The 72,089-nt window shown below is 45.7% G+C and overlaps 2 protein-coding genes across 5 annotated transcripts in view; both read left to right on the forward strand.

Annotated features, from left to right (window-relative positions):
* Window positions 1–1,194, forward strand: part of LOC142575976 (uncharacterized) — a 76,494-nt gene extending 75,300 nt beyond the window's left edge. For all 3 annotated transcript variants that reach the window (XM_075685837.1, XM_075685839.1, XM_075685838.1), the window contains one exon: window positions 1,045–1,194. In XM_075685837.1, coding sequence (XP_075541952.1) covers window positions 1,045–1,161 — 117 coding nt within the window. In that variant the 3' untranslated portion in view covers window positions 1,162–1,194. The remainder of the gene's footprint in view (window positions 1–1,044) is intronic.
* A 12,991-nt stretch (window positions 1,195–14,185) lies between these two features.
* Window positions 14,186–56,097, forward strand: LOC142575978 (uncharacterized). 2 transcript variants are annotated; one of them, XM_075685845.1, is made up of 18 exons: window positions 14,186–14,327; window positions 16,807–16,892; window positions 16,979–17,043; window positions 23,036–23,128; window positions 25,775–25,837; window positions 27,838–27,970; window positions 29,028–29,089; window positions 30,236–30,313; window positions 33,460–33,544; window positions 33,636–33,697; window positions 35,171–35,245; window positions 35,341–35,410; window positions 37,893–37,942; window positions 39,072–39,134; window positions 42,079–42,157; window positions 45,547–45,620; window positions 52,254–52,331; window positions 55,805–56,097. In XM_075685845.1, the coding sequence occupies exons 2-18, from the start codon at window positions 16,865–16,867 to the stop codon at window positions 55,919–55,921; spliced, it is 1,275 nt and encodes a 424-aa protein (XP_075541960.1). In that variant the 5' UTR covers window positions 14,186–14,327; window positions 16,807–16,864; the 3' UTR covers window positions 55,922–56,097. The 2 variants fall into 2 exon arrangements, with proteins under 2 accessions (XP_075541960.1, XP_075541959.1); XM_075685844.1 differs by having other exon boundaries at window positions 14,194–14,353.
* Window positions 56,098–72,089: the final 15,992 nt, after the last annotated feature.

Raw genomic sequence — 72,089 nt, forward strand, 5'->3', positions numbered from 1 at the left:
CTGACTCGCTGATAGCGGCAGAAGTGGGGACGTAGATACGGCGTCAGAGACTGACTACTGGCGCGGGCGATACAAAGTGAGCTGAGGCAGCAGGACATTCGGTGGTAGTTTTCTATGCAGAAACATAGTGCATTGGCGACCACAAAACGGATGACAGACCATTAGACAGTCAAGCTATCGAATTAACTCGACCTAACTTTTTCCTTTAGTGTCCCTTTCAGCAAAGTTCATCTACAGCTCGGGGAATGTAGTTGATTTTCCCGTAAGAGTGGGATACGATGTGCTTGTTTGTGCACGTAAATTTCCACGGAATCCGCCTAGTACAAGCAAGAACAACATTAGTGGCGATTTAGTGGTAAATGCGAGAGAAATGCGTTAGCATTTCATGGCACCTCTTTGAGGTCCCCGATCCGCGATTTAAGTCGCGTTCACCAGATTAACCGGAAGGAGCGCACTCGACACAAGTCCGGCCTCTTCTTGGAGTGAAGTGGGACCGACGGTTTAATGAAGCCAAAGAAATGCTGGGCGTAATTAGCTGTCGTTCGAAATCGAAGTGTAGAAAATAACGAACGGAGGGGGGGGGGGGTACAGAAATGAAAGTGGACGAAAAGAAAACTTGTTGCCGGTGGGGACCAAACCTACAACTTTCGCATCACGCGTGTGATGCGTTACCAATTGTGCTGCAGCGACAGCCATCAACCCGTCCACTGACTTGGTTATTTATGTGTACTGTAGATCTAGCCCGGGGAGTATTAGCCAGCGCCACTCAGACCCATGGCGGGTGGATGTGGAGTACCTCTTTTCTAGCTCGATTGCGCCACGTAACACGCGAGCATAGGAGAGTAGGCAAGTGGCTAATAAACCCTCGTATGCTACCTAATGGCATAAAGGCTGCCAGATTCGGGACTCTGGTCAAGAATCTGGCAGTCGAATCGGGCAATTGCGGTGGTATTCAACGTTAATTTATTTATGGGTAAATTAAGAAATCTGTAGATAGTACTTTGTGCAGTTTGGTTTACAATGTACGACCCTTTTCTCTTACAGCTGGAATACAGGCGCGAAGAAAAGTTAGTAGGACCAACGAAGAAGACATACAGTATTGGCGTGTGCTTGTCTGGCAAATGCCTCCGAACCATAAACAGTTGGGACATTAAACTATAATTTTTTTTTACTTTTCTTTTTGCAGTGTGTACACACATCGGCTTTCTTGTGGATGCACCTGCCCTAGGTAATTCTGGAACCATTCTCCAGAAAACAACGTCGACGATGACTGCCACCAGTCATGCTAAGAATATAGTCGAACGTTCTTTTTAAGAAGCTACAAGATTTGTTAAACGAATGATGCGATTTAAGGAGCGATTTAAGGTAGCGCTCGTTGCTTCGTTGGGTAATTCCGTAGAAAACATATCCGTTGAACAGTAAATTTCTAGCAGCGACGTCGCCCTCCGAGCACTGCAGCCACCACAAGAGGAGAGGGTCGGCGGGAGAGGAGGCAAATCTTTTCTGAGCGCGCCATCTCCTCACCAAAAGACGCAGACACCAATAAGCCCCTTCGCAACAGCGCGTGCCCAGAAGCTTGCCTATTCGCTCACACGTAGACTAACGTCACGAAGGGAAGTGTTCAACGAAACAAAGTTTTACTTTCGCAATGTCGCCCCATTTGCCTATCTTCACGACTTCCGAAGTAGCGCTGGGTGTTTATTGAAGTTTGAGGAGATATTCTTTTTATGGTTGGAAAGGTCTTAGATAAAGCTCGCTAGTTCATGAGAACTACGTTAGCGCGGAAGGTTTTTTTGTTTTTCAATCTGACATATGTATGGTTGCCAACGAACGCGCCCCACAACTCGGCTGCTCAGAGCACGCATCTTTTGTATCGGCGAGTCTGACGCGTCCATGCCGGTGCTGCCTGCTTGCTTACTAAATAATGCGCCTGATTTTTGCATTAACGAATGGTACATGTACTTAGCGAGTTCATATTTTGCAGCCTACACTTTCAAGCTTGCTCTAATTTACCTGATGCTGCCACGATATAACGACAGTACATACTCAAGGCTATCACACCACTGGAAAATGTATCAGAATGCAATTAGCAACTGAGGATAGGGAGGAACTATAGGAATGACTTTTTGCCGAAATAATAAGCTGTATAGAAGTGCGAGCATGACTATGTAGATTAGAAACCACCGCGGCGGAAAGAAAATCGGTACATTACAGACTTAAAGAGTTTTCGGCTAATTGGTCTGCTACTGATACTAGGGCCCCAACGCTTAAGTGACGCGGACACAGACAGAGATGCAAATATGGTGGCGCTCCGTCCTTGTCTCTCTATTTCCACACCGCTGCATTGATATAGGCTTAGTGGGCGCCGACGGACGTGCCACCTGACGGCGGGATTGCTAAGTGCACTCGGGAAAGGAGGCACCCGTCCGGCGTATACTTTTCTGCGTCGTTGCTCGTGCTTCTGTGTTTGGTCAACGCATTCGGAGCAAAACAAGCAACACTCGCCGCTCTTGTGTGGTCGTCGAAGCCTGAAGTCATCAATAACTGTTGCACGGTGGGGTGCTCAAATACCTGCAAACTCTTGCAAAATCCTGCACTTGCCTCAATATTCTGCATTTCCGTTCCCTATGAAGACGAACACGTTTCACGTAGCAATAGTTTTGGATTTCTCTCTGTCTTGCTGCCAGAGTCTCCTCCCGTTATTTCTGGGCCCTACGTGTGGAACGCAAAGGGCCATATCATAGCAAGCGTGAAATTTCTGCAACACGATGTACACGTGTAGGCATTATGGGTGCCAGTTTGCTTGATAAGTTATTCCTACTTCGGTTTAGAGAGCTTTCAGAAACGGGACCACTTCTGCTCCGGATGGAAAAACGTGCTGCCGGGATACGAATATATTAGCACCGAGGGCGAGACTATATTTATCTGCGATTGCGGCACGCGTGGTACAAGAACGCCGCCATCTGCGCAGGCGATAAATGCAATATCGAGTAATAGCTCTTTTCCTCTACACAACGATATCAAATTAAGGCGCGTGGTTAGTAAGGCTGCACAGATATAGGCAATAATACTATAATATGCTTCCGTTACGTGAGATTTTAGCAAGCCACCCCTTCTGACCAATTATAAAGATGTTTCACGACATAAAGCTGCTATGGTGTTCATATTACAACGCAATGTACTCTGCAAGCGTAACTGTTGTTTCGTCATTCGCGCCTAATTTTGTAGAGGATCAGACTTACATTGGATAAAAAAGTTAAACGTGGACAAAGCAGCATGGAACGGAAGCAAATTTGAATCATGAGGGCTTAAAATGGGAAAATTTGAGTTCGATGTAAGGGAAATACTATTTGGTAGGCTAGAACTTCACCATGGCACACACCTTCCATTATTAAAGGGACACTAAAGGCAAATGCTAAGTAAAGCTAAAATGATAGATTAGTACTCAAGAATCCCTAAGGCGTCAATGTTATCGCGAACGGAGCCTTAAACATCGAGAAATCGAGGTAATTGGAGGACGCGATTAGAGACTCCCCCGGGGCATTCAAGCACTTGTCCGGTGACGAAAGCACTCCTCAGTTAAATTCTGTCTCTAGTACTCAACTACTCATTGCAAAAAACATTCTCGTATTGCATTTTAAGATCAAATAAAATGCTACTTGTCCGGTTTCATTTCATGTTTCGGAAAAAGAACGCATTGAAAGTGCCGTTGACAACGACGCGGGCGGTCGAAAGGTTTCGTTTTCACTTGACTCTTGTTGCGTTTCGCCTGCGACACGTGGTTTTGCCGGCGCGACTGCGGCGGGGCGGCAGACATTTTGGCCCGATCGTCGTCGCCGCAACACTCATCGGCAGGTGTTTCCAGGCGCGACTGCGGCGATGCGACCGCAAAGGATCACCCTCTCATTCCAGTCATTGTGCCCGAAACAGGCGATGCCAAAGCAGGGATCATCCTCTCATTCCAGTCATTGTGCCCGAAACAGGCGATGCCAAAGCAGGGATCATCCTCTCATTCCAGTCATTGTGCCCGAAACAGGCGATGCCAAAGCAGGGATCATCCTCTCATTACAGTCATTGTGCCCGACCGGCAGCGCTACAATAGGGTGCTACGAGATCGTGCTCGACATGGTGCTACGGCAGCGCTACAACAGGGTACTACGAGATCGTGCTCGACATGGTGCTACGGCATCGCTACGACAGTGTGCGTCACCATTAGCCCATTGTACATTCACGTGCTCGTCTTTTGAGGGGTTCCTTCTTGCCCTCAACTGCGAGAGTATAAAAACAGCTGCCCCCGGACGCCAAACGGAGGGCTCCGATTTCTTCTGTTGAGTGAAGTGCTCTCCCGTCTCTCTACTTCGGTCAAACCTGACCGCCAACTCTTTGCGATGTTAAAATAAACAAGTTGTTTCGTTGTTACCAGTCGACTCATGCTTTGCCGGGACCTTCGGATGCTTCCAGTTGTACCCCAGGCCGCCAGGCCAACGCTACCCTTGGGGCTTGCGACCCAGGTACAACCACGGGCGTCAGCGCCGAGTTCCCAACAGATCGTACCAGCGGTGCGATCCCGAACATCTGGTTGGCAGCGGTGAGATCGCCTCCGACTTCAAACAACTGTCTGCCAGCGGTGAGATCGCGACAACGGAGGCCAGCAGCAAAGAGATGCAGTTGACTGTATGCTGAGCAGCTCAACGACGATCCGGGAGCAGTGCAACGAGCCCTGTGTGACGACTGGTTGCCTGCAGCGGAACGACTGCGCGGAATTCCTGCCTGCGAGGTTTGGTGAGTGCGGGACTTTCTTCTTCTGAGCTTTGCCAGGCTTTTTGTTAGTGTCAGAAACAGAGCTGGTAATTGTGGTTGTCGTTGCTGCCGGGTTAGTTTGCGGCAAGACAATAGTAAGCAGTAGAGAAAGCAGCATTCAGAGCAGCCATGGATTTGAAGTCGTTGCGCAAACCGAAATTGTTGGAGCTTGCAAGAGAGTTGGGTCTGGATGTCTCAGACAAACTAAGAAAACTTGAACTGCTAAAGGCTATTCTTGAGTTAGAGGCTGAGGATGACGAGCTGTCGGAATGCCTTGAGACTATTGAGGAGAGGTCAAAAAGACAGGAGCGCGAACTTAAAGAGCAAAAAGAAAAAGAAGAGCGCGAACTTAAAGAACAGAAAGAAAAAGAAGAGCGTGAACGTAAAGAACAGAAAGAAAAAGAAGAGCGTGAACGTAAAGAACAGAAAGAGCGAGAGCAACAAGAGCGCGACCGTCAACACGCTTTGGAAATGAAGCGTCTTGAGGTAGAGATGGAACGCGCTCGTAATGGAAGTCAGGCACACGGTGCAGGAGAACGCGTATTGTTCAAAATGACTGACCTGATGCGGCCGTTTAAGCTTGGAGAGGACATTGGTTTGTTCCTGGTTAACTTTGAGCGAACGTGCGAGAAGCAGGGGTTCTCTCGGGAAACGTGGCCACAGCGCTTGCTCACTTTGTTACCCGGCGAGGCGGCCGACGTAGTCGCTCGCTTGGATAGAGAGGAGGCAGAGGATTTCGACACAGTGAAATCGAGTCTTCTAAAAAAGTACCGGCTGTCTGCGGAGGCGTTCCGTCGGAAGTTTCGGGAAAATGAGAAAGGCAGAAGTGAGTCATATACAGAGTTTGCGTATAGGCTTATGTCGAACATGCAGGAGTGGCTCAAAGAAGAGAAAGCGTTTGGTGACCACGATAAAGTTCTGCAGTGTTTCGGGCTAGAACAGTTTTATAGTCGGTTACCGGAGAACGTGCGATACTGGGTCTTGGATAGGCCAGACGTTTGTACGGTGGCTAAAGCCGCTGAGCTAGCCGAGGAGTTTGTGACGCGTCGAGCTCGCGGAGCTAAGGACGGTCAAAAGGGTGAATTTGGCTCGAAGTTTGAGAGGCCGAAATTCACGCCCATGAGATTAAAGGGGGACACGCGTAGTGCGGATGCGAGTGAAAGCAGTCCGACCAGACGTAAAGAGACGGCGGCAGCCAAACGCAGAAAGCGGTTCGAGATGAGGCGAGCGGGCGTTTGTTATACGTGCCAGAAGCCGGGTCACTTTTCGGCGCAGTGTCCGGAAACAACACCAAAAGTTGTGTTTTTTTCAATAGGCAGCACTGACGAGAACATGAAGCTTCTCGAGCCTTACATGCGAGACCTCCTCGTGAACGGGAAAGAGTGCCGAGTGCTTCGCGATTCCGCAGCTACGATGGATGTAGTTCACCCATCTTACGTAGAACCCCATATGTTCACGGGCGAGTGCGCGTGGATCAAGCAAGCCGTGGAAGCTCATAGCGTGTGTCTGCCAGTAGCAAAGGTGCTTATTGAAGGACCTTTCGGAGCGCTTGAGACAGAGGCGGCAGTGTCATCTATGCTGCCACCCCAGTACCCGTACCTATTTTCAAACAGGTCCGATCACCTCCTGCGCGAGAAGGGGCTTTTGTTTGGTGAAGCTAGTGTTCAGGCCTTAACCAGATCGAAGGTTCGGGAGCTCGCTGCAAAGGCGGTGGTTGCGGGGCCGACGTTATCAAACAACGAAAGAGGGTCAGAGGCGCAGCAAGCTGATATTCAGAGCACGCCCGAACTGAATAAACTTGAGTCTGTAACGTTAAAGGCGCCAGATACTGGAGAGGAAACGCCCGACGCGGGAAAGTTAGAAGAGCTATCTACTGATTTGCTCATCGCGCCTACGTCAGACGGACTTGATAGGTTGCTAAAAGTCAGCCGGACAGCTTTGATAGCCGAGCAAAAAAAGGATGGCAGCCTGGAAAACGTGCGCTGCAATGTCAAAGAAGGTATCGCCAGGAAAACTGCGCGTTTTGTGGAAAGAGGGGGAGTCCTGTACCGGAAGTATCTAGACCGCCGAGGAGTGGAGTTCGATCAGCTGATCGTGCCTCAATGCTATCGTCAGGATCTGTTGCGCTTGTCACACGGGGGTTCGTGGTCCGGACACCTAGGAGTTAAGAAAACTAAGGACCGTCTCTTGCAAGAGTACTATTGGCCAGGGTGTTTTCGGGACGCAGACCATTTCGTGAGGACATGTGACACTTGTCAGCGGGTGGGCAAACCAGGGGACAAATCGAGGGCGCCGTTGAAATTGGTACCTATCATTACGGAGCCTTTTAGACGGCTCGTTATTGATACTGTGGGACCTCTGCCGGTAACAGCCACGGGGTACAGACACATTTTGACTGTGATCTGCCCAGCGACAAAGTTCCCTGAAGCAGTGCCGCTTAAAGAACTCAGCTCAGTTGAGATAGTTAATGCACTACTGTCCATATTTGCGCGAGTTGGTTTCCCTGCGGAAATCCAATCAGATCAGGGCACAGTGTTTACTAGCGCTTCGACGACAACTTTTCTCGAAAGGTGTGGGGTAAAGCTGTTACACAGCTCAGTGTACCACCCACAGTCGAATTCCGTTGAGAAGCTCCACTCCGTCATGAAGCGCGTGTTGAGAGCGTTGTGTTTTGAACATCGAACTGACTGGGAGCTGTGTCTGCCTGGGGTGATGTTTGCTTTAAGAACCGCGCCGCATGCAGCTACGGGGTTTTCGCCAGCTGAACTGGTGTACGGTCGCTCGCTTCGATCTCCGCTTCGCATGCTTCGAGAATCGTGGGAAGGTAGGGGCGACGACCCAGTCGTGGTGGAGTACGTGCTTAAGCTCCTCGAACGCTTAAGAAGGGCACAGGAGTTGTCAGGTGAAGCAATGACAAAGGCCCAGCAGAGGGCCAAGGTTTATTATGATCGGACAGCCAGGGCCCGTCGTTTTGAGGTTGGCGATGAGGTCATGATATTGCGCACATCGCTAAACAACAAACTAGACGTGCAGTGGGAGGGCCCAGCACGAATTGTTCAGAAACTGTCGGACGTTAACTACGTGGTAAGTCTGCCAGGAAAGCGGAAAGCATAGCAAGTTTACCACTGTAATCTGCTCAAACCTTATAGACAAAGGGAAGCAGTGGTGTGCATGATGGTAAACGTTCCTGAAGAGCTTCCGGTCGAGCTTCCGGGACTAGGCTCAGTGACGAACAGGGAAGACACCGGTCAAGTCATTAGTGACCTTATCAGTAGAGCACCGCTGTCGCCTGAGCAGAAAACCGAACTACACCAGCTATTACAAGAGTTTCAAGGTCTGTTCTCTGAGAGGCCTGGTAGGACTTCTGTACTTACTCATGATATAGAACTTACCTCCACAGAGCCAGTACGATCCAAGGCGTATCGGGTGTCACCCCGCCAGAGCGATATTATGGAGGCTGAGGTAAAGAAAATGCTACAGCTCGGTGTTATTGAGGCAGGTGAGAGTGATTATACCTCCCCTTTGATTTTAGTTGAGGTACCGGGCAAGGAACCTCGTCCTTGCGTCGACTACCGCAGGCTTAATTCCATCACTAAGGATCAAATTTATCCGATCCCTAACATCGAGGAGCGCCTTGAGAAAGTTAGTAGCGCTCAGTTTATTTCCACCCTAGATCTTGTCAGGGGTTATTGGCAGGTTCCACTTACAGAAGAGGCTAGTAGGTATGCGGCGTTCATTTCACCAATGGGAACATTCCGTCCTAAAGTGTTGAGTTTTGGTTTGAAGAACGCGCCATACTGTTTTTCAAGCCTCATGGATAAAGTGTTGCGGGGACAGCAAGAATTCGCTTTACCGTATCTAGACGACGTAGCGATATTCTCCGCATCCTGGTCTGAGCATATGACACACTTGCGGGCAGTGCTAACCCGCCTGCGCGAAGCGGGCTTGACAGTCAAGGCTCCTAAGTGCCAGTTAGCACAGGCCGAGGTTGTCTACCTCGGTCACGTGATTGGTCAGGGTCGTCGCCGCCCCTCTGAAATAAAAGTGGCCGCTGTGCGAGACTTTCCGCAACCGCGCACCAAGACCGATATTCGGTCGTTCTTGGGTGTCGCCGGCTACTATCAGAGGTACATCCCTAGGTACTCTGATATCGCGGCTCCCCTGACGGATGCTCTAAGAAAGACAGAGCCTCAAACAGTCGTCTGGGACGAGACAAAGGAAAGAGCTTTTAGCGCCCTAAAGAGTGCCCTAACAAGCCAGCCTGTGCTACGATCGCCAGACTATACAAAAGGGTTCGTTGTTCAGTGCGATGCTAGTGAGCGAGGCATGGGCGTTGTACTGTGCCAACGGGAAAATGGAGAAGTAGAACACCCCGTCCTGTATGCTAGTCGTAAGCTGTCCAGTCGTGAGCAGGCGTATAGCGCCACCGAGAAAGAGTGTGCGTGTCTCGTGTGGGCCGTTCAGAAATTGTCATGCTATCTAGCCGGCTCGAGGTTTATCATTGAGACGGATCACTGCCCTCTCCAATGGCTGCAGACCATCTCTCCCAAAAATGGCCGCCTCCTGCGCTGGAGCCTCGCTTTACAACAATATTCCTTTGAGGTGCGTTACAAAAAGGGGAGTCTCAACGGTAACGCCGATGGCTTAAGTCGAAGCCCCTAACGTAGGAATCAGCCTCAAAATTGTTTGTTACTGATGTTTTTCTTCCTGAGGCAGGATTTTTTTTAACATATTGCTTTTGTTTAGTGTTTCAAAGTGATGATATGCTTTCTAGTGCAATTTTTCAATTTGTGGACGCGTTCTGAGTGATGCTAGACTACTGTAAGGAACTAGGCAGTGGTATAAAAAGGGGAAAGAGCCTGGCAGGGCTTAGTGAGGGTTGTGCCGTGCTTGCTGACTGAGCGGTTGAGTTTCAGCGTAGTTCTAACGCTTGCCGGGAACGAGAACAAAAAAAGGTGAACTCTCCCGAAGTCACTTTGCAGTGTCCCGTGCGAACCTGAACAAGAGAACGAGGCCTTCTCTGTGCGCTGCGCTCAAGAAACGTCGAGGGACGCCCGACTTCGGTTATGAGCATCATCGAGCGACATCCCTCCGGACAGCGGATGCAGTCCCCTGTCCATCGGGATCTCCTTCCCCCGGCGGGGCGGTCTGTTGCGTTTCGCCTGCGACACGTGGTTTTGCCGGCGCGACTGCGGCGGGGCGGCAGACATTTTGGCCCGATCGTCGTCGCCGCAACACTCATCGGCAGGTGTTTCCAGGCGCGACTGCGGCGATGCGACCGCAAAGGATCACCCTCTCATTCCAGTCATTGTGCCCGAAACAGGCGATGCCAAAGCAGGGATCATCCTCTCATTCCAGTCATTGTGCCCGAAACAGGCGATGCCAAAGCAGGGATCATCCTCTCATTCCAGTCATTGTGCCCGAAACAGGCGATGCCAAAGCAGGGATCATCCTCTCATTACAGTCATTGTGCCCGACCGGCAGCGCTACAATAGGGTGCTACGAGATCGTGCTCGACATGGTGCTACGGCAGCGCTACAACAGGGTACTACGAGATCGTGCTCGACATGGTGCTACGGCATCGCTACGACAGTGTGCGTCACCATTAGCCCATTGTACATTCACGTGCTCGTCTTTTGAGGGGTTCCTTCTTGCCCTCAACTGCGAGAGTATAAAAACAGCTGCCCCCGGACGCCAAAAGGAGGGCTCCGATTTCTTCTGTTGAGTGAAGTGCTCTCCCGTCTCTCTACTTCGGTCAAACCTGACCGCCAACTCTTTGCGATGTTAAAATAAACAAGTTGTTTCGTTGTTACCAGTCGACTCATGCTTTGCCGGGACCTTCGGATGCTTCCAGTTGTACCCCAGGCCGCCAGGCCAACGCTACCCTTGGGGCTTGCGACCCAGGTACAACCACGGGCGTCAGCGCCGAGTTCCCAACAGATCGTACCAGCGGTGCGATCCCAAACACTCTGCGCCGCCCACGCTTACGCATTTCAGTACTTTCCTGAACGCGTATTGCTGAAGCGGTTTCGCTGGCTCGCGAAACTTGCACAAACTGCAAGTAGCTGAGAATTGAACTTCCATGTGATGTCGCGGGATGCCCGAATGGTCTACACGACTTGACCAAAAAGCAGCTGCAGCGGCGAATCCGTCGCTCTGTACTGGCTCGGTGCCGCCGTCTGTCGGGCGCCGTTTTACTCACCGCCGGCAGCAAAGGGCAGTGATGGCGTATGCAACTCTACCCCTCCCCGGGTTGAATGGCGGGAGATTTGAATCTCGGGAAAGGTATTCGGACCCTTCAGATACAATTTTCTCGTAAACTAAATCTTTTCTTGACACGAAACAAGCGTCGCGAGGTTTCTGGAAATGTACTTGAACAGTCCACGTCGACTTAGTATTTGCCTTTAGTATCCCTTTAAGTATAGAATTGATTTAACTGTTATACAAATTATGCCAGTGAACCTATTGCAGTTTTATTGTATTTGTTTGGATGATCTTCCGGTGTCTTACAGGACCACCGTACAAAATTATAAAGTGCCTGATATTGCTTGAAAAAAAAAATCAATTTTTATAGAAAAAAAAAGGCATTTATGGCTGAACCTAATGGTATATTAGGATACGACGAGAGCATCTCTTTTGCCTGTAATGTAACTGTAAATATGATCGTTATATTGCGCCTGCACCTGATGCCAGCCGAGGTACGGTAGTGGCTATAACATTGCGCTGCTAAGCTCGAGGTCGTGGGTGCTTTCTCGGCCGCGGCATTCCGATGGAGGCTGAAGGCAAAAATGTAGCATTTTTCACCAGAAAGGCGACGCATTCATTGCGACAGTAAATTATTACACAGCGATACGAAGTGAAAATCGTAGTTTTATTGGCCGCATAAACTTTTAAACATTCGCTTACTAACGAAGTTCACTAGCATGGTGTTACGTACGCACAGGCGAACACGAAGACATCTCCCGCGATAACCACGGACACTCGCTGTAAGAACGCTGCAGTCAGGAAACGCGGCAGAAGCAGCGAGCGAATTGACCTTCGTGCAGCCTCTCGCTACAACGCGAGCTAAGTGGCGAGAACACAGCGCACACGAAGCTCTCAGCACTCAGCGTACTCCGTCCCCATCGCAGATAGCTTTCAAGATGGGGCCCGCGCGACAGCGCTCAACCACGCCATACGCAGTCCCCGCCGCCTTAGAACGCCCTCCGGTGCCTTGCGCGCGTTGGAAGACGGCGCGCTTCCTCGCCGCCTTCAGCTCTTGCGCGCACCAGATGAAGCCACCACTCTCGGCTCACCCTGACTCGCTTTCACTTCGAATTTTTATCGAAATGACCAATTTTAGCCCATTGTAATTCTTTTACAATGCATCTTTCGCGTCCTTGACACGCTTCATAGTCATTGTCATAGATTTATTAGATGTATAGCTCTTACACACTTTACAGTGACCGCCTTTTAGGCCCCTTTACAGCCCTGTTACATTCATTGCTCGCAATTTATCGTTTCACTTTGATATAATTACTATTGGCTTGGCGCTATTTGCCCCCCCCCCCCAACCCTGGCCCTCGCGCCATAAAACACCGCACATCATCATCATCGCTTTCACTTGTACTCACAGCATACGGCACACGGCACTAATTTTATCGCACTTGGTCTGTATGAGCAATATCACGGCGATGCTGTGGCGACGATGACGACAAAAATTCGCCTGGAGTGCTCATAAAACTGATATCGCAATAAAACGCTCGCGTACGGGGCATCCAGCGTAGGTTAAAACAACCTCAGAGGGTAATGAATGATCCGGAGCCCCCAACTACTTCGTGCCTCATAATCAGACCATGGTCCTCGCACGTAAGAACCCAGAATATAATTATTTTAAGTTTTAAGAGTGGTTACAGTAGGAAAGGTGGGCATTAAATAACGTTTTAAAAGATTAGTGCAGGCATTAATCGATCATTCAACCTATCGACGATATATAGCAACGAAGTTCTTGAAGGGAGTTTATTTATCCATATCTAGAGGCTCTAAAATAATACGCAAGCCGAACACTAATGGCGTCTTTAATTGGAATTTTAAATCTGCCAACACACACCCACAAAATGCTATAAGGGTCAGTCGCAGAAATGCTACTACTGTCGCACGAAAACGCTCTAGCTATAACGATGACAGAGTGCCAAGGCAACGACAATGATGGCACGACGCAATAACCACAACGAATACGTTTATGAAACAAAGAACGAACAATCCACTGCGCCCACATCATAAACGTGAGATGGTACTCTGGGCTCGTTCGGAACTGCTGGCTCAAAACACGCGAGAACGCCTGGTCAGGTACAATGACATCACCAAGCACTACCAGCTAGGCAGGCGGTTGCTGCCCCCACCTCACCCCATGCTGAAACGTCGCCAGGCAGTCATCTGGCGACAATTGCAAACACAAACATTCCCCAGTCCGGTGCGATTGCAGCACATTTTCCCCGCACAATACCCGACTGCTCTTTGCAAATTATGTCAGGAAACTAGAGCGACGCTGTCACACATGTTGTGGGAGTGTCGGGTTACATCAGCTACAATGGCAGTAGCTCCGGAGGCTCTTGCGTCGAAGTGGGCCGCCGCTCTGCGCAGCTCCAACCTCAAGACACAAGAGTGGGCTGTCCAGCAAGCCCGAGAGGCGGCGACGAGGCAAGGCCTCGAAGTCCCCTCATGGGAGACCTGAGCCCGGGTCATCAAATTTGCCGGATTCAGAATAAAGTTGTTTCCATCCATCCATACTCTGGGCTCAAATTGTTCTCTTTCTTCTGGCGATAATATTTTGTATGAAAATAGTATGAACATGTCGCGACAGACATAATATGCGAATACTGCATTCTGTATTGCTGTGTTACGGGATTTCTTTTTTCTTTTATAAGCCGTCTACCATTTCCATGCATTGTGCATTGTGTACGCTCAGGAAATATTGCCGAAAAAGAAATGCATGTTGGGGTGAAATTTCAGCGAGGGCTGCATGTGTGAGTAACATTACTGCCCCTTTATGAGGAACGAACACACAAAAGTCTCTCTCACTTTGTTCTCGCATGATGACCAAGATGAACAAACACGGTGAACTCTCGGTTATAGGAATGAGTAAGTTGCAGTTTTGAGCGCTGCAAGCCCGGTTCGTCACACTAATCCCTACAGGCCAGACGCGAGGGCACTGGCCGCGTTGCTTTTTTTCCACAGTGCATCCCTGAAAGAGTCAGCTCTCGCTCGAATCCTTTGAGTGCGAAGATGTCTCAGCTGGACGGCAACAATGCAATCCACTCGAGCGTTGTTTCCATTGTCGATTCAGCGTGCGTCATTACTTTTTCTTTTTGTTACTCGGGCTAGGGTTTTTGTGACGCCTGCGGCAGCGATAAACTCCTCTGCAAGTGGGAGCTGCGAGCCTTATATGCGTGTCCGTTTTTCGAAAATATTTGAGGACTTGCGCAATCTTCAGAGAAAGAAAGCTGCGGGAAGTGGGATAAAGCAGGAGAGCTGCCATTGAGCGCCAAGTGAGTGCGACCATATAGTTTAGAAGGTAGGTAGGATGCTTAACGTACTTTTCGTGGCGTGTTTAGTTACGTGGACAGAAGGAACTAATTGTCATATATGCGTTGTCGAGGTCGAACTCGCGCGCGAAGGCGTGGACAGTTTACCATTGTCATAGGCGCGGCGTGCGATGCCTGTGTCTTCATGTAAAGTGGTTATAGGAAATTTTGAATCGCATAGAGGTGTTTTCGGCAACGTCGTGCGGTGTAGGAATCTTGCTGGAAGGACAGTAGACTGGGTTATGCCCACACGGTGGCAGACGATGACAGTTGTATGTACAGTGCACATCGATTGAAACGCGATGCTTGAGCTACGTGATGGCTACGTGGGATGCCTGTTGCGCCACTAGTGAGTTGTGGGTGAGCGCGGAAGGGTGGGAGGGGGAGGGGGGAGCGGGCGCTAATGCCGCCTCCATGCATCAAAACGCTTTAGCCATCGACGTATGCCACAATGCATCATCTCAGTTTTCCCGCGACTACCGGTGGCCCAACAAGCTCCGGCAACCATGGGCACGTAGAGCCGCGTTTGAGTAGCTGAGCACAGGATCACTGTAGCGCACCACAGTGAAAACGTTGAATTCAGTCTCATCGCAAAAATTTCAGTGACCGAATGTGCTGCCCCTTCAGGTGCATGACACGACGGCGCTGGCAGTTTCAGTTATTTACGCAGGCAAGGGCGAATATATTGGACGTGAGTAATCATCGCGTTAAGTGGACGAAAGCTAAAAGCAGGTGCGAAAGTGTAGTATTTCGCCTTTACTTATTAGCAGAATCGTGCCGAAATATAGGAGAAGAAAGTTAAGCTTGCCGTTACCCAGACAGTGCAAGTTCGTGGTAGTGTTAGAGCCCTCAACACTCGAAACCACGCCAGTTCGTTGCAATATGAGGAGTTTGAAGCATACAAAGAAAGAAAAAGAAGAAAGGAGATATACTGTGGATGTGTATATAAATTGTCAATTTCTTAATTTGTGAAGAAGGTGTTGCCTAAAGTTAGTAGTAGTAGTACTGGTAGCAGTGGTCTAGTACCTCCTCAAATTTTTTTTACCGTAAGTCAGGAGTGAAAGAAAGCTGTTATGTGTAACTTAACTAGCTTGACTAGCCGGAAAGAAAAATTAAAAGTGGGTATACACAGCTTAGGGGTTCTGCGTTTGTTTACAGTAAATAATCTGTCCGCGTTCTATATAATGACATTTTCAGGCCAGCAAGCTTCGAAAGGTTTCCAGCGTAGGTGAATATGCAAGCTTGAGGAGCTTCTTGCGCATGTAGTGAAAAAGAAATACCTAAAATAATAAGTCAGAGGTGGCTAAGCGGTTTATACGGGCGCAGATATAGTTTTGAGTTCAGAGGAGAGTGAAAAAAAAATAATATAGCGCAACGACAGAGCAAGAAAAAGAAAGACAAGAGACACGTTACAGGTGTTTACACATGGCACAGGTGCTAGAGAAAGGTAGCGACTTGTGTCGGAGAGAGTAAATTAAACACAAACCTCATTGCTGTACGGCGTGACGATTTTACGCACAATTACATGAAATATATTCTCAGAGCATTACAGAGCTGATGCGTTTTAAAATGTGAGACAAACGTATCAACCAGTGAGCCGGAGGGGTCTGGTTTAAAAAAAAATGTTTCCTGGATAAACGCAGCTAATGCAAGGGACAACAGTAGCAGTAAGGCAAACGTCGTCTGAAACTCTAAACTACACGATAATAATAATGTGGGCAACAATGGATCACTGCTGCCCTTTTATCAAAGCAGCCGATACAAGCAGGTATTCCCAAGAGAAAGAAAGATACTACTCGAATTTGAATAATTACGTGTGGGATGTGGCTTCGGATGGAGTTTCAATAAAGTATGAGGGTAAGAAGATGGTTTTCTGCTGATGCTGCCCCGTGCTCTTCTTAGACAAACATAGTCTTGCCACAAAACTGTCCATCGCAGCCTGAATTATGCCAATGTGGCTCGCTCTAGAGAAGTTCGCGAAACGAGAAAACTCACTCTTACATTGACTTAGCTGTGTTTCAATTTAATCTTATCTTGGTTTTAAACTGCTCTGAAAATGTCAGTGGCACGGATTGCACGTTCGTGCTGGAGCGATGGGAATGTCTTAATATTACTGTGTTTTATGATGAAAGGAACATAGAATTCCTTTCTAGATTCAAGTAAAACCAAATCATGCCACAGAAAGGCAAAAAAGAAAAAAAAAATCGAAATAGCGATTGCGTTAAACAATGCCATCTTTTTTGAGGCCAAGAGCATTTTATACAGTACGCAAAAGAATATTATAAGTACTGCCACATTACAGGGATTCAATGTAGTTTTTGACTGCAAAATTTAGCAGAGGGGCAGCTAGACATATTTTTGGAGCTATAAAATTTATTCTGACATGTGGTATTTTAGTTCACCTCTTTAAATACAGTGTGTCACAAAAATTACCTTTTCGTAGATTGCAGAAAAGGGTGAAGATCTAATAGAAATAAGCGAAATCACCAAGAGAAAGTCCGATGAAGTGGGCAACTATTCCCGTTCTTGGTAAGTGTACCACAGCACACATTTCAAGAATGAGTGCTTTGTGCTTGGTAACGAAATTTAAAATAAAACTACTGTGTCTGGCGCAGTGCTTGCCGCGGTGGTGGGAGCTCGAGGTTCATGTGACCAATATGTTATGAAGATTACTGCCATGGTAAGTGAAGACATAAACTCGTAGATGGCCTTAGTTGTTCCCCTTGCCAGCAAATAAAGTACTAGCTTATTAATGAATTTAGTTGCAAAGTTCCTCTCCCAAATCATTCAACGAGAGCTCGTTAACCACCCAAAAGGGAGTTAAATATGTAAAACGGACGTTTTGTTCGAGCAGGCGACTACCAACTACGTGTCGCTCATGCATCGACAATCAGGGTCACCAATTTATGAGTTTATTGTGTGTCACAGGAGAGTGCACATACAATTACTTAAGAGCGTTTCTTTCCAACCGCGAGGCGTGCATCTGTATTGGCCAAATTACTTCGGATTTATTTAAAATGCCTGACAAAGGAACACCTCAAGGAGCTATATTATCTCCTCTTCTCTTCAACATGGCGATGTGTCGCCTCGAGCGCGATCTGGATCGGATACTCGACCTAGGTTACACGCTCTACGCAGACGACAGCACGCTGTGGAGGAGCAGAGGTTCCCTAGGGGATAAGGAATATACGCTCCAAAGCGCAGTATTAGCGGTGGAGAAGTTTTCTAGATGGAGTGGCCTGAAGTGCGCACCCGAAAAGTCTGAGGTTATCGGATACACGCGAAAGGCTACAAATTCAGAGGATCGATTGACATCGTGGTTGAGGGCCAATCAGCCCGAGAGGTACCCACGATGCGAGTCCTGGGTTTGTGGCTTCAGAGCGACGGGAGAGCAGTACGGACACTCAAGACCCTCAAATCCACAGCCAACAACATAGCCCAAATGATACGTCGCGTGACGTATAGAAAAGCGGGAATGCGAGAAGACGATACCCTAAGGCTCGTGCAGGCCTTAGTGGTTAGTCGAATAACGTATGGCTTATACCTACCCTATTACACATAACCTGGGAGTGCACTAAGCACGCTCATAGGCCAAATACCAGTAGGACAATGGAGCAGTGGGAGGCACAGCTCGCCCGCTCCGACCTGGCAGGACAAAAGTCCTTAATTAGCCAGGTCAGGCAGGCGGCAGAAGCCAGTGGGGCCCTGGACTGAGAGGCTCCGACCACCCCTCCTTCAAATCTTTACAATTGCAATAAAGTTTCTCTCTCTCTCTCTCTCTCTCTCCAAAATTTTTTAGCGGCTAGCACGTTTGACGTGAAAAAATAACGTCAGAAAAGTAGGAGGAACAAAATGTCTATGTGCAAATCACAATTACGAAAATTAGCAAAACAATTTTGTGGAATACCGCAAGTTGGGGAAGTATTATTAAAGGGGGAAAATTGTCGTCCAGCCGAATGTAGCACGAAACTCCAAAGAAAACCCGTACAGGTTTCCTTTGTAATTTCGCGCTACATTCGGATGGTTGACAATTTTTCCCTCTCATGACATCAGCTAATCAAACGAACTTTCGTATTTTCGACTCACTGGATGGTTAGCAGACCCTTTCAGAATGCATCATGATATTCAGTGGATCGTAGCTATGAGGGAAATGATTCAGGTCACATTTCCTCAAACCATGGCAATATTGATGCTTAACCTCCAAATGGCTCGTTGAGCGAAAAAGCCGGCGTCTGTCACCTGTATCAGCGAAACGGCAGGTTAATTTCCATTGGTTGTGATGCCATGTCCCAAGCGTGCCTCGACGGAGGAGAGCGAGTGAAAGGGTCCCTCTACTGGGTCCGCACTAGCGCGCCGTGCGTTGCATAAGGGGGAAGGGCATCGCCCCGACGTCACGTACCCCTCGCCCTCGCTCTCGCGCTCGGAAGCCTGCGTTATCCACGCGTTTCTTGTCAGTGCAAGCTCTCGCCTGCGTTCTAACTGCGCTTCGGTATGGCCGAATCAAAACGCGCCAAGCGTCTCAACGCGCTCGCTTGCCCGCGAGGATCTCGTGACTCCAAGAACCGCTCAGCGGCGTTGTGATGTGCTTCTCAATTCTAGCGTGGACACCCAACTCCAGCAGGTCACAGAACGAGCTGAAAAAGTCGCCAATAAACATCGCTTGACGCCCATGTGGCCCCCCACCTCAAGAAACCACTCCCAACCCCTTCGGTCACGAATAACGATCGACTGTCGGTATATGTGTGAAACATAGATAAGTTTCTGTCAGTGTGCCTGAGACTCCATTGAAAGCAAATCAAGGTGGTAGAATGACTCTTCGTGCATTTTATGATGAGTCATCATAATTACAGAGTAACTGAATATTTGAACACTGTAAAGGCAGTCATGCTAGGTCTCTTCACAAGTAGGATTGAATCACCCGCTCGAATTACACGCACAAGTTATTTAATGGCCGCAAACATCTCAAGAAAAAAAATATCCAGAGGCAGCTACCCACATGCCCCACGTCAAACGCCGCGCTACCTACCTGCCTACCCACCCACCTACCCACCTACACACCTACCCACCTACCGACTTACCCACTTACCCAGTTGGACATTAATGCTTTCGCATTCACAACTCGTGAGAAGTGCTTAGGTGTCACGGGAATTTTTTTATTTTCAGAGAAGACCAGTGTTTTTGTTGTCACAGAGGGTTAGAATAAGCGTCACGCATCTTAATTAAAATATGATCGAAAAATGCTACTCTTGGTGGCAGTTTTCTTTCGTGAACTAATTGCCAATTTACGTATACCGTTCTTAAAGGAGTAGTGATACAAAAAAAAATTTTATGTTGTCTTTTCTGCTGTGGTAAATAGATAATGACCCAGTAATCACGGCACGAAACCTCATTTGCTTCAGAGAACGACAGGTACTTATTCGGAGAATTGTTTGTAGCGACCAGACTAAGTTTCGGTTTCAGAGAGCAACGAGATGGGCCAGAGAAGGAATGTAGACACCGCTGGGAACGTGATCGCGCAAAACTGTGACGTGCGCACGCTAGCGCGCTAGCCATCGCGCGAGTGAGGGCGTAAAAACTTTATTGAATATAAATAAAATAACGCACGATGGCTCGGGCCCTTATTCCAGGGCCTCACTGGAAGGAGTGGCTCGCTGGGCTTGGTCCAGAAGAGCCAACTGGCACTCCCAACCCTCGTGCGCAAGCCATGCCTCCCACTGCCTATTCCTCAGTAGTAGATGTTGGTGTAATATGGGGCTGTCTATCTGCGGAGGCCTCCTGGGGCACTCCCATGTGATATGCTTTAGTGTGGGTGTGTCTGTGCACCACGGGCACTCGTCAGCCAACCTCGTGGGACGTATTCCGTTTACGTGGTGCAGGTTGGCGTATGTGTTCATCGGAAAACGACGCAAGTCCCTCTCCTGTTTGCTGCCTAAATTGGAGTGATGGCGTCCAAAATGTCTCCGCTCCTGCTTTTGCTGTAGGAGGATGTCACAAGAATTCGGTGGAAGGTCGTCGCTAGGCTATGCCGTTACTCGGACGTTTAATCCTCGAGCAATACGGTCTGCCCTCGCGTTTCCTGCCAGTCCTTCGTGTGCCGGACACCATATGATAGTGCGATGCCCTTCTAGTTGATTACCTAAAATTTGGAGTATTAATTGAGTTGCCGTTCCATGTAGAAACAGACGGCAAGTCGCTTGTGAGTCGGATAATATGACAGCCGAATTGGTTTGGCGCTCGGCGTCCTGAAGGGCCAAGGCGATGGCTGCAGCCTCTGTCCCGCATGCCGAGGTGGTTTTGAAGGATGTCGTTGTTATGTTGTTCTTACATGTAGAGACTATATTGAAGGTGTCTGAGCTGGTTCGACTGGCATCTGTGTAAGACACTCCCGGCCCCATGCCAAAACGGTTGTGAAGAGTCTTTACCCTTGCTCTACCTCGTCCGGGATGGTACTTGGGGTGCATGTTTTTGGTAATTGGAGCCACCGAAATGTGCGATCGAACGTTGCGGTCTATGTGTGCCATTTCCTCTCCGCAATACTGGGGTCTCAGGGGAAAGCCTTACCACGCCAATAGTTCTCTGCCCTAAGTTGAAGAACAATGTCGTTCTTTCTGAGCATATAGCATCGCGACTGCGTACTCGTAAAATGTATTGTGCAGACCCAGTCCCTCGAATCTCTCTGTGCTAGCGCATTCGGGAAGACCAAAAGCGGCTTTGAGGGCTTTTCTTGATATTGTGTTGGCCTGTATGAGCTCTTCGTTTGTCAAGGCCTGATACGGAAGGACGTATGTGATTCAGCTAATTACGAATGCGTGAACCAGGCTGATGGTCTCTCCCTCAGTTAGGCCCTCTCTGCTTCTTGCCACTCTCCGCATCATTCTGGCCACGTTTCTTGTGACCCCCTTGAGTTTTTGAAGGGTGTGGGATGTTCCAGCGTTCTGCTGTATCCACATCCCCAATATTCTGAGTGTCTCCACTTCACGAATTGGCATCCCGTTGACAGTCAGAGTAATTGGCACCCAGTCCTTCTGTCTTGCATATTTGGCACGCACCCGAATTAATTCCGATTTTACGGGTGCGCATGCCATGTCCGCCTCCCTTGCAAATTCCACGACTGCGTCAATAGCCTCTTGACGAGTTCCTTGCTTGTCCCAATAGGACCCCTGGTGAGCCCAGAACGTGATGTCATGGCATATATCGCACAGCCGAGATTAGGGTATTTGTCAAGCTCCAGGTCTAGCTTTCTCATCCCCACATTAAATAGCAGTGGATAGAGTATAGCTCCCTGAGGGGTGCCTCTGTCGGGACAGCTGAAGGTGTTGGACCTCGTGGAGCCCCCTAACTTTGATGCGCCGGCGCACGAGCTTCGCGTTGCTAGTTCGTATGCAACGCCTGCACGTGCTTTGCGACGTCCTCGCCATCATCATCGTCCTCGTTTTCGTCCTCCAGCGGCGACTAGTTCCTGCAGGCGCGAGCCGCCGCCGTATTAGACGTGGCCAAACACTTTTGATAGGATTCACTACGAAGCAGCGACTCGGAAAGTGCGGCCAGCGACAGCTATCCATACGCGTACGCACCGCTACAAGTGGTACTAACCATTTCTCGAGGGTGCTTTGGGAATGAAGCATATTCCGGAGCAGCACACAAGGCGGGGTAAAAGTCGGTACAACATCACTAAGGCATCAGGCTTGCGGGTACGTAGTGATTGTGGGAAATCATCGGACTGCTCTAAGCTCAGCGGGTTTTGTTTGTACCAGGCTCGCTCGAAATGAAACGAGCAAATCTGGCTGCTCTTCAGCGGGGTCCATTCTAAGCGTCCAGCGGCGCGCACGAACTCGGGCCTCTTCTTCCGCTTATCGACGCCGACGGTAGCGAACGAGCAAGCGAGGCGAGCTGGTGATCGCTGGGAAACGGTATATAGGCCTAGCTCGCTGGCTGACCGTCCGATCTGGGGCCGACGGCCTTTGCGATCAGTGCGCAGCTCGTAATAAAGCACCTATATTCGTCAACACACTAAACTTCTGCACATTCTCTCGCTCATAAGTGACAATAGAGTTAGTTCTACCGATGCCGTTGGTAGCGATGAGAAAACACGTTAGCCGGGTGAGCCACTTCGCAGAGATGATTGCTGCGGCGGCTGCGCTGAGCGCTTGCGAATCAAAATCACGCCAGCGATTTACGATTTGGGGCAACGTTTTATAACATGCACAGTTTACAAGTCACTTTATGAGTCATTTCAAGTATGTAGCAAATTTTAGCCGGTTATTGTGCCACCGTCAGCGGCGAAAAAGGCCAACGTCTCGACCAGGGAGAGGGAAACAAAAAGCACCCGGACGATCGGACCGGCGAGACTTTCACGCTAGCCGGCTCCGCCTCGATGGCAGCGAAAACTCGTGGCGTAGCGTTTCCTAGCTTCTTTACAATCTTTCTTGCTTGATGTCAATGTCGCGTGGTGCCACGTTTCGCCGTTCTGTCCAGGCACGTACTTTAAAATTTAAATAGGCTCTAAGCTGTATTCGCCATTGATATGTTGTAGACGATGTTTGTGTGTCCACATAAATCAATCTCACAAGTTAACTCGAGTTCACAATTTTTTGTCGGTACTTCTTTACTCCTTTAATGCAGCGTGCGTATTACTAGCTATCTTTAAAACACCCGTAAACCTTTCGCTGCAGGAAAACAGCACATGCATTCCTTACACTGTCTCGGAGCCAGACCACAACTCTATCGTGGATGGGCTCAATGAAAATAAATGCAGGCCGACTTTGGTAAGGCACTTTCTTGGCATCACATGTTAAATCACCGTTACTCCATTCATCCCTTCTTTTATTTCAGCGCATATGAGGCTGCGATTTAAGCAATAAGACAGCTGTGCAACCGATTCTACAGGATCCGCATCAGGATAAAGCGGATGCAGGGTATATCCGAATATATATATATATATATATATATATATATATATATATATATATATATATATATATATATATATATATATATATATAAGTTGACATCCCACAAGTAACGCCGGAAGAAGTAAAGAAAGCCGTGGGAGTTATGCAAAGGGGGAAGGCAGCTGGGGAGGATCAGGTAACAGCAGATATGTTGAAGGACGCATGGCGGGCAGATTGTTCCAGAAGAACTGGCCACCCTGTATACGCAATGTGTCATGACCTCAAGCGTACCGGAACCTTGGAAGAACGCCAATTTAATCTTAATCCATAAGAAAGGGGACGCCAAAGACTTGAGAAATTATGGACCGACCAGCTTACTGTCCGTTGCCTACAATGTATTTACTAAGGTAATCGCAAATAGAATCAGGAACACCTTAGACTTCTGTCAACCAAAGGACCAGGCTGGATTCCGTAAAGGCTACTCAACAATAAACCATATTCTCACTATCAATCCGGTGATAGAGAAATGTGCGGAATATAACCAAACCTTATATGTAGCTCTCATTGGTTACGAGAAAGTGTTTGATTCAGTCGAGACCTCAGCAGTCATGCAGGCGTTATGGAATCAGGGTGTAGACGAGCCGTATGTAAATATATTGAAATATATTCATAGCGGCTCCACAGGCACCGTAGTCCTCCATAAAGAAAGCAACAACATCCCAATAAAGAAAGGCGTCAGGCAGGGAGATACGATCTCTCCAATGCTATTCACAGCGTGTTTACAGGAGGTATTCAGAGGCCTGGATTGGGAAGAATTGGGGATAAGAGTTAGTGGAGAATACCTTAGTAACCTGCAATTCGCAGATGATATTGCCTTGCTTAGTAAATCAGGGGACCAATTGCAATGCATGCTCACTGGCCTGGAGAGGTAAAGCAGAAGGGTGGGTCTAAAAATTAATCTGCAGAAAACTAAAGTGATGTTTAACAGTCTCGGAAGAGAACAGCACTTTGCGATAGGTAGCGAGGCACTGGAAGTGGTAAGGGAATACACCTACTTAGAGGAGGTAGTGACGGCGGATGCGGATCATGAGACTGAAATAATCAGAAGAATAAGAATGGGCTGGGGTGCGTTTGGTAGGCATTCTCGGATCATGAAGAGCAGCTTGCCATTATCCCTCAAGAGAAAAGTGCATAACAGCTGTGTCTTACCAGTACTCACCTACGGGGCAGAAACCTGGAGGCTTACGAAAAGGGTTCTACTCAAATTGAGGACGACGCAACGAGCTATGGAAAGAAGAATGATGGGTGTAATGTTAGGGAGAGGGATAAGAAGAGAGCAGATTGGGTGAGGGAACAAACGTGAGTTAATGACATCTTGGTTGAAATCAAGAAAATGAAATGGGCATTGAGAGGGCATGTAATGAACAGCGAATATAACCGATGGTCATTAAGGGTGACGGACTCAATTCCAAGAGAAGGGAAGCGTAGCAGGGGGTGGCAGAAAGTTAGGTGGGCAGATCAGATTAAGAAGTTTGCAGGGACAGCATGGCCACAATTAGCATATGATCGGTGCAGTTGGAGAAGTATCAGGGAGGCCTTTGCCCTGCAGTGGGTGCAGCCAGGCTGATGATGATGATTATTATTTTTATTATGATGATGTATAGCCTATCATTCTGGCATTCATAGTTGCCCTCAGTAGCCTTTATCGGCAATATGGCATGCCCCAGACGCAACGGCAACAACCGACTGCCGTTATGACGAGGCACGCATTGTTTTCGAAACCGATCTGTTCACTGCAACTACGAATTAAAACCCTGATGCAGTTTGTTAGAGTGGTAGTTGCAATGCCTAAGGTGTACTTGAGGCGCTACAGCGCAGCTTAAGCTGCCTCGACAATGAAAATTGAAACACCTGCTGCCTCACCCCGTCTCGATCCTGTGTTGTTTATTTACACAAATTGAGAACTATTCGCTTCGTCAGTACGTAAAACACCTCGCATACCCGCCTCATAAGGACGACACCACAAGCCTCACATGAATTCACTTGATTCTTTATCTCCAGCGATCTGCAATTATGTTGTAAGTATTATTGTGCTGCCTTAACATTACGCGAAGCAAAAATTATTGCTTCAATATATGTGTCAATGATCAATATTTCACAGCACTACCTAAGTAGAGCAGACTCGCTCATAGTAGTTACACCCTGCGTAATCAGGTTGAGTAGAACATAGCTTGCTTAGTCATTGGCGCAGAGGAATCGGACATTGTTTTTGTACATAAGTTGCGTAAGCCGAAAAAGATTGCATAAGAAACGAACGGTATTTCATTCAATCCTTTTTTTTTGTACTGCTTACGCTTTAGCCCGTGCTGTGAGTAGAAATGTCTCTTAGTTGCCTCGCATAGTTAACCAAAGGTCACGCGTACGTCGCTGGACTTCACGCTGATAATTACGATGTACTGTTGGCGCTGTTGCAACTTCAAGAGGGTGATTAGCTGCATTATAATTTCTTGCTTGTTTCAGAAAGTAACGACCAACTGCACGTGCAAGCTTGGAAGCGCTGCAACTGGCAAGCAATACTGTGTGGTATGACGAGGAGCGGTGTATATCGCTATCTATTTTCCTTTTTCCGGTAATATAGATGTCCGAGTTTAGAGAAAACTTGTTGCTTTTGCATGAAATTTTGTCCGCCATGTGTCCTGTTCACGCTCAGTTTAGAGCAAAAATAATTTTTTTTTGTTTTCGCTGCTTTCCTTAATAGTTAAAATTTGAAGCTACCCTTCTTTTTCCACATTATACGCACACAAATACCACAAATACAGCTGCATGTTATATAGTCTAAGAAGAGAGAGGGGGAGAGAAAATAAAATGTAAGGATTAACAATAGGAAAAGATCACCAGAAGGAACGTCATATATGAACTTGCGTTAATAGATGATCATGCATACCGTGCAACTAAAACACTATTATAGGCGCCCAAATAAGAGAGAGAGATAGAGAGAGTGAGAGAGGGAATGGCAGGGAGGTTAACCAGAGGCGAGTTTCCGGTTTGCTACCCTAAACCGGGACGGGAGATGTAGGGGTTGTAAAAACGACGAAGAGCGAGAAAAAGAACAAGACAAAAAGGAAGAAAAAAACCAAGAAAAGAAAAGCAGGTAATAGAAGGAAATGTCGCAATTGTTCTAGCAGTTCTAAAAGCAGACGCGAAGTAGAGTAATGTAAGTTGAACACGTTGACAGAATCTAGTCAGAATCGGAGTCGCGATAGCTTACAGCTGTCAAAGCGCATCTCTATTTAGCGAAACATGACCATTTAACAAATATTTTGGTCACAAGAAGTCGCGTTTATCCGGTGGCTCAAGTTATCACGAATGTGGACTCCGAAGATCAGATTACGGACAGTTCGTAAGAAAGTTCTCTACGGAAGCATCTGGGGTGCCACCGCAGTGAAGCTGGTTGTTGACTTCTTTCTAGCGTGATGCAAGAAAACGAGTTGTGTAGGCGACGTCCGGACATAAACGGGGTAGAAATTTATGTAATTGACGGCCAGTTTTTATGCTTACTTGGCAAGCGCTACATAAATGCTCGCCTCTAAATAGAAAGTCCACGTTTGTAGCCACCCTTAAGGCTGAGATGTGCAGCGAGAAACGAAGACAGGGACGACAAAATACATATGAAAACGCTACAAACCACTGCAACAAGAATGAAACAGAGACTAAGCCAATCTACTACTGCCCTAGGCTTATTGACATAAAATATTATGGGCTCAGAATAACGTTCAGTGCTTCTAGCCAGTTAAGGTTCATACTGCGAACAGTACGAGACACTAAGACAAGAGAGGGCACAACGCAAGCGCTGAACAGTGACTACATTGTCTACTGCTTTCTTTCTTTTTTGTTTCATACGGAAAACTTCTACTCGAAAGAAAAATAAGAGAAAGGCAAAAATTCGGAGGAAGAAATAATAAAACGAAAATAAGCACAAGGGTGAAAATGAATCTTAACAGAACGGAAAATTTGGCAAGTTGGTTTACACTGAGCACGATGCAACTATAGCGGTACGAAACGGAGCACGAGTTATTTATGCGCGTCCCTTCTTTCTTGCGTGTAGTTTCATCACGCTAGTTCCCAGCGAGGTAAAAAAGCGCGGAATGCGCACTTAGAAAGAAGCACACGCAGTAGGCGTGCGCCTTTAGCGAGACTCGGCTTGGAACGACGAATCGACTGGGACCGAGACAGCAACAAGTAGGGCAAAGCGGCACAGAGTGTGGAACCAGTGTGAAAGAAAGTAATTGCAACGCGGTTTAATATCGTCTGCAGACGTGGCTAATAAGGTAGCCTAGGAACTTGCTCGAAATTTCTCGTCACTTATGGTATGTGATATTGAAATGAAAGCAGGATTCAGAACTTCAAGTAACAAACATATTTAAGAAAAAAGACAAAAAAGAAAGGGATATTGTGCGTTACGTTTAGCGGCACGATAATGGGTGATGGGCCTCAGTGTTGAAATATTGTTGCACGTAAAAGTTTTCATTTGCTAATAAACTTTGTAATACCGCTTCTTGCGGCGCTTTTATTTTGCAATGCAGCAGAGCATTGGTTTCACGAAAGATGACAATACAGTAAATGTAACCCTCGGATTATGCAATGCCAAAGCATGGTGTGACATCAAGGATATTGAAGCGTACTGGGAAGTGGACATGAGGAATCAAGATGTTGCAGGTAGGATAAAAACCGTTATCTTCGCGATACTAGAATTGTATTTACTGGGGGTCACCTAATGTACGAACCTTTCGAATACCAATTGCATATTGTTCTATTCAAGTGGGTCTACGAATGGAAAAGTCATTATGCATCCATAAAAATAGTTTTCAAAAGGATTTCGAACGTTTGAAATTGTGCGCGGTGTGCAACCAAAAATAAGATTAAAGCAAGAAATGCGAAACAAATTTTATTCCAGTGGCCGTAATAGAAATAAAATGCGAGTAGTTCGGTAATCGTACGGAACAAGGTGGCTCGAAAAGCCCGAATTTTCCGACTTGGCCAATACTATATCTGCATACTCCGAAAAGTCACGAGAATGCGAACGAACTGCTTATTTGTTTCTACCTGTAGCCCTAAAGAAGAACGCTTCACAACGTGCAACGCAATAACAGAGACTTTCTAACGCTTTGAATACTAGGATGGGAACATCGGTGTAGAATCATGTTGAAATTACACGTTAATTATTGGATGCCTATTGAAAAAGGAGTCCATATACGATTCGGTTCGGTTCTGGCACTATTCGATTCGTATTAGATTCACTCTGAAAAACTACTATTAGCACGCCCATACTATTTGAGATATTGCTAAATCCTGTCATGTTATGTGGAAGAAAGTGTAAAGCTATTCCCTCAGCTAAACCGCACAAGATAAGAGCGGTATCTGCACTGCCGTTTCTTGATCGACTATGATTTTGTAAATGCTGGCAACATTTCATAGGCTCACGCACCCCTTCTTGTCATCCATTCTAGTTGGTGCAGAAAACTGCGCAGTCACATGCCACATGCACAGGGTGCCTATTTAAGTATCGTACGTATTGCGCTGTACCACGCGTGCGTCGGTATTCAGGCGAGGCACCCGAAACTCAAGTCACAGGCTTTGCGTATCGAATGTTATACATTTAGTGCAGGTAAGGTAGATGCCACATTCGATTAGAGCGGGCAGCCCTCGCGGAGCGTACGCATCTGCAGCCTAAGTAGAAATCTGCGCAATAATTTTGATCAAGATCCTCTTTCAGAACGCCTAAAACCATTTCGACGCCCTCCGTGCATTTCCCCCAGTGTCGACGTTTCGCCCGAGGTGAGTTGACGCAAAAGGTTACTTTCGCTGGAGGCGCTATTGCCGCTGCCTTATCTGTGTGCAAATGTCCATTTGCCAATTGGACGCAAATGTCTTAAGTATACGCCGAATAAGCGTGGATAAGATAGACGAAAAAAAGAGGAAACGTTTCATGCCGGATATTATCAGGTGATTTCAGGACGCAGTTCTATAACGTATTAAAGGATAAAATAGAGTTCCGGCGCCGCCGACGTCGCTACATGCGACCGTGTAAATTTAACTGCAATTAGCGTAGCCAAAATCACAACGGCAGCTGTTGAGATGGCGAGAGAGACCAGCCCATTGACATGGCGGTCCGTCTGGTCACCATATGCCTCGTTTAGTAACATTAAAATTGATTTATTCTTTAGGTGTAGAATCATGAGAAGGTAAGCTACGTCAGAGCGGGCTTTCCTAAAATCTCAGATACACGCCCGCAAACAAGCGCAGAAAGATCGTATTGTCTAAGGGCACCATGCAGCACGATAAGTACAGTCCAGTAACCACAGGATAGTCACAATAATGTCGGTGTTATAACTATTCAAGAGTGATGGCTCTTCTCAGTTATCCCCGCAACAGTAAGGTGCACCTGTGCTTGTCGCCGACGGCACAAGGGATGTGATATACCTTGGGGGAAGACAGCCTTGACGAGCGGTGATAGCTTCTTAAACTTGAGCTCGAGGTCATTGGGAAGGCAAGAGGGCCATTTAGGGATCGTCATGCCGGAAAGGTGCCGAACCTGCTTCCTGAAACAATGAGCAGCTACTTAGGTTGGGATTGGATGATTTCTGGCAAACAAGATTGTTGCACGATGTGAATCCCTCCGAGCTAGACCAAAATAGTGGCGCAGTGCCTGGATCTTTAAGCGCTCCATTCAGCGAATGTTGAACTTGCTTGCTTTGGACAACGCTGGCACGATGCTGTGTAAAGGTTTCAGAAGTAAACCTCCGTATAACTGCATCAAGACGTGTACAGATGAGCGACTTGACTTCGCATACGTCAATTTAAGTGCATACGCTAATAATTCACAGGAACCTTTCGTGAAGCCCTCGTTGCTCATATCTCAACAGATACTGTTGCCTATTGTGTATGAGAACTTATGACTATCATTTTGGCATTGCTTTGCAGCTTTCGGCTGCGGCAGGCTGCGAGTACTTCTGTTATCAAAGGCATAACAAAGACATCGACGATGGAAGACCCTGCGTTGTAAGTTGTGCCAGAAGTGCGAGAAATAATTCCCCCTTTCTAGTTAAGATTATCCGTAACAGCACTGAAGAAATCTTTAGTTACAATGAGAAATGTTAAAGATACAACATAGCTACGATGGATCTCGATGCTTAGTGATGCTAACAATACTCTGTGAACCAGAGTTTGCTGGATGGGCAGCAGTGAGATAACAATTCTGTGACTGATTCGTTTAGTTATGAATGTGGACAATTATCAGTGTCAAATTACGAAATTGAATAATTTATCAATGTTGTCACGTCGATCGGTTGATTAATCTGTCAAGAGGGAAAAAAGAATGGCTCTTTAATAAAGTGCAAAGAATTCATCCGGTATATGTGCAGGTAACTACGTGCTTCTCTAGATATGGAAGACGGTCGGGTACAGAAAGGAGGGCGGTGAAAAACATAGCAAGAAAACATATATTCGCGCTATGTACAGGTGAGAGAAAGGTGATGAGATGGTATTGATGCAACTGTTAGAGCTTGTCAATTAAGTCAATGCCGCGAAGGAATGGAAAAGGCCAGCCAAATGCGGTTGACAGCGAGGAAATGCAAGGTCTTCTTCGGTGCATCAGTGTACCATCTTATTAAGATTATAATGCGCATAACATGTGTATTGCACAATGCGCATGCCATGTGGTTTGTACCATGTTTGTACGATATGCGCATTAGTGTACCATGTGGTTTGGTACCACCACCACAACAGTGGTAAAATATTTGAGCTCGCAAGCTGGAAGTACTCCGACGGCAGCCTTTTGCCGCCTGGAACTTACCGGTTTTTTCTAGTTGGTGTAGATGACCGCCAACCCGGCGCTCGGCCTTTTCACAAACATTTATCATCTCGAAAGGGGACCCTGTAGAGCGATAAAAGGCATCTGAATGCCCCGTGTCCTTCCCCAGCAATGCTTAAAAAGTCGTGCTCGGTGCTCAGTGAATGAATGGGACCCCCTCGCTTGGGAAGAACACCCACCATAGGTCCAATCCCGCGGTCCATCCACAGCAGCTGTCGGAGCATGTTCTGTAATGAAGGTACCTACCGGTAAGTATGTATAGTTTCGCGCATAAAGAACGCAGACACAAGAAATAATGATGGTCCACACAAGGCACGAACTTACCCCAATTTCATTTCGGAAAGAACATAACCCTTCTTTACACCCTTGCGACAACACAGCTCATGTCTCGAGATATATCTTTACACACGCGTGCATCCGCTCAAAAAAGCTCCCTCTTTTGCTGTCAGTGCAATTGACGCCTCAATGATGCAGCCACCTTCTAATTTAGAAATGTTGTGTACTTGTATTATCAAGCGAGCAATTTTATTTTTGCTTTTTGCTATTATTGTGCACTGGTCAAGCCTAGGTTTGCAACCGCGGTCTCTGAAGTGAATGGCTAACCAACCACCTGTATCTTTTTTTAACATTATTCACATGCCCGCGCAGCCTGTCATCAACGCAACGACCTGATTGTCCTACGCAAAATCGTTTACATGACAGTGGTTTGCTGTAGGCTATGCCTTCATTACGCGCTACATACTCGGTGCGATGCGATACTTGTTGGACATTTTTTATCCTGTTTCCCTGTTTTCCCATCTTGCATAACTTCCCCAGCTTATAGGGGGCAGAAAACAACACTGTTACGTCAACACATTGGACTACCTTCTTCTTGTCTGTCGCATCGTTCTTTTATGTGTCCGCGTCCTTTATGCGCTACGCTGTACATACTTATGGAAGACCAACAAGCCCACGTAGCTACCTCATATACGGGTAAAACAGGAACAATCGCGCACCGCGGCCTGGCGTTCGGCCATTCCCTCAACGCTTGGTAAGTACACCACCCTTTCGGGAAATTGATGCCATGGGACAGACAGGCATCCTTTTTAAAGCCACATACGACCTTGTTGTAAAGCATCCGCCACGGCTGTGGAAGGCAGGTGAGAGCTGCCATCGGGTAAAATAGGGACAAGCGCGCTCGGGGCCTGGTGCTCGTTAATCAGGGAAACTTAACGCGTGGAAAGGCGTAGTTATCCCTAACTTAAGGACATCACCACAAAATAGGTGCTTTAGGACGCGGCTCAGAGTGGGAGTGGCTCAGACTCCCCTTTTCAAGGTCTGTCTGTGCCTAAAGCGTTCAACGGGATTTTCATGGCAGGGCCACCTTGCCCAGGACGATAGTCCCCTAATGAAAGCCGAGTGTTGGGCCGGGGGACGCCTGTGCTCATTGGTAAAAATGGGTAGGGTAACCGGCGCCAGCGCGGTTTTCAACACACCACTACACGCAGCCGAGACAGAGTCACGGGGTTTTCAGATTGCCAATATATCTTCGCGATCAGCAGACATATTTGGACTGCGCTGTCTCCGGGATCGCGAGTATTTTTTGAGTAATCGCAACACTTCTCCTTCCGGTTCTAGGCGCGCGCAGTTTACACAAGCGCATTTGGGTTTTATTTCGGCCTTTTTGCTGTAATTACGCGTTACTGCTGCTCCGCAGATGACATCACCTTATTTTGACGAAAGTGGTCCGAAAGTGGTCCGAAAGTGGAAGCCAGATACCAAGATCCCATGGATGCTAAATGGATCTAATGTGGCGCCCCCCCCCCCCCCCAAGAAAAAAAAAAGAAAGCGAGCCTTAAACCTTGTCATCAGGGAAAAGAAAGACTAAAATATGCTTTAAGTGATTTTGGCACACAAAAGACACGGGCCTAGTGCGACGGACATACAGAACTGTCCCTGTGTCTTTTGTGCGCTAGAAGGCTAAAATGGACTGCCAACATGGCCAAACTTACGTTCTTTAAAACTTGACGCTGCTCTGAAGCAGAAAGGAAGGAATCTAGCAAGTTCCTTTGACTTAGTGATTCTTGGGAAGCAGTCTCTCTTCACTAAAGAAAGAAAAAAAAACGTGTCCTTTCATGTTTGTAACCCGCACATTCCAACGAAAAGTCTTCGAGAGCTTTTAACGCAACACCGTTTTCACAATAAGTATTCGTGGTCATCCATCGACCGGTCGGTCGCTGGATTAGTCGGTGAATGTTGTGACATAAGATCGCCTACTTCAATGTATACAGAATTCACGAAATCTATCCGCGAGCAGGGCATGAAATTGAATCGCACATTTCCTATATGTTTGCAGATGGAGTGGTATCCGGCTAGCATAACAGGAGAGCCGGTTGTGACGCTTACTGGGGCTTGCTCTAAAGGAATATGCCGTTATCATGGTACGTGGCACGCTCCACATTTACCAATCGTTGCGTTGTATGATAGCTTTATGAACTATACTGCATGGCATAAGGCAACTTCTTTTCGCAGATTCCAGCTGGAAGCCCTCGGAAGGCTTGTGCCATGACAGTGATCGTTACAGCAAGTACGGCGTAAGAAGTCACTTTACCTTGCAGAAATTGAAAGTTTAGGCGACACCATCAAGGCGCAAGGTGCCGATGCCTAGCAGTTGCAAAATGTGCTCGAATTAGTGTATGCATCTGCTGTGGCCATATCATGGAAACCCCTACAATTTACTATTTCTATACTTCAGCTAGATTTTGTTATGTCATTCTCAACAATGTGACGCGGATGCTGCGTAACGGATACCTTATTTTTAGGAGAGATGCCTACAGGTCATGCGAGCCTAATTGAAATGCAAATAGAGAATTTCTGTGATCATCCTTCTACACCATGGCCCCCTACATGTTCTCTTCGTCCCCCCCCCCCCGTCCCCCCCCCCCCCCCCCCCCCCGCCTTCGCTGCTCCTAGCATCGTAGTCACACCTTTCTTTGCTTTTATTAAATACACATAAAGAGCAGGTGAAAAGCACTCGATGACAGTTATGACACGGTTAAATTACCAGTAGTGACAAAAAAGAAATATCAGCCATCAAAATATGACACTGATATTCTGTAATGCATATGCATATACGTTTTTCTTAGACCTTACAGAAACATATTTTATGGGTGCTCATTCTACGAAATGAAACAAGGACAGGAAGGCGACAAAACGCATAAAACGCGGCAACGAAGAAGTTTTAAGAATAAAAAGAAAGCTGTAATGACTGTAAGAACTGCAGTTTTGCAGGTGGGCCAATAACTGTAAGGAAGAATGCGAGAACGTGCTAACGCTAGAAGTTTTAAATGACTAACTTCTCTGCGTAGAGACTTACAAGGTAGGTTCTAGAGCGTCTCATACATTATTTAAATTTTACTCATGGTAAATGCTACACGGAACTGAGAGGGTGCGAAGCATAGCTTAAGTACATAGAAAAAGCAAGCCGCATAGTGGCGCGAACGTTTACTGGCGTATATAGGTATTCGCGAAAATATAACTAATTATATTTTGTGGCTTTAAATTATCTAACGCAAGACAGTGGATAACTGACGTGACTGTGGGACGCATTTATAGCGCCCAAGTTGACATGAATAGGTTGACCATGAAGACCATGATTATTTATTTATTTATTTGAATATATTCAGGGCCCATAGGGCGTTACAGAAGGGAGTGGGAACAATAAATAGATAATAAAAATATTGAAGATGACGGACCCACAGTGTTGCAAGGCTGTGCGCTGTACTGCATCACCAACAAAACACTTTGGCAGAGCGGTACCACTTAAATGAACCATCATTGCCGAGACAAAATGGTAGCTTCGCTTGCGCTAAATAATCCGCGCAGCGCATACTCCTTGAAGTCTCCAAGGGTGTTCACTAGCAGGCAAAGTAGCTGCAGGTGATGAATTTTGCAGTGATAACGGGAACCCTTTGTGCTATGCCAAAACCTTGTGTTGACAGCAGCACCTCAAAGCCAAAGGAAGAAGAAAAACTGGATGTGAGCATTTTATTCTTTCATTGTCGCAGGAAATTGTGGAAGGATGTACGTATAAGTGCCCGGACGATACCAAACGAAATCGTCCCTACGGACTGACGTGCTTGGTAAGTTCACCTGGAGGTGAAACACAAATGCTGGAGGGGGTGCTTAAAACGCAGATACAGCCCCAGTTCTTGTTTATTTGTTTGTTTGTTTATAGATTAGAAAGACAAGGCTTACAAATCGAAACGTGGTCGGCGTCTGCAATGGCGGGTCCTGTGCCGAAATTAGTAAGTATGCCACCCGCTTCCCCGAAGATTTCTGCATTTTTAGACCAATATAAAACCTAACTAAAATGAACCAACAGTTGCCGAACAAGGGATGCCTTCGGTTGGGGCCTGAGACATCTTTCGTTAAGCCACTGTTCAATACTTGAACTATTCCGCCCTCCTGTGAACTTTAGTTTTGCTATGCTCAATGAGCGAGTCACTACAAAGCTTTCAGTTCATTAGTGCACTGGTCATCTTCTCTTATAATATATCCAGCATGAAGATTGGCTGGAAGTTTCTTTCATAGCTTTTGGTGAGTACGGGCTCAGGTGCCTACATATGTCGCTGTTGAATAACGTTGTACACGCCCCTTTCGCGCCCGCACTCAAGTAAGCTTCCATTTAGGGTCCTTCGTATTGGGGTAAAACTTAATCAATCCAGATTTTTGCATGCGGAGAAAACATTTATGAATATGGAGTTAAACCTAATTTGTCCCCGTTGTTCGCCCTTTCCTATAGTATAGTATAGTATAGTATAGTAATAAACTATTGAATGCTGCCCGCCTTTACTGAGCAATGAGATGTCGATGTAACATATGATATTATCAACATTATTAATAGCTATCTGGTTCATCTATCGTCGTTATGATAGCAGCTTTTTCCCGTCTCCTAACTTTCCAGAGTAACATAACTACTCTCAGCATCCGTCGGAACATCGTCTCCCTAAAGCTCATACACTCATTGCTTAATTCATCGAACACTTCTTACCTTACTACGTACATAAAATTTGCGGAGCCTTCCTCATCTTGGTGGTTTGACCATCTTAATATTGCACCCCATCGGTAACGACCTGATACGTTTAATTGTGGTTCTGTCACTTTAACCGCAGAATATTAGAACTCGTTGCCTGGTGCCATTTGTTCTCTTCGGTTGGACGATTTCTTGCTTAAACGTGGATGTTACTGATCTATCTTTTTTATTGGTGATGTTACTTATGACGTTATCTCTCGTGCTGCTTATATTTTTACTTTCTGTGTGCTATACAACTGTATAATTCCGCGCTCCTGTCATAGCCATAGAAGGGTTGCAGTATGTAAAAATAAATAAATAAATAAATAAATAAATAAATAAAGTTTATCCGCCATTTTCCCTTAACAGTCAAGCGAAAACCGACATATACGAACACATAATAAATTTAGCGCGTCGCAGCCTTGAGTCAACAAAAGCGTTTCGATTTTTAGGTAGCCACGTTTACACGATAACACCCGTTGCGGTGGCTTAACGGCTATGCAGTTGCGCTGTAGAGTGCGACGTCGCGGGATCTAATCCCGGCCGCGGTTACCGTATTTCAAAGGGGGACTCAATGGAAAGAACGAAAGAAAGAAAGAAACAAACAAACAAATTGAAAGGGGGGCGGTATTAAAAAAACAAAAGAAAATAACACCAGTGTCCCGTGCACTGGGGTCGTGTTAAGGAGAAATTATTCATTCACTCATTCTACAATATATAACAACAATGGCGCATTGCACGGCAATTCGCCGCAAGTCACATGTTTGTAAATGCCGGCAATGCGCCAGGAAGCGAATTAAAGCAACGCTGACGTTGCTCTGCGTAGCGAACGGTAACATTGAGAGGATGTTTGCCAATGCAACTACGGTACGTTATAAGAAGGATGATTGATTTGTCTAGTTGGTATTCTATTAATGTTGCGGCGAGAGCACATTAATACTAGGAAAGCAAGTTGACGACCGCAATGGACGAATTGTATGATATGCCCCCCCCCCCATACACACACACACTTGTGATGGACACTGAGGTTCCCCCAGTGGACATGATAATGTGTGGACAAGAGCTTGTAAGATAAGGAAAACATCCCATTTTCTACGAAGCGTGCTCTTGTGCAATACTTGATGTACTATTGTTTGTTTAAAAGTTCAGATATTCGCCGATGTAGAGCGGATCTACCGTTGAAATTCGGTGATGAACATCTCGATGCATGTGCGATTATCAAGATCTTTTTAAAAATGAGTGTGCTATAATATGTGTCTGCCTCTGAAGTGGCCACCTAAACACTGCTCCCAGGCACTAATGAGAAGTTAAAAAATAATTCTTTAAATTCGTCTTCTGAAGCTCACGTTATTAGCTGAAAAGTATGTCGGCCTCACCTAGGGGCTCCTTTGTATAAATGCAGCCTTGACAGCAATATTTCGAAAAAACTTTATATGCTTTAAAAGACACTCTCTTTTATACGAGATGCACGTTTTGAGTACACTCGCACATATTTACAGTTAACCGCAAAATACCTGCTTTGTTGGCTTTGAAGAAAGCATCCATAAGTGACTTCTTGGACAGTGTAACATTTGTACTGCATTTGTCTTCTACAAATTTCGAACTGACAGAGAATGCTTGTTGCGAAACTTGTTGGCCGTTATTTAATCAACTGTCTATCTGCAGTTGTGACGAACTACATTTTGGGCTTATTATTGCACGTACTTTCACAACAGGGGAGGACCATCCGTGCACAATGAAGTATCATAATGCACGAACAGTTCCGGTAAGAGTACTCATTTGAGTTACTTAGATTTTGTTAGCGTCTATAACCGTCAGTCTGCTGATTTTCTCGCATTCTTTATTTACCTGGAAATGACAAGTTCCCCTTCACTTCCACGTAAAGAATTGCATTGTTAAGCTACCCACCATGGCTACGGGTGAGCCTGAGGTGGAGTGTTCGAATCACGGCTCCTGGGGCTTCATTCATAATAGCGAAAAGTACACAACACTCACGTAGTGGTATCATTTAGGTGCACGTTAGGAACCCCAGTAAGTCAAAATTATTCCGGCGCCTTCCACTACAACGTATCTGATAGCCCCGAGTTCTTTTGGAACGTCCAAATCAATCAAGCGATCATTCGATTAATCAATCAAATATATTGCTATTATTGTTATTCTAGACCTCTTGTAGACACCAGAATGTCAATTGTATTGTCCCTTAAGATTATACGTTGCAGCTGAATTTTAAGGGCGCGTTGTATCGGATGCATATAGACGATAGTTGATATTCAGAGATTCGATAACGGAGGGCTTACAATGACAGAGAAAAACGATAACTTTGCACAGTAACAACTATACGAGTGGTACTACTACAAAGACACAATGGTTATAAATAATGTTTATTTATGCAAAATGGAAACAAAGAGTTATACGCATGATGACTTGTTTACAAAGTTCGAAGTGCCACCGCGACATTGCAGAACTGAAGAAAGAAATGCGTGTGGTGACAGCGTGTATTACACTCGTTGTTAATCGGACTATTCAGATAACGATCAAAGAGTGAACCACGTCTTCATCTGGCTTGTTGAAAACTATCTCCGACCTTGATAGCTTTGCAACAACGCGAAATAACTAGTGCTGTCATGATTCTGACTTAGGATTGGTACGACTCGACCGATAAAAGTTGAGGAGCGGCGATAATCAAGGAAATGAGAGGGAGAGAGAGATAAACTGGCTGGGAAAGGCAGAGAGGTTAGCCCTAAAATCATTTTGGTTTGATTAAAGAGCATTTCTGATTTATCCGACTCGCGATGCACTCGGCATGCACAATTACAGGACTGAGGTGGTATAGTTTTCGTTGTCACGATTAAACGTTTAAAGAACTTTACAGACGCAATTGTTCTTTTTTACAGCAACGAGTATCACAGAATTGTCTCTGTCACGGTAAGCCGGTGGCCAATGGAACAATGTGTGCTGTAAGTTTTCCTATTTATATTGTGCATCAAAATATTTAACAATGGACGTGTTTCTGCTATATCTGCTTCGTTGTCGGCAAGGTTCTGAAAGAGTTTTGCAGCCAGTTTTTTACTGGCGCCGCTGCTTCATGGCTTCCACGTGATCCTGATTAAGAACGGCAGAGATGCCTGCGTGAACGACACGTCGATATCGCGGTTCACTGCCGATATGTATTTTGTTGATGGCGTCGTAAGACCGATGAAACACTATGTAGCTTGCATATGCGGTAAGCATTTGTGCCTTGTTTCCTGAATAACATGGTTTTCGAATGATAAGAGCCCCTGTGTATTTTCTAGTTGGCTCGCTCTTTCTTCGCGCTCGCGATGTAATTCCGTAGCTTAACCGTGAACTGTCAGCTCAAGATGTAGTTCCCACGTCGCAGTTCACCCTTATTTGATGCCGAAATCAGGCCTACGCGTAGGCTCTCTCGGAGTAACAAACCCCAATCTCGGAGGCCGTGCTATTCTATACTGTTAGCTCCAGAAGCTATTCCACTGGTCGGTTATGACCGCCACATTTTGGACACTCCTCATTAGGTTCGGCTCGTAGCATGTAACGCCCCTGAGATCCGCGGAGATTCTTGCCGGGATACGTCATCGTTCATTATCTAGCTTCGCACTCCAAATTATATTGATGCGCCAGCAAATCAGCTCAGGTCATGAGCGGTAGCTTATACCAATATCCTCGAAAAGCTTACAATTATTTCTTTTCACCAGTCTTCACTTACAAGGTCGAAATTTGGAGGATAAGAATAAAGCTTGCAAAAAATTTCACGAGCAAGCAGCGAGTGTTGAACCTTAAAATTGTTCAACATAAGATTTAACGAAAAGCAGACATCTGTAGAGACTGGAGAGTAAATGAGTGTTGATGATGTTCGTGTTGACATGAAAGGGTCCCTAGCCAGACTTTTTTTTCATTGCAAAGAGATAAACGTGTTGCGTAGATAACGAGCGTGTATGCAATGTATGAAATCGTTGCACCGGGTGAAAACAACAGAAGCTTTATATAACAGAAGCTTTATTTATAAAAAGCTTGGGGTGATAATGACGCAATTTGTTTACACGAATATCTGATGGGGAGTACAAACGGAAACTGGGCGTATAAACAGAGTACATATGTAGATTTATTGAAGACGAGTTGTGGAAACTAGTGAAATACAAATCGCTTTTTTGAGTTTCAGTGGGTGGCAAAGCGTTGAAGCGTCGGCAGTGCTTATGCACTGGCACAAGGGAGGGAAAGTATCCAGCGCTTTACGATTCCTAACTGCTATGCAGCTCATCTCTATAGAGATGGCCACTTGCAGCGGAACCTCAGCTCGGCACTCACGTTCTCCTTGTGGAACGCAGGAAGTTTTCAAAACAACCGACTCCATAATCTTGACCCCTCTCTACGCCTTTGCATTCCAGCTGGACTCTGCCGTCGCGAAGCTACCCTGCTTTGTCGAATATGGCTAGTGGTGGCTTTCACCAAGTCTTTTGCTTACCGAATTGGATGGGCCGACGACGCCTCGTGTGAGGACAGTGGTAACAAGGAGACGCTTCAACACCTTCTTTGTGACGGTCCTCGCTATAATTTACAGAGACAATCACTTGCAATCGCGATAGCGCGCTTTGACCGAAGACCTCTCACAGAGGAACTTATTTTAAAATGCCGCCATCACAAGCCATCGCAGCATAGGGCGACGAGAGTAGTGTTGCGGTTTTTGAGGGCAACAGAATTGGACAAGCGGCTGTAGCCTGAACAGATGTTGATAGTGCTGCAAGTGTTACTGTACTGTGCGGTAACAGTATGCGGTGACAGTGACCGATTGTGTGTCTATGCTCCTTCCTTTCTTTATCTCTACTTTGTTATCACTTTACCTCCCCCTCCCCTCTCTTCCCAGCGTAGGGTAGCAAACGGGATCTTTTTTCTGGTTAACCTCCCTGCCTTTTCCCTTTCCTCTGTCTCCCTCTCAGATCTGCACTTCGTTCGCTGAGATTAGCACTTCATAAAAGACTTGTCTCTTCGAGTGAGAGTACGCTTCCACCGTTAGAAACACCAGTAAGACATCCCTAAATCATGCGTTTGAGAACACAAAGGATCGTGCTAGTTCTTACATTCTTTGCGGTTATTCGCGTGAGGCTTGGGTCGGAGCTATCAAAAGAATATGCTACATGCCTGACTTTTCTGCACGCCGAAAGTGTTCCTGTTTATCCTTCTCTTTCAGAAAATATATAATTGCAATTCTGATTTGAAGGAAATTCTCATTAATCAATCTACTTGCGTTTTATCCCTGTTAGAACACAGCCTGAGTGTTGACGTACAACCGTGACGTACGAATGCTTTCAGTAAATCTTTTATATCTAGAACAAGCGTCGAGAGCAACTGCCTTCCTGCCCATCCATCGCTCTAACCCCAGATTTCAATTAATTCAGCACTGCTGTACACCAGTTTTCTTGTCAACATATACTGCAAATATATATAGCCTTATTCCCCACTCCTCTCTGTAATTGGTCGGGCCTTGACAGCATCTCAAATAAATAAATAAATAAATAAATAAATAAATAAATAAATAAATAAATAAACTGCTTGAGCCTTTGGGATAATTATACAGTTTCACGTAAGCATCAGGCTCGTCTCAGGGGTTGTGGCGCGCTGCTACATACAAAGCTCGACGGTTGCTGGTTGGATTTCAAACGAAGACGGCCGCATGGCGATGGTGAGCTAACACGAAACTAGGCTAACGGGCTTGAATTTCTGTTTGTCGCTTCGTTAAAGTTCATCCGAAGGCCGCCGGTACGGGCAGTCGAGGTGCTAACCTGGGATATTAAGCCCGGTTGATCAATACCACGATCATTCATATAATAAATAAATCAACCACTGTATGTTACTGTTCTTTCACTGCTTTCTCTCTTTCTTTTTCAGTTGACCTATTCCTTTGGTTTCGAAGGCTACATGTTGCAGAAAGTTGGAGTCTGCATGGGCGGCACATGTCAAGAACGGCGTAAGGACAGTTTTATATTTCGTGTTGTGCTTTAGAAAGACAGAAGAGGAAAGAATATCCAAACGGCAGGATATATACCTCATTTAAATTTATTGAAACTTACTTCGCCCGTTTTTAGTGCTTATTACGGGTATATTCGATTGGTCGCCTCCGTCCTGCGAATCAGGGTCGGGCAGATCCGGCGTTCCTCGAACTCGGTGGCCGAGGACAAGCACGCAAGCCGCACGTGTGACGCACTCGGTGGAGGACAAGAAAGAGGCGAAGTCACGTTGCTATAGTAACCGCCTGATTTAGCCTAGCGAAATATCCCAGTGCTCCCACCGGTGCGTCCACCTGGAACGCGTGGACTCGCGGGTGGCAAGAACATCCGTTGAGACGCCGAGCAGGCACTGGTTACGGTGAACCGACGCCGACACCGGTTAGGATAAGGTGGCGGGATACGCTCTTAGTGTCGACGACTGCTCGGACGCCAGGGGTCGGAGCGCGCGCGAGTGGTCTGGAGCACACCGAAATTGACCAGCCGAAGTTACCATATGAGTTGTTCTGATCGACTTATCTGCGTTATAAGAATTACTATCTCCAATGCTCACACCAGATAAAGGCAGGCAAAAGGACACTTCGTCGTTTTCTTAAAAAAAAAAAACCCAGCCCTTCCACTTTGTGAAGCAGGAACGTGTGCTGTTTTCCATATCAATCGACGCATCTGTGTATACATTATTATTATTATTATTATTATTATTATTATTATTATTATTATTATTATTATTATTATGTTTCCCAGGCGAGTATGATGTAACAGCACCACATAACGCCCACTGATCGTGACAGTGTGTACAGGACGCTGGTGGCCGCTGAACCAAGCCTCGACACCAGTGACGACATGCGTTGACCGGGGTGCATTCAAAAGAATGCACGAAACGAAACACGTTTGTTTGTAATTTGCGATTTAACATACTTCCTAGGTAATTAGCTGAATGAAACTCGGAAGGACTAGAGTTTTATTCTAGCGGGCAGACACGGGGCTATTGGTTTCCCTCCCGTAGAGCCCCGCGTATAGATAGAATAGTAGATAGGAATTCCACAATATCTACAACTTCACTATTGACTACCTATTTATGAAAAGTAAATGAAACTCGGCGTAATGTTAGAGTCGTCTTAGCGGCTAATTGTCAGGTAATTTGTTTAGAGATAGTTCTGATAAAACAAGAGTTATAGCCTATTTTTGTAACCATACTCCCTACTTAGATGAGCATGTATTCACAACAGACGTGAGTTCTGTAACGCTTGCAACTTAACTGTGAACTAATTACGACAAGTAAGTGAAATTCAGCGTAATCATAGAGTCGTCTTAGGGGCCAATTTCAGTATAATTTTTTCCAAGACACCTACATCAGATAAAGAGCTAAAGAGCATTCGCGAGAAACCGGAGGCAAAAATTTTGTCGTGTCAACGCGATGCGCAGACGGACGGACATCGACCATCGCCGCAGGGTAGCTACATACAGTTTCGCTGTAGAACTGCCCTTGTATTTTCGCTCACGTTATTAAATTGCGCTTTCATGTCCTGGGAGCTGAATCATTTCGGTGGTATTGCATAAACAATTATATGAACACTCCAGGCACATATATACTGTCGTCGCCGCCGTCGTTGTCGGTGTCACCGTGATGTTCCGTATCAAGTCGAAGTGCATAACATCGGCGCCACGCGCCGTATGCTGTACGTGCAAGTGAAGCTTGCGAGGGTGAGCCGACGATGGTGACTCAATCTCGCGGGCGCAAGGGAGGAGGGTGGCGTGGAAGCGTGCCGTCTTTCGTCGCGCTCAAGGCACCGGGGTAAAGGGAGAGAGGGGAGACGCGTTATATGCCAGCGGCTGCTGCGCATGGCGCGGCCACGCGGGCTCTGTCTTGAAAACGAACTGCGTTGAGTACAGAGTGTAGATGTGCGGAGGGCTCAAAACTTTCGGCGCACTGTGTACTCAACGCTTAGTTCGCGGTGGAGCGAGATGCAGCACGAAGGTCAGTTCGTTCGCTGCTGCTGCCGCGCTTCGTCACTCCCGCGTTTTGACAGCGAGTTTCCACGGTCATCGAGTGAGATCTGTTCATGTTTGCTTGTGCACGCGTGGCACCATGCTTCTTAATTTAGTTAGTACGCGAAAGTTTATAAGTTTATATGGCCGATAAACTACTCTCCTTACTGCGTATAGCTGTCTACTAATTTGTTATCGTAATAGATGCTTCGCCTTTCGGGCAAAACTGTGGAATTTTTTTGCGATATGACGAGTGGTATTATTAAACCCTTCAAGGAGAGCTGCTGCATTGAACCACACACGGAATCTTGTTTACTGCACAGTTAGGGGTACTTTAAACGTTATGCGCACTGCTTCTCGTTAGCTGTACATCAGACATAGTACGGGCTAAGCTGCTATCATATACTTCAGGACCCGAGGGTTCAGCATTGATTTATTTACCGAAATTGAGAAAATTCGTATGCATAAGTACGATAAACTTGCCTCCTGTATAGCACCGTTATGTGACGCAGAATAAGCAGCATTTTGCAATATTTGATTTAACGAAGCGAACCGAATACTACAGCTAAAATGCCTCGGTGCAGGTAGCTCGTGAAAAACAACGACGAGCGTAGCGTACACGTGTCTCTGATATTCTGTCGTCCGTGGTTTTTGAGCGCTACTTGCAGCAACTCACGCCTTACCAACGGTAACGGTGGAATATCTGTGCGTAATGTGAACACTGTAATGAGTGACGGAACTATGGTTATTAAGCAGTATGGCGCCGAGCCCTATGTACAGAGGTGAGCAAACGTAACGCACCTCTGCGAGCGGGAGCCGAAAAGCACGCCAGCGCAACTTGGTTCCCCGCCGCTAAAGCTCGCGTGATGTCGATTCCGGTGTGCAGTGCGCATCTGCGTTCGTGTATTATTTGTCGGCATGAGCTATCACTCCTTCCAGGAGCGTTGAATGCGAGCCTTTTCAATGGGAACCCTCGCTGAAGCGGCCCCCGCTGAGCTACATTCGGCAGGCAGCGGTGGCTCGCGTGGAATTCGCGACGCGATTACGCGCGCGCGTCAGAAAGAGCGATCGCTCAGGCCGACAAGTAATGCGCGAACGCAGATGGGCACTGCACACCGGCTTTTTTTAAAGGACTATTCCAGTATCATGATCCGGTGCCCCCGAATACGGCACACCTTATAATCAGATTGCGGCTTTGGCGGGCAAAATCCCAGAATTTACTTTCTTGACAGAGCTATCAGCATATATGTTCCTATATCTCCGATGGACTATTGTCGCTCTCAAAATTAACTTGTGATAAAAAAAAATCTCAGATATTCTTCAGACGCTTTACTATGGTGTTTTCATTTTTCTCACCGTGCAGCACCAGAGAGGCCCCCTAAACATACATTTAAGAGAAAGGAGTGCAAGACAAAGGACGTGCAAGTGACTCCTGAGGTGAGTGTCACCATTCGTGCATGAATTCTTCTATCAGGGCAACACTCCCGGCGCACATGCAGCAGACTTTGTAAGTCGGCGGCGAAAATTCATCAGTGCGAGAAACACGTCGTACCTGCCTATTTTCTTGAGAAAAAAAGTCAGGGACCGAATTCACAAAGGTTTTTGTTCGAAAGAACGTTTTCTGGCTGGTCGTTGGCCTTCGCTAATAATATTTTCGCATCAACTATTACGCGGATTTTGTTCTTATGAAGTTTACTGACATTAAAACGTTTTGGAATACGGGAATTATTCAGAAATGACTGCTGTGGTTCCTTCAGAAGCACAACTGTGCTAAATGGACACATCTGAATTTATTTACGTAACACATTTAGATACCATACATAAACAGAGTACACGAAAAAAAAAAGGGGACGCAAGACATACAGCCCTCATCACGGCTGACTATATGCGTAATGCGCGCCGACGGACGCGCCACTGGTGGCGGCTTTCCTTAGTGAACCCGGGAAAGAAGGCAGCCGATCTCCGTATAAGTTTCTGCGTCACTGCTCGCGTTGCTCTGTTTCGTTCACGGTTTTGGAGCGAAACAAGCAACACACGTCGCATGTGTGTGACGGCCAAAGCTTCAAGGTATGTCGATGAACAGTTGTTGCGTGGTGGGGAGCTCAAATACCTGCAAAAATTTGCCAGCGACACGGTTTTAATCATTCCCCGCAAGGCTTCATGAGCGGAAGCAATGGCACGGCCGCAGGACGGCAGCGATTATTCGCCGTTCGCTGGTAATTTTATTGTTCTCATGATTTATTTTGTTATCTCGGTCTTCGTTACACTCGATGATGTGTACACGGGCATAGTTTCCTACAGTTACTAGATGGAACTCTACCACTACGATCGTTCAGACTCCATCAGAATGATGGGTAGTACAGAGATTTGACTAATCTTCGTGCTTAGGGCTTCAGATGTTAATTTGGCTTCGTTGACTTCAATTTATCTGGACGAAAATTGGCCTAAATTTCAAAGCAGTTCGTACTCTTTTTTAAACAAAGGGTAATAAGACTCTGCAAGCACGCATAATCGCTGCCAAATGCAGAGGTTAAGCTTGTCCGCGCGTCCATGGCGTAATGTTGCAATATTGCGTTTCTGTGCTAGAGGTCCTGTGTACGAATGCCACGGTCGGAGTACTTGAATAAGGTTTCTTTATATTTTTATAACGCCGCAGTGCTTTCTCGATAATGAGGACTTTCCAAAGTCACCAAAGCGATTTTATAGCCAGAAATACGAAGTGTAATCAAATCCATGTGCTACCCATCATTGCCATGCTGGCTTAACGGGCCTGCTTGTAGCTCCCGTAGACAGTAGCACCACAGTTCCCTGCAGTAAATTTATGACATTTTATGTATACGGGTAAACGACGACGTTCAGAATGGCCTACCTATGTTTTGGTTTGATTTCTCCGCAGTGCAGCATGCGATATATAATCAGCATCCTCAGGCTCTGAATGCCGCTTGGTGCTGCTACCATGTGCCGCTTTTGAACCGTGTTGCTTTAGCTAGGGTGCACGACTGTACGAGTGCATCGCGTTGTTTTTTAAAGCTGCTCTTATTTTCGAGGATTGCTTTTGTTGGTTTTATGCGGCCTGTTAAATCGTCGCACCACCTGTGACGCAGTTAGTTCTTTAAATCTATTTTATGCGTGACTTCGCGCATCTTGAACTTTTGGTACTTGCTTCATTCAGTACGAGGTTTTCGCCTCGCCCCCTTTGTAATGGGTCTACATCCCGTTGTGTTCTATGGGAATGGTTACAGGCAACTGCTTTTATAACATCTTTAGTCGTTTCACTCGAGCACACCTTCGATAGTGTGGTTGCCTGAGAAATATGTCAGAAAAAAGGTAGCACAGGGCGAAGATTGCCGTTAGCTGCTTGCATATGATATTTCTGTTCGATTATCAGTTAAAAATTCGCATCATGTTTGTGAAGTCTTAACATTTTTTTACTGTCTGAGGTAACTTACCACGCAGAGTGGTTTGTTTTCTAAGAGCCTTCTTGCGAGTGTACTTCATTTTGTACTTAAATGATTTGTATTTATTATCTTTTGCGGTGTAGCAGTGCAATGCCTGCACCGAAAAGGACTAAAGCAGGGCTTGCCGCCAACGCCCATCTGCGAATTGCTGGCGCTGCTCCACATTTAAATCTATCGTGACGCTTCTGTCTTCTTTAACATTAAAGAAAGAAGAATCTGGAAATTCCTTAGCTCTGTAGGGTTCCAAGCAATTGACTATAGGGAATATGAAACAGCGAAAACTGGAGCGCTTAAGTCAGTTCGTCGAGGTACACTGCCGTATTGCATCAGCAGCGCAGCTCTAACACGCGCTTTTATTGTGCCCTGCGTTTGGTGACTTCGTTCCCTGCTGTACACATTTTAGTTAAAAAAATTCCCAATTACTGTCCTTGGGAGGACTTTGAGGGCACTTATTCACCGATGTCACGTGTACTCACGGGCAGCAAGATCACTGTAATGTGCGCAGCTATCTCACCGTGCGGAGTCATTTGACATATAAGTCTGAACCAGCGACAAGTGCCTAATATCAAGGTACAGAAGAAGGATTACAGCAAAAGTAGCATTAAAGAAAAATGATCAAGGCATGGCATTTATAGAACAAAGCGAAGCGACTACTTAACACGAGCTCCACTTCGCATAACTGAGCTTCGTTGTGTTTGTCTGCGGCACGCCCTAGACTCCGGTAAACTTCCCGGTTGTCCTAAACTCCGGTAACATCGTGCACATTTCAGCTCTCATAGAGACCCGCACCTATGCTGCATCTGTCACTGCTGAAATAGCGTTCTGGCACACGAAAAAAAGGAAAATGGCAGGTACGAACTTCAAGCCTTCTTGCTGCAACGTGTTCTCGTCTGCTGCTACATCCCGAGCCTGATTTCGAAAGCTCCCGCCATGTGGCCATCAGTGGCGCCTCTATAGGCCGTGTACTAAGCGAGGGAGCGGTTTGCTACTTAAACGCTTGACGGCGAGGCGACAACAAAGCATACGCTCACGCTTTCGGGGCAAAATCAACAGAAAGGGGAGTTGTGCAAGACACATGGCTATGCCCCTATAGTAGAGATGCCTTGTACACTTGACAGCGCATGCTGAAAAGAAATTTTATCTTTCCACCTTCCTCCAAAAGGCGGCAACAGGGGTGTCGGAAGGGCAACGCTCTCTCACTTTAGACAGCCCTGATGGGGGCTTTACGCACAACAGGCAGCTTATACTGCATTTAGCTTCATTTGCTGACGATAAAGACAAGTGATCCGACCTTGAAGCACTTTTAAACATTTGGTCGTATCCACTTGTTTCTTCTTTTGAACGTGGCGCAAGAACGGCATGTCAGCGTGGAGCAACAAACACACAAAAACATGCGCGAGGAAGATTTGAGTGCATGACGCGACACACGCTGAACAATTGAAAGGCTTATGCGAGTCAACTCGTTATCACAAATGATAGGCCAGCTTATACAGCAGCAAGAGTTCGAATTGAGTTGCCAAAATTATCAGTGAGCATTCGATGGTGCTTCTAAGTTTCCAGTTTGTAATAGGGAAGGGCATAGCGAGAATATAAAAGCCAGCAAGGAGTCCCATGCCACACCTCCATTCTAAGACTTCCTTTAGCGAATTGCAGTGTCAAGGAGGGCTGTGATCCTTCGAGATTGAGCCAATTTTTCATGCAAATACATAGTTTAGCAGAACTTGTCGAGAGTCAGAGTGCCGTATTCTTTCTCTACAGCGTAACTTGTAGATTATAAGGATGGCACCAAGACGAGCGCCTCGGGACTTGAACAAAAGTACACGCGCTTCAGGTCTGAGACGTCTACCGTTTTGTCACTAGACCTTATTGTGATTTATGGTGTTTAGGTACCCAAAAAGGATTCAATGCCGACTAGACAAAAACTTCACGTTTCTACATTACGTGCTTGGTCAAGTTGACAACAAGGAACTTATTTTATGAAGTAATTGATGTACAGACAGAGTCACTTTCAGCCTTAAAGGTGGCCGCAGTATCGAAACAGTGAATGAAGCTTACTCGTGAAGCATGGTTACCATCCCTATACGCCGACGTCTCGGAATTTTTACAGCGAAGCTGTTATATGTTCTACTTTCCCCACTATCGCGTCCACGGGTAGCAAAAAAATCGCGAAGATAGTACAATGCCAGGCCGACCCAAGGTAGGGGTGCAGTTTGCCATTAAGGGGCCTACATACACAGCTTCGCTGGTCATCTTCCTTCACAGAGTGTAAAGTCACTGAGTTCTTTTTAACAAGCGTAACACGCCCAATGACAGTGCGCAGCTTGAAGTATGGCACATGCACTATAACACTTACGTACATCAAGGAACAGCACTATATCTGCCTCATAGTATAAGAACTAACCAAATGAGAGCTGGGGTGGCCTATTCTTGTGTGTAGCTTGGTGTCTTTTTCCGACCGCGCTAATGGAACACTTGTAATAATTAAGACGTGAGAACGATCGGCGAACGCTATCATAATTTTGCCGCATCATCATTGGTTTCGACGAAAGAAATAAGCATAGACCATTTTTTAATGGGCGCCGTTATATTGCGTAAGCAGTCGGAATACTGGCATAGGCAAGCGCAACATGTTGTCTGCCATGTTATACGCCCGGCGGTAGTTTCTGTTTCTCTTCACGATTGCGTGGTATATTTTGCACATGGTGTCTTCTGCGTGGCGAACGGTTGTGTGAGACGGACTGAAGTGACTTAGGTCGGCATGACCGGAGTTTCTGCTGGCCTTGAGACGTGCGGATAACCCACATTGAGCTGTGCGCGCGTGTTTGAGCCTACAATAATCCTTAGAGATCAGTTGAGTAATTCTGGAAATTTGTTTCCCGAACGTGACCTTACTGCAGAATTCTTACTGTAATTCTACATATGTGGTTTAACACGAAATAGCATTTACGAAAAATGACGATCCTCACAGTGTTGGTAGCGTTCTGCTGCGGAGTAAGTTGTTTTGTTTATTTTTGTCAAGCGTTCAAATTGTTATCTGTAGGCACTTTGCGTGACTACCTTGTTTGTAGGACGAGGTTTTCGCCCACGAATAAAATTGTTTTGGTAAGTAATAGCAGTATACCGCACAGTGTGAATCACACTTCTCGAGTGGTCGAGCTGCAGAATGGGCGAGCGTCTGAGGCAATGGTAGCTGCTGGATTATAGATATGCTAAATATGTACAGCCCATTGTGCAAGCCCCCGGAAAGACCATGCGATGGCTTACTGTTGCTTTAGCCAGTTTTCCTTCTGTTTTTTTTTGCGGAAGAAGATGGTGAAAAGCGGTTTTTTTCCCAGTATTGTTTGTGCCATACTCAACGATGGACTAACCCGTTTTATGAAACTGAGTCCTCGAAAATACCCGTCGGATTCTTTTTATGCAATGCCCTTTGCGGATTACTGCCTACGAAGGCAAAAAGGCAACGCCGAAGCCCAAGCTAGCTTATATGTGTCATGCTTGTTTACCAGCCGCAGTGATAGCTGTGTTGAGCAGCGCCACGGGCCTCATACAGGAGGCTGCTGCTGGCGTAGTATGGTGATTTCAAGTCTACTAGACATGAAATACCTGGAAAGGATGCCGGTGGTTTACGCAAATTATTTTTTAAATACGATTGACTGTTAGATGTCTTGGTGTCGCATTAGGTTGGCCGTGCACGAGCATGCAATTGTTATCTTTTAGTTCCCATGCCAAGTGATCAGATAACGAGGAGGCTTTCCGATTCACGCTGTCAATTCAGGCGCCGGATCTCTACGTCGAGTGAAAACCGATACACCCAAAATAGTTCACAACACGTACACACACCGCTGTTGCTGATTCACGTTTTATGTTTGCGCTGCCAAGAGATGTTTCCGCGTACTGTAGTTAGCTCTGCCCTGAAAGGTGCTTCCTGACTACCATGTATGTGCTGACATCACGTAAATGTTTTGAAGAACGACGAAAAAAGCGTCTCAAATCGTTCCGCAGCACGCGACGCCAAATCATTCGACCAACCCGCGCCTGCTCGCACGAACAGGAGATGAGGAAAGGCTCGCCGTAAGTCCTTTCCCCCTCTCCCCATAATAACGTCTGTCCAGGCGAATAATCAGAACGGCAGTAGCTTACGCTTCAGCATTAGTCACTTTACATGAAATCATGACAATTTCGTTCGGTCTACGTTCGGTTGTTTGATATCACGGGATGTAAGGGCTGGTATGGTTCCAGCAAAGAGATATCCTCTGTAGGTAGTCTCTCGAGCAATATGAAAGAGAACATTCATATTGCCTTTAGCAGGTTGTCTCATCGTACTGTCTCAGCAGAGACTAAATACACGTGCTTTGAGTACAAGTGTTCACTTACACTAAATTATCATTTGGAAAACTATAGAGCTAAATATTAAGATATCAGGTACGAATCCACTCATCACGAATAATGGTTGCTTCAAAACAAATTCGGTGATCCCTCTCAGGTTGCTCATGACTGTACATGCCTCAATCTCATGATGTGAGGGAGAACGCCATGCGGCAGTTCAGCCACAGACGACCCGTTGGTCTTAATGTGGACACAGCCGTAACACCAACCTACAAATTTATTTCAGCTGATCGTCGCTGCTGGCTGCCGAGCCACGTGCAGACGCTACGAGACCGAAGACCGCCCCAATGGGACACTGTGCTTTGTAAGTACCACTGCCACAAGAATTTTAACAACCTTAAAATATGCAGAAACACTTAGACATTTAGTTTTCTGATGGCAAGTGCCGTTTTGATTGGGCAGCACTTTGGAGATTGGAAAACGAACTTTCTTCGTGCTTGGGATTTATGTTGAAAGCAGCGATTCGTAAATGTCGAGAGCAACCACAGCTAAAGAGTTGCAGCTGAGTCAGACTTCCCACAAGTTAAATATCATGCTGCTGCTGTAGTGAGGTGCTACGATGTAGTCGTCATTTGAGAACTACTGTAGGGCACATAGCTTCGTGATATTAAGGCACTGCTTCAGGCATTGCTGTAAAGAAATACAGCACGTTGCAATGGATGTTAAAAATTGGGGCCATATAACGTAAAACTATTCCAACATGTTTCTATTCCAATCTCCTGACGTCAAATTTGCGTAACCACCAACGCAAGCACGAGGCGGTCACCCGCAGGGTTGTCTGAACAGAGCAATCAAACGCTCTCCTCGTTCATAGGAGGTCACTTTTGTTTGCTTGAGAAACGAATAACATTCCCTACACTGAGCGGCTTGTCGTATCTAATTGGCTGACAAGAGGCGAGGAGAACGCTCAAGTGGAGAGGGATTCGATGGGGCCGAGCCACTGCACTGAAAGTGATATCGGGATGAAGAGGGTGGTGCCGGCGTCTACGATTGGTCGGCTTTCCCTTACTTAGCTTGCGGTGGCTGGGCGAAAAATTGCGGCGGCATGCAACGGAAGCTCCAGAATGACGCTAAAACGGACCCTCAGCAAAGAAGAGTTGGCAGAATGAGGGGGTAAACGTGCCGAAAGTGCTCGAAAACGTTACACGGCAACGCAAGAAGATTTATTATACACAAATACACCCATGCTCTCCGGTAGTCAGCGTCTGAGCGATCGGTGGCAGCCATCTCTTATTACTTTCGGAACGGGGCAGCCTGCGGCTATTCCGAAGAATATTCAGTTTTGTTAGGCATATTAATGCATCTTTATCGCGTACACGTCACTTACACGCGGTGAGTTCTTTGCGGTTTTGTGACGTCGCGTGACAGGCAGGTGAAGTGGGTGCAGCCTGAAAAACATTTACCAATAGCCGAGGGCTAATGGCGAAAAGGGGTCGAATCACAAATGACTGTTTTTCTTTTTTTCTATCAAATCATGCATAATCAGTGTGTACACATCATATCAGATGGGGAGGTATCGCGGTTTTCCTGACGTCGCGTGACAGACGGGTGAAGTGGGGGTGGTCGAAAAAAATTTTTTGACCAATCGTGGAGGGCTGATAGCAGAAATGGAATGGAAAAGTTTGGAATAGTTTTACGTTATAGCGCCCCTGTTTTTTGTATTACCACTTTGGAAAGTCCCAAGCGCTTCGTCGACTGTAACGTGTAGGAACGTAATAACTGATGGCTGCCTCACGTACCAGATTTTGGATAGGTGAAAAAAACAGTACCGTCTTCTATACAGGGTCGTTGTACGAAGAATTTAGGTAATATTTTAAAATAACCTTCTGAAATAAATTTGCGGTTTCTTCGCAGGCCTGAGGTCAGTGATGGCGACCATGAGGTGACGGGTGAAAGGGCAAGCACCGAGGCCAGTTGCAGATTAGCAGCTTTTTGTGCTTGTCCTAGCAGTCGTCTGTTTTTGTACAAATGAAATGCTGAACTAAATTGACTTGACATCTTAATTAGACGTTAATTAAGAACATGCCAATAATTATCTTCTAAACCATTACTTTCAGCGGGCTCATCGCAATTGGGAAATTGAAGGGAGCTCTCCGTACAAGTCATTTTCACTTTTGGATCTAGAAAAATTGCTGTTGCCCCCCGCATTGTGGCACGAAGAAATTGAGCTATCAGAGCGCACGAAGCCGCAACTGTGAGGCTGCAGGCGAGCGCAATGTGGCGCCCTTGAAGGCGACATTTTGCTCAGGTCACCCAGCAGATGGCTTTGTGACAGCGAGGAGCAAGACGCACAAGTGCGCCGGCTGCCCTCTGCTGGGTGACTTTAGCAGAACGTCGCTTCGAGGGGCGCGGCATTGCGCTCGCTGCAGCCTCTCAGTTCCGGCTTCGCGCGCTCTGATAGCCTAATTTCTTTGTGGCACAATTACGGGGGTAAGGCGGAATTTTTATTGCGATTGCAATTATATGGAGACTCCAGGCGCATTCCTGCCGTCGGCAACGCCGTGAGGTTCCGTATGAAGTCCAAGGTAAAAAAAAAAATCGTCGCCGCCCGCCGTATGTTGTAGGTGCGAGTGAAAGCTTGAGAAGGTGAGCCGGCGAACGCGGTTCAGTCCCGCAGGCGCGAGCGAGAAAGGCGAGCGAAATAAGTGGGGCGTAAGTTGGGCGTAGTAACCTCTTCTGTCACGAGCGAGGCGCGGGGGTGCGGCGAGGGAGGGGGGGGAGGTTCTTCGGTGGCTGCTGCCTACGGCGCACGGCCGTGCGGGCACCGTATCTTGAAAGCGATCTGCGACATAGCCAAAGAGCACGCCTTCGCAGTCCTCCTCTTCAAAGCTATCCGCGATGTTTGCTGAGTGCGCGTAGTGCGGGTAGCTGTGCACGCGCTGCGCTTTCGACGTTTCTTTAGCGCTGAAGCGAGAAATGCAGGAAGGTCAATTCGCTCGCTGGTGCTGCCGCGATTTCTCACTCCAGCGTTTTCACAGACGGTTTCCGTGGCCATCGAGCGAGATGTGTTCATGTTTATCTGTGGGCTCGTGACACCGTGCTTGTTAATTTAGCTAGTACGCGAACGTTTACAATATACGACGGATGAAACTACTATCCTTACTTCGCATAGCTATCTACGAATTTGCTATTGCAATCGATGCCTCGCCTTTCGGGCGAAAGTGTGACTTTTTTTTTGATCCAACAGGGGAAATGACTTGTACGGAGAGCTCGTTCACATTCTCGGTTACAACGAGCCCGCTGAAACTAAATGCCTAAAGCTGAAGCTAATTAATGAATGTTCGTTAATGAGCACTATTTAACATGTGAAGTCAATATATTTCAGCATTTATTTTGTACAAAACAAGAATGCTAGGACAAGCATAAAATGCTGCTAAGCTATCGCTTGACTAGATGCTTGCTTCGCCAACCGTCGCCTCATGGTCGCCACCATTGATGGCATGTCTCCTTCGGAGACATGCCATCAGTGGTTTGTTTTAGAACAGCTATGTTGCCTTTTGTTTTAGAACAGCTTTTTGTTTTAGAACAGCTATTTTTAAATATTACTTAATGTTTTTGTAGACACACCCTGTAAGAAACGAAGACCGGAATTTAGTGATGTGAAGGCAAGTGCTCTAAAGACTAAACGTGTACTTAAAAAAAAATTGGGGACGAATTTTTGAACATCATCGCATCATATAAGTGCGCACATAGCTCGATGCCGTACAAATATTTCAATATTTTTAAGTTGTAATATGACCGTATGGTAATGAGCTTTGTCCTTTTACTTTCTCACAGTTGCGCTACACGCGGGGCTCCTTCAGTTACTTTCAAAACAAGAGAACGTACCACATCGGTGAATGCGACGGTGGCCAATGCCGGTACTCCAAAAACAGCTTCTATATCAAGCTTTAAGCACGCCGACTGTGCCTCGAGTGCGTATCTCAATACAAGAATGAGGGAGTACACGGGTAAAATAAGATCATTTGACTGCACATTGAATGGCTCAGCGTGACTCCTGCAACCAAACCAGTTTCTGGTATGCACGAAACAGTAATACAAGGGAAATAAAATACATGAAAAAAACTCCTGAAGAGCTTATTACCGCACGCAGAAATAAGGGCACAACTGGGAAGACGGGACTTGAAAGACGACAAAAGGCCCTGCGCTGACTACCGAGTCAAAGGTCCACTTTGAAGAGCATTGTTTGTAAACTACAGAAACTGCTTTATAAACCACGAAATATGTTCTATCATCATGATTATTATTATTATTATCAGCATCATTGTCATCATCGTCATCCTCATGAACCTACATTAAAGAAAAGCTGAAGAGTATGTCGAGTTCAATGAGACGCTCATATACGGATGCGGGAACCTTATAAACCATGAAGGTAACATTTTGGGGGGGGGATTTTTCACTTAAGAGCGATGCAATCGTCGGTTAAAATTGCGCTGTAGCTCCGCCCCCCGTCGAGCGCCGCGCGCTGCTGCTGACGCTGACGATGCGAGCGGAGACCGGAAACGGCGGCGTAGTGACGTCAGCACTGGTGTTCCCCTCCTTCGCAGTCTCCGCGACCGTGCCTGAACGAGCTCATTTCTGCGTGCGTGCCGTCCTAATCTGCTTCGCTCGACCCTACATTCCTTTGTTTGTGTGTATATAGGAACGGTAGTTGACGTGCGCCGCATCAATTGAACTTGTAGGCCGATCATGCCGGCATTCTGTGCAGCCTACGTTCGCACGAACACCAGCGGCCGCGACGATGTTCCGACGTTCCATTAGTTCCTGCAAGACAAGAAGCTTTCAACTCGCGGTGGTTGCTCAGTGGCTATGGTGTTGGGCTGATCAGCACGAGGTCGCGGGATCGAATCCCAGCCGGCGGCCGCATTTCGATGGGGGCGAAATGCGAAGCCACCCGTGTACTTAGATCTAGGTGCACGCTAAAAAACCCCAGGTGGTCGAAATTTCCGGAGCCCTCCACTACGGCGTGCCTCATAACCAGAAAGTGGTTTTGGCACGTAAAACCCCATAATTTAATTTTTAAGAAGCTTTCAGCTAAGTGGGAGGCTGCTGTGAAGCGAAACAACTTCAAGCGCTCAAGAACAACAGTATTGTGCTCTAACCACTTCGGTGACGATTACTTACGGAGTTTATCAATAATGCGTGCTTTGGGTTCTCCTAAAAAAAGAAAACAATTAGCACGCTGAATAGAAAGTGCATGTTTATTTCCCACCCCTGATGCAGGTTTCATCGCCAAGGGCCGCGAATTTTCTATTCGCGCGTGTGTTGTGAAACAGCCTGCATGCACCTACCATAACACAGTGCAAGCGTAAAGTTTGCATGTGTTGGAAAGCCTGCTCACGCCAAGACGCTGCGCTTCCTCTTCTCCCGCACACATACAGAAACCGACCATCTCACGTATCTACACCGTCTGTGTAGATTGCCGACAGCTTTGGGGCAGCGCACAAATGCCGAAGATCGCATCACCGCTTACGTTCTACGAGGAGGCATGCAGGAACATAACACTACAGTTGTTTGCCCGGAAACGTACTCACTGGAACGCTGAATGCAGCTTAGCAAAAAACATACTCGCCAAAGAACATTTCCAACACAAGGAGATGCTAACACTTCGCCTTCGTTCGCGCGAAAAGCAGTGCTTGCACCAGCATTTTTTGCTTCCTGGAGTGTCCGGCTCTTCGCAATCGGCTCGTACATGCAGGGAGTAAAGTATAAACCCCTTACAAGTGATCTTGCACGCGACAGCGACAGCGCGACAAAAGAGGCGATGGCTGTCGCGTTCACTCGTCGCCTGCAAGCCGAACACCACGCGAGCTACGGCTTTGAGCGACGACTTCCCAGTATGAGGGCAGCAATATACGCGCCGAAAGTAGCGTGACGCATGCTTTATCAATTTAAGTTGATGTATTTTACTGAAGAAGCAGTATAAATTTTTCTGAAGGTCTTGCACTAGCACGTGTAAGATTCTATAGTTTGCTCGTTCCGCGCGACAAACAGTAGTATTTGAGTTATGTACATCCAGTTACGGCTTCGCACTATTGGCTAGTCGCTCATAGCATTTCCGGGAGACGAGCAACGAGTTCTAGATTTCTAAAAACGAGCGATCGAGCGACAACACCGAGCGATCTGTTCAAACGACGGCCCGTTTTGTCACTCGAAGCCGTCGCCCGTCACCGTCGCGCGCAAATTCGCTCTCGTGGAGTTTGGCCTTAACGCCGAACTCCTCAGAGAAACGCAAGCTCTCGAAATTTTGCATGACCGTCTCAGCAAAACACCACCAAACTACCTTGCACCGTGCTTCGTGTGTAGCGGCAGCAGTCGGTTCGGACGAACACCATTGTTGACGTCACGAGGCACCCGACCAATCACAGGCGGAAACGAGGCGCGCGAGCTGGGCGTGTCTGCTGCTGCGCTTTTCATCGAAATAAAATATGTTTGCGCTTTCTTTCGCTCAATTTCGATGCGATATCCGAATTCAGAGGGTTGAAAACCACGACGTACTGCTCTTCACTCATTTTTTTCTGGAAAAGCTTTCAGCTTCCCTTTAAGTCTACTGCACAACGAAGGCCTCTCCCTCCGATCTCCAATTAACGCTGTGTTGCGCTAACCAATTCCAACTTACGCCTGCGAATATGTTCTATAAGTAATTAGAAAAGTGCGAAAAAAAGCTCACTGACTGGCAAATATCAAACTTGAAATAAACAAGGGGCCTCATGATCCTGTAACGTATGACTATTCCCATCTGATTTTATTCCAATCTGATGACGTCAAGTTTACGTAAGCGCCAACGGAAGCATCGGGCGGGGATCAGCAGCATTGTTTCGACAGCCCAATCAAACGCTCTCCTTGTTTATAGGAGGTCGCTTTTGTTTGCTTCCAAAGCGAATAGAATTGCCTACCTTGACTGACTTCTTATCTAATTGGCTGAGAGGAGGCCAGGAGCAGGAAGAAGTGTAGAGGGTTTCTGAGGTACCAACCTAGCACAGTGAAAGTAGATAACCGGATGAGGGGGTCAGTGTCGGCGTCTTTCATTGGTCCGCTTCCCCTTACATGGCTTGCTCTGGCTGGTAAAAAATAGTGGCGGCGTGCAACGGTATGTGAGAAATACCGCTAAGACGGGTCGTTGGCGAATATCAGTTAGCAGTTGCGATGTCATATACGCGGTTGAAAGGGCACGACGACGTTATAGTACTATACAACGTTTTATACATGCGGAAATAAATCATTAACCCCGGCAGCTCCGAGTAGCCAGTGCCGATTGATCGGCGGGAAGCCATCCTCTATTCCTTTCGGAAGGGGGCAGCCTCCGACTATGTAAAAAAAAATATCTGTTTTGTTGAAGATATTATTGCCATACACGTCACTTTGGTGTGGTGAGTTTTTGAAGTTTTGCGACATCGCGTGACAGACAGAAGTGGGCGTAGCCCAAAGACATTTTGACCAGTAACGGTGGGCTAATGGCGAAAAAAAAGGCTATTGATCGCACATGATTACTTTTCTTTTGTTTGGTCTAACCATGCATAATCAGTGTGTGCAAGTCATATCAGATGAGTAGTTCCCGCGGTTTTCCTTATGTCACGTGAGAGAAAGCAAGGTGGGCGTGACTCGAAAAATGTGACCAATCATAGAGGGCTGATTGCAGAAATGGATTAGAAACGTCTCGAATAGCTGTACGTTGTAGCTACCAAGGTTTCGAGATAGCATAGGGCATGGCAAATGGTCTGATACAGCAAAGGTGTTACATGTCTCTCTCAGTCAGGCACACGTATGGTAGGGTTATACAGGAGTGTTACTTACGATGGTATGCAAAAGAACTGAAGGTTTTATCACCGCGTTGCTTGTAATACGTCCGGGAAACGCGAATTCCCCAGCTATATCGCCGTAAATCGTCGACACAGGGTCCAGCGTGTCCTGTGTGACAAAGGCGCCAAGAAAGCTGGACTCCACAGCCTATATACAGACGTCTAGCAGTGAACAAAGCGCTCAGTTTGACTGCTGCCACAGGGCTGATCAGGTGGTTTTGTTTTGGAGGCAAGAACTGCCTTAATGCCAGCGCATCCGGCAGCTTTCTTTGGTTTATGGGGAACACCATGTATATATGAAATTGTGAGCGTATTTTTTCCTGCGGTTCCCTCTTTTATTATTGACATGAAACTGAAGGCTCGGTTGGCGTGATTTATCGATGGTGGCTTCACCAGGCGAACACAGCTAAAAGCATGAAAAGACGCTCAAAACACTTAAACATATAGCGGAACTTCCCCAAACGAGAAAGAAGGACGCAAAGAATGGAGAAAATGGGACACCCATGGCCCCACGCGCTTCCGTAAACAAGCGGGACCTCGTAAGAGAGTCAGGGCTCACACACAAAATTTGGCAGTGTTTCAGAGAAGACGACTGTCCTCTAAACAGATAGCTTACATAACAGAACATGTAACTGCAGTTGTGACTTTAATCAAGTTTAATCGAATTAAGGAGTTTTACGTGAAAGCCAAGTATATGATCTGATTATCAGGCATGCCGTAGGGGGAGCGGGGGGGGGAGCTCAGGATTACCTTTGACCACCTAGGTTTTTCATAACGTCCATCCATTAGCCGGCGCACAAGGGTTCTTGTGTTCCACCCCGATCGGAAAGTGACCGCGGCGGAATCGAACCCGCGACCTGGAGCTCAGCAACGCCATGCCTTAGCCATGGGGATACCGCGGCGGTTGGTTTATTCAGGTAACTCAGGGGTGTACATTCATACTGGTACATGCAGGAGAAGGACCCAATGCATGAAGTTATAGGAGGGCATCCTGTCTGTGAAAGAATCAAGTAGTGCATTGCAAAAGCAGCAAAGAAAGAAAGGCTGATAAAAAATACTTTCTGTAGAAACTATATCTCTGCAAGTCCATATTGTTACACCAGCGAATAATAATAATAATAATAATAATAATAATAATAATAATAATAATAATAATAATAATAATAATAATAATAATAATAATAATAATAATAATAATAATAATAATAATAATAATATTTATTTATGCACCACAAGAAAAAATACATAGTAAGCGTAATAATAATAATAATAATAATAATAATAATAATAATAATAATAATAATAATAATAATAATAATAAAATCACGTGAATCTGCTTCGAACCTGTCATTTCATGTCTAGATTCAGTTTAGACTCGTCAACGGAGCATATCCACAATGTCGTTCATGAAGGCGACTACAAAGACAGCTGCCGCCAATAGCTGCGACTGAGCGTTGCAGCTTAGGAGTTGGTACTGCTTGACAGACCGCAGTTTTGTATACTAACAATTCATTTTTGATGTTCTAAAGAGTAGCTAATCTTTCTTCTGCCCTCAAATGATGGGCCAGATTAATTTGCCTTTTTGCTTTTAAATGACGCCTGTCTTGATTTCTGGCGACCTCCTTTCAGGAGTTGCTCTCTCTCTCTCTATCTCTCCGATTCCTCCGTAAGACACGCTTGGCAGCTTTAGACTCTCACTCGAAGCAGCTCAGTGACAGAGCTCTTGGGCCCTCGGCCTTCTACATTTATTAAATGATTGCTGCCCTTTCTCAAGGCACCTTAAACGAGGATATGCAAGAAGACGCTCGCGCGAACACCTGTAGAAGGCCAAGCATCTACTTCATCGCTTGTTTTGGACAACGTGCATTTGGAATCGCGGATCGGCTCTATTCATGGGAGCGGTGAACGCCGGGAGCCGTGGAAGCAGATAAAGAGTACACCCTTGTAATGGGCCGCCGTACGAAGAAAAATATGCCCTGAATGTCGACTGTACTAACTTCTAATCAGAGCGAGCAGCATTCCTTCAATATTTCTTCATGTGCCGCTCGCGGCACCACACAACTTTAACTGCCTTAGCAAGTGATTTCTAACAGAATATTTGAAAAGTTTGGCCTGCGAGAAAATCAGCGAAATCTGGATCAATGTTCCAAAGGACATCGTGACTTTGGATATGCAGAATTCAGCCATATATACTGCAGAAGTTAAAGACCGTTCCGACATTAGGCGTCATCCCTGTCCGTTCCTTTATTACTTACGGGAAGCAGTCAAGGATTGGCGTGATTTCTGAGTTGGGCTTTGAAACCAAGTACGTGTGCCTCAGAAATCTTTTCAGTTGACTGGCGCGCCTTTCTTGAGATTCATCGCTTGGAGAACTCCTGCTGCATCAAGTCAGTATTTGCTTCTGCGACATCACCAGCACCTGTGAAAGTCGGGCACGGGATACACCGCGTCCGACCATTCGCATCGAGGTGTCTGCAGTGCTCAACATGCCTCAAGACAGATCGCGGGAGTGCTGAGTGGAGAAAGAAGTGACCCGCCAGCACTGCGGTAGAAAAAGTGAAACAGCTGACTGTAAATCGCGTTCGTTCAAATCTCCCAAGTGACGCGACTCTCACGAAGCGACGCCGGAGGGTTCCCCGAAGATGCAAGAGGAAGTTCGTATTCTTCGAAAAATGCCGAGATAAAAATGTTCCCGTGAAGAAGCTGCTCAATCTGTCCACCAGAGTAAACAACGTCCGCGAAAGAAGCACTACCTACCCGGCCGCTTCGGATCTCAATAGCGGGGCACAAGCGTTACAACTGCACTTGCATGTGTCTGCATCGAGGGGACTAACCTGCGACTTTAAGGTCGATGAGAGCATAGGGCGAATATTCGTCGCCCACGCCTGGTACAGACATGGAATCGCTTCTGCGGTCCCTAGACCCACGCGGATGACACCATGTGTAGTAGTCCTTTATACGTGTAGGGTTAATAAAACCTGTGAAACTATTGGCAAGCAAGGATATGAAAACAAAACGAATGTTAGCGGTGAGGAAACGCTGAAGTAAGTCTCTGCTAGACTCAATCTCATGTTGTCTCCAGACTTTCGCCACTAAGCGCACCGTGCCATGTGCTTGCCCTACTGGAGCCGCTTATCACAGCTGTTTACATAATGCAAGGATTTTTCTTGGCACTAGGCTGCTCAGGCAGCCTCCTCCTCCTTGCGCATTTTCGGGAAATTTAATTCGAACTAATGACCTAGGCGAAGATACGGAACTACGCAGCTTCTTCGATGACATTTCAGAATGTCATTTCTTGAACATGTTCATGATCATCAGCAATGCTGAACTGTTGCGCGACCTTCTTATATGTCACTTTCATCTCTTTTCGCACCTTTGCATCCCCAGTCGCCACCCCCACCCCCTCCCCCCAGTGCAGTGTAGAAAGCTAGGGCGTGCCAGTTCAAGCCGACTTACCTGCCTTCCCATCTAATACATTACCTCCCTATTCTTGAAAATTCATCGCGCAAAAATGGGGGCCTGCCGAAGCCGTAGGATTTGGCTTGAGTGGCATAGCAGGAAGGCTGAGGTAGTCCAGAGCACGCATTTTGTTTGCACACAATTAGGAATAGCACTAGTGTGGCAATCCACAACAATCTACAAGGCGTTGGCAAATGTACACTGTTCTAACGCGCGTTTCAAGTCGGTTCTCCTTACCACCTCGTATGTCATGGGCGTAGTAGGCTGATCAAAAAGAAAAGAGAAACTCATTAAAACTGAGCACTAGGCGCAATAGGAGAAAATCAACACAATGAAGAAAATAACACACTGGTGTGAAATGAAGAGCGCACATACAAACAAACGGAAGTAAAAGAATGGTAGATAAAGGCGATTGAACAATGTGTGAAAGTATTAAAATACAACGCGAAGCTCGGGAAAGCACAATGAGGTGAGTTGTGAGGAATATCGAAATCACGATAAACATTATAAAGACTCACATCAGTATTTCATCGAAGTATTTCATGAATAATAATAGTAATAATAATAATAATAATAATAATAATAATAATAATAATAATAATAATAATAATAATAATAATAATAATAATAATAATGTTTATTGCCTCCCGAAAATTCAAAACAACATGAAGAGGCTGATCTAAGTCTCAGAGGTCTTTAGGACCATGCCTATGAACAGAAAAGGCATGGTGAAAGAAATACACAAATTGATCAGACCATGTAGAACAATAATAAAAATGAATGTGAAGAGATGGAAAAGAAGGACAAGATAAGATCTTGCTATTTTACTTAAAAGAAAGAAATTGAAGGAGTAAATATTAGGAAGCCAATATGCTTTGGAAGGTAACTAATTTCACCACAGCTCCTTCAATAATTACTACAGCGTGCATTTCGAAGTCGCGTTAAAGATTCCACCAGGTAACTTGTTAAAAATGTCCGATACATATAGACAGCGTATAATAATAATAATAATAATAATAATAATAATAATAATAATAATAATAATAATAATAATAATAATAATAATAATAATAATAATAATAATAATAATAATAATAATAATAATTTACTGATACACATCCAAAACCCAGCAAAGAGACGGGCCTGTCTAAGTCTATGAGAACTTGTGTAACTTGTGCGGCAGATTCGGTACAGCAATGTGGTTACAAGTTTACCTTATAACACATTTTTTTTACCAGCTTTCAGACGAATAGTTGGTAGTATGACCCGTTATCAGACAAAGACATACCAAACAAGGAGTATAAATAACGAATGCGAACAATAATTCCACATTTCGTGATTAATTTCTTCAGCAGCTTTTTCTTTGAAGTTGCAGAAAAGAATTCACCAGATAAATCATTAACTACTTTTGAGATGTGTTCACTTCTCGCTTCTATATACTTATTAGCAGAATAGGGTACTTTAATATGCTTTTTGCCGCTCAAAAATCGAATACGCTTTTTGTCGCTCAACAATCTAGGAGCAACGGATGCATCTCCAATTATACAGAATAATAAGCAACATAGTAAGCAAATCGTCGAAAGTGAAAAATCACAATTTATGGAAAATATTCTCGGAATGTAGTGCAGTACCATAAGCAACATTTTAAATACATTTTTAGTAATTTATCAATCACATTTTTTTCAGCGCTTTGACAAAAGTCGAAAGTGATTGTGCCACACCTCAGCACAATGTACGCTAGTGCGTGAACTACCCTTTTCTTCACTGGTAGAGGTGCTGATCCCTTTATCTTGAAAAGTAGATATGCAACACTCGTTAGTGTGCAACATAAAAATGCCATGTGCTATTGCCGGGACATGCCGATGTGGAACGTTATACCCAGGTGCTTGAATGTCTTCAGATATACTATAGCAGTACATTTGCACGAAATACAATGTTGATCGTGTAAAAAATATAGGAAAGTTTATTTTTTGAGCTTTTAAATGGAATTAGAAATGACATGACTTTGCTTTTTTTTGCATTGATAAGTACAGTTTTCTTCAAATCATTGCATAATCGACTTTATTAACTGCATTCTTTAGAGTGTTATTAGCATCCTCAAAAAGTATGTGTCGTGTTAGTAGGAGCGTATAATCTACATATTGGAACACCGCAGCTTTTCTGATTATCATGAGAACACCGTTCATAAATCTATAGAATAAGAGAGGTGATAACACGAATGCTTGGGGAACATAAGCAGTAATATATTTCCTTTTGTTAACAATTTCTTTACTACCCAAATAATAATAATAATAATAATAATAATAATAATAATAATAATAATAATAATAATAATAATAACCTTATTAACAAACTTTGCAAGCACAATTACGGCACGCTCGCCTAGCCATCATAATGGCTTGTCATGCCAAGTACGACAGTCAGCAACAAGACTGTCTACTTTAGGAAAAAAAGGAACAAGAGTGACACTGAAACATTTGTGGACGATTAATTACAAGGCGCTAAGAAAAAGGTAGAAACAGAAGACACGAAAATATAGGGAAATATGACGCCCGTAATCATTCCCCGTTTAATTGCTCTAGGTTTTGTGCAAATGTCGCATATCATTTGCACAAGAAGTAATTTCGTAGGGAAGAGCGTCGAATATGTCGGGAACATAATAGACTCGAGCGTATGTACAAAATCTGGTACCTGAGCGAGGAACTGAAAAACCGGAGGTATCATGAAAAGGACGGCAAAACACAGTGGGGACTTTAAATGCATCGGTCCAGAAATATTGGAGCAACAATTTTTTTAACAAAAAGTGGTCGTAAATTCGGCAATTCTAGCATCTAAAAATGTTCACATCTAGTGGGCTGCATTGGTCACAAGTAACACTTTTTAAAGTACATTTTAATAACATATTTACACGTTGATTCGAAATACCAGAACAATAAACAAATGTTGTAGTTGCACACCTAAGCAGACTGTAGGCTAACGAGTGAACCAGAAATTTTCTGAGAGAAAGAAGTGAAAAACACTTTGAAGTCATACAATTAACCGACAATTTTAGGGAGTTTGGCGCTTATGTAAGGTAGGTGAATCGAAGAAAGAAGGCCGGAATCAAACCATATGCCCAAATGCTTTACTGAATCAGAAAAAGAAGTTGCTGTTGCTGAACGTGGTTAAGCCAAGTTTGTCGAGCGATAGTACGGTATCGCTTGCTTCGGCAAAGGACACGTACGCTGCTCGGCACCATCAGCAAGTACTGCATATACAATCGCACCAGAAGACAACGCGCATATGATGCTCAGCGCGGCAGCAGCAGCGAGCGAATTGACCCCTTCATGCTGCGTCTCGCTTCAACGCGAATGAAGCGTTGAAAGCACGGCACATACGAAGCTACTAGCACTTTACATACATCGCAGATCGCTTTCGAGATGTGGACACCCACGCGGCGCATGCAGCAGCCGCCAGTAGTGGCAGGCTAAGTACCAGTTTGACCTTGGGTGAGCTTGAAGGTCAGATTTACGGAACCAGGCGTTCTCTGCGTTTGTGCCTGGAGTAGCAGAACTATCGCTCTGAAAATGTATTGGAGGACAAGAACGATTGACACACCGAGACGGGTGCAAATATAGGAAGAGAGTGAGACTCTCTTGAGTGGTTTGTGGAAGCAAACCAACCTTAATTTCGAATGGTTAATGTCAATTATGTCTATATCAAACCAGTCCATTAATTTTATAACGTGATTTTGAAGCACTGAGTATGCATTTGAAAACATTCACATGTTTCGCTACAAGTGAAGTGTCATCTACATGTTGAAATAATTTACGAGTGGATAGCGCATTGTACACGTGCTTAACGTACACATTAAAAAGTAGGGGGACACTAAAGAACCTTGTGGCACACCGGCCTTCAGATAAACGCGAAAGCTGCAAATGTTTGAAACAGAAACAACCAGGCAAGATTTGTAAAGTTAGTGAGCAACAATCCCCCCCCCTCCAAAAAAGAAAAGAAGAACCACGAAAGCCTATAGTCTACAGTTTGTCTTGCAATACAGCATGGGACACCATGTGAAATGCTTGCGCAACATCTAAAGAAAGCGCACAAGATACGAGATTTCTTTCAAGTGAAGAAAAATAAATGATCACTGATTTCCTTTATTATTGCACGAGTGGCCCTTTGTTCAATAAAAGCCGCATTGACATGCAGGAAACCCCCCTTGTTTAAAAATGAAGTTGTTTATTGGTAAGAATATATGTTTTTGCAGAACTTTTGATAAGTTAGGCAAAGTGAAAAGTGGGCGATAATTATGCACACATTGAGCATAGCCACCTTTAAGAAGCGGCCGAGCTACTTTTGTTTTTAATCGCGTTAGAATGCTTTCGATTGTAATTATCCCGTATAGGATTTCTAACAAGATCTTCTTCAGAACTCCGAAGTTCCTGAAGAGACCAATCACGCGAATGATATCGATTTCGGGTGATCGATTCCGGCCGATCGAAGCTGCCTAGTGAAGGGCAAAGCTCTTGTGGGAAGCACAGTGGGAAGGAAAGCGGGGATTCGATTACTGAAGTAGTAGTGCTTGCAGTGCAGCACGATGGCTTAGACACTGCAGAAAACTGGGTGAACATCTGGTTAAAGTTGTTAACGATTATTGATAAATCTGAATGAAAAAATATTCTGAATATTATTAGCCACATTTAAACATAAACCTCTAATTTCGTTTATCAGAAACCATGTTTTCTTGGGCATTATTGCGCGATTGATAATAGGGGCTTCTGTCGCACGAATATTGGCTCGCACGAGTAAGGGCATTTACTTTAATTAGAGAAATTTTGAACTGTAAACGCAGAACGCTGTCAGTTGGCGTTCGTCTGCAGCGCTGCCATTGTACACATTTTTCTTTGATGGCAAACGATATCACACTGTTCATCGAATGTTGATTGGAACGGCGTCGGCGAACGTAAACTTTCGTTTTACTGGATTTGTAGATATGTGCATTGAACGCAAGAATTGAATGTATAGTTCTCCCCTATCGGTGGTTTATAGCAGACCCGACCAGTCGAACAAGGCGAGCTGTTTAACCAAAGCACCAGCATCAATAACAGAATGGCAAGTGTCGGATCTAGAACCTGACAACGACGGGGAAAGGAAGCACCACTGACAAGCTATAAAGTAATGGTCAGCCACTTTTAGCTGCAACACTGCACCGTGGACTGAAGCAACCTCCACGCGGATGTCGAAGTGATCAATGCAAGATTTTACTCGATTATCAAGAAGTAATTTTTCCGTAGTTAGAATGTCAACAATAATTTCGAGGTCATACTTTGCAACGATATCCAAATGTTCACATGCCGAGGGTAATGTCGGATTAAGAATTCCTATATTAGAATCTGCAACTAAACGTACGTTAGGATCCAACGTCGTCCTCCGTAAAAAAAGGCCTCTAGTTCATTAAAAAACCAGGTCAAGTTACTTAATGTTGTTCTATATATTCTTAACAGTTAAATATGACTAAGCTGGTTTAAAATCTTCAGTGCCAAAGAGTGAGGGCTAGAAAAATTAGTCGCCACCGGCTGCAAGCTCCAATATCTTGTACAAAGACTGCAGTCCCCCCACCTCTTTGATTGTCTCGACTGAACCAAATGGAAACGAATCCTGGAAGAGTGAACAGGTCCGTCTCAACTGAGGATCTATTTATTTCGGTAGGAACAAAACGCGCACTTTGTGCAAAATGCTGTCAACGTGAGAGCAAAAGGTGTTCCAATGATTGCATAAACTGCGGATATTAACACGACCTGTAGTAACTTCCGATGGAAAGGAAAAATTGACTATCAAATGCCTGAAAATGAACCAAACTTTCGCAGAAGGCTACGGGGTAGCTTTGAAAACTGATGAATGATAGGGCGCTATGAACGGTTACTTGGAGCACACAAGATCATTGGCGTGGTTCACACGGATCAAAGCAGCACCCTGTTCCTTCTTTGGCAACACGTTTCTGTCTTTGATCCAAACATACTTATAATTCTTTTCCTTTCCATTTTTCCTGGCCAGCCAGAACAGTTCCCTACTTTCTGCTGTTGGGGTATCATTGAAAAAGAAAGAAGCCTGGTATCTTTATCTGAATTGTACAAGTTCTTGAGTTCATGACGGCCGGCCATCCACGTTTCCTTATCGGACACAGAGGCAAACTTAATCAGAATGACTGGACGTATGTCTTTTTTGCTGGGTATTCGGTGGATGGCAAAAATGTTTGCCGTATCGAAGTCTTTGATGTTCAGTTCTTTGGCAAGATTCACCGCAACAGCGCGCAAGTTCTCATCCCGTGTAGGAGGAAAACCGTACATTTCTCGGCTTCGATGGCGACTGTACTTCTCCTGTTTGTTCATTTCAGCTTTCAAAGCTTGGATCTCAGTCTCCTGCTCCTGCACTTTGAGCGTGACAGACGAAGCCACCGAGTTGGCTTGTTTGATTTTTTTTCGCTTCCTTCTATCCTAACGAGAAATTGGTCATATGTAAATGACCTAAATGTAATAACATTCTGTATCTCGCTCGCGGAAGACTGGAGCTTGTCGATAGTTGACGCCAACCCCAAATGTTGATCGGTTTCAGCAGGAAGCAGTAGAAGAGAATTGAGATTAAAGCTAACGGAAGAGAGATCATCCAGTTTTTTTTGTGGTTTATAGCTCCTATCTAGCTTTGCAGAGCTTCAGTTTCATCTGTAGCAAATGAGTCTGGAGCAGCGGGCCGGTTGTTTTCTGTTGTCAACAATGACAACACTTCCGTACGTCACGTTTAGTCGAACCCATCGAGATAACTGTTGATTCTGAAATTCCAGACCGCGATGAGCTCAACTGAAATGGGTTTTTTACGTTCTTTGCAACACATGAAGTGGCCGTAATCAGGAATATGATTAGAGCAAACTGCACAGGATGACAATGTCAAAGCGCAGCCACAAGAAGATACCCAAAGCCTAATACACAAAATAGAAAAACTTCTAGGGTAGTCTGCGGCAAGTACAAAGCGAACAGTGGAATGAAGACCCTTAGCTCACCTGGGCAGAGACAATGGTCAGGCTGTGTCAAAGAATTGCCGCCGATTGCAGAAGGTTGGGAATCAGTGCAGTCTTTTCAAGGCAGCGCTGAGACGAACAGCAACCCTCTGGTGCCCTGACTAGTCGATCGGGAGGTTGCCTAGTTTGTGCAGGCTCGATGCCGCCTTGTGAAAGTCTTGCGTTCATCGATAATAGATGCTGACAGATGATCACTGTTCGAGCCGGGCTGGACGACGCATGCGCCTTGTCCGTATTTCATTGTGGTGCCTTGGCATCGAGAAACCTCAGGCTCCGGCAAAGAATTGCCGCCGACTGCAAAATACCAATAATAATAATAATAATAATAATAATAATAATAATAATAATAATAATAATAATAATAATAATAATAATAATAATAATAATAATAGTCTTTAATTATTGCGAGATATTATATAAATGTATTTTTGCCGGGTCTGCCGAAGCCTTCGGAGGGCTTTATGGCAGGCACTTGACAGTCACGGCAAAATCACATTGACAGGGTCTCAAGCACAACTAATGTTCCAAAATATAAACTAAATCTCTTCATTTTCAAGAGCACATACAAAACTAACTGCCAAGAAACGCAAGAATTAGAGCGACAAAAGTGCTACATGTCACCTTAATACAAAACTGGTCACACTATTACAAGAATATGCACTGAATTGGCCAATGTTCTAAAGGAAAGCCGCGAAATGGATACAAGTACCATGTTAAAACCACTCGAAATGCTCCCGTACACACAAATCAAAGTCAGCTTCACACAAGTGACTTTTTTTTTCATATCCCTTCTTTTAGGGCATCTTTAAGCCAGACAAACTTCGCCGTTCAAGTATTGAGCTGGGAAGAATATTAAACAAGTTAGGAATATAATATTCGTTCCATAAATATCGCGGCACAACAGCAGAGAGAAACACTGAAGAACACAGCACAACAGCAAAGAGAAACACTGAGAGAAACACTGAAGTTTGGCATTTTTAGAGACCTGAATGGCTTATCTATATCAATGTTTGCGTTGTAGGCTACACTTTTTGAAATGTTCTGCATAAACTGTGTACTTTGGATTTTCACAAGCGGCTGCAATTAAAAAAACAGCAGATGCCATATCTTATATGTGAATAAGCTAAGGCATGCACGATCATTTTCTTTATTTTAATAGGAGCACAACTCCGCGAGTGGTAAAGTATGCACGCAGCTCGTCGTAGTTTAGCGAAAATGGAAGCCAGGTAAACGTTCCATGATATATCATTGTCCAAGTGCACTCCTATATATTTAACACTGTCTACATATTCAACCTGTGTGCAGTCGCATTTCAAACAATCAGAACCAAGAAATAGGACAAATAGTGTGGCATGAAGAACTTTTAGATGATTTCTAAAACAGACTAATTGCGTTTTACGGCATTCACTTTGATAGCTTTTGCACCAGTATATGATGCTTACTGCATCAATTTGAAGCAGAGCAACAGCGCTATGATATTCCACGTGTCATGAAACAAGCAACGTGTCATCCAGATATTCAAAAAACGGTGCCTGTGTCAATCACCTGTCTCATCTAGCACACGTATAAGTTGAACAAAAGCGGTTACCACTGAGCCTTGCGGCCCTCCTGCTGTGAGGTACCGAAGAGTGTTGCATACATCACTCCAATTTGAGACCGTATAAAAATATAACTGAAAATGTCCCCGAAAGCCATAGGGGTAAAATTTGTTACATAGAATACGGTGCTTAACTGAGTCCAATGCCTTTGC

The sequence above is a fragment of the Dermacentor variabilis genome, chromosome 3 (assembly GCF_050947875.1).
Source record: "Dermacentor variabilis isolate Ectoservices chromosome 3, ASM5094787v1, whole genome shotgun sequence".
Classification (NCBI taxonomy): Eukaryota; Metazoa; Arthropoda; class Arachnida; order Ixodida; family Ixodidae; genus Dermacentor; species Dermacentor variabilis.

Excerpts from the sequence above, each read along its gene's own strand:
- LOC142575978 (XM_075685845.1), top strand. The coding sequence starts at position 16,865 with ATGAAGTGGGCAACTATTCCCGTTCTTG. Across the intron at positions 29,090-30,235 it reads GTGTCGACGTTTCGCCCGAG|CTTTCGGCTGCGGCAGGCTG; the intron begins GTGAGTTGACGC and ends ATTGCTTTGCAG. Across the intron at positions 35,411-37,892 it reads CGGGTCCTGTGCCGAAATTA|GGGAGGACCATCCGTGCACA; the intron begins GTAAGTATGCCA and ends CTTTCACAACAG.